The sequence below is a fragment of the Rhamphochromis sp. 'chilingali' genome (assembly GCF_963969265.1).
Source record: "Rhamphochromis sp. 'chilingali' genome assembly, chromosome: 20".
In the NCBI taxonomy this organism is placed as follows: domain Eukaryota; kingdom Metazoa; phylum Chordata; class Actinopteri; order Cichliformes; family Cichlidae; genus Rhamphochromis; species Rhamphochromis sp. 'chilingali'.
In genome coordinates this window covers 3,083,640-3,155,728 of record NC_137947.1, presented here as the reverse complement: position 1 = coordinate 3,155,728, position 72,089 = coordinate 3,083,640, and the positions used below count along the sequence as shown (strand labels likewise).

The 72,089-nt window shown below is 39.7% G+C and overlaps 1 protein-coding gene across 1 annotated transcript; it reads right to left on the bottom strand.

Moving 5' to 3' along the window:
* Window positions 1-28,726: 28,726 nt before the first annotated feature.
* On the bottom strand, window positions 28,727-40,762 carry LOC308388768 (cationic amino acid transporter 2-like; the record flags this gene model as incomplete). The annotated part of the gene is made up of 12 exons (XM_080869662.1): window positions 28,727-28,848; window positions 28,997-29,105; window positions 29,505-29,671; window positions 29,871-29,995; window positions 32,889-32,991; window positions 34,991-35,127; window positions 36,097-36,319; window positions 37,662-37,792; window positions 39,004-39,169; window positions 39,272-39,427; window positions 39,842-40,221; window positions 40,719-40,762. The coding sequence occupies 12 exons, from the start codon at window positions 40,760-40,762 to the stop codon at window positions 28,727-28,729; spliced, it is 1,863 nt and encodes a 620-aa protein (XP_080725788.1).
* Between the last annotated feature and the right edge of the window lie 31,327 nt (window positions 40,763-72,089).

Genomic DNA, 72,089 nt, shown 5'->3' with positions numbered 1-72,089 from the left:
AGGGAGGGAACAAGAGGGAAGACAGAAAAAAACAGGTAAGGATCAAGAAAGGTGTCAGGGGAGAGAGCGAGCGGGAAACAAGGAAAAAGAGGAGCAGATAGGAAGGAAGAGAGAGAGCTTGAAATAAGGGAGGGTGGGATCAAGGAAGGTTAAAAATTAAAGGCAAACCTGGAAGAATGGAAGACGAGCAGGAGAGAGGAGGAAGGGGGAAAAGAGAAAAGCAAAGACAGACAAATACTGTCCTGAGCACAAACAATCAAGTATGTCTTTGTTAAAAACGTACAAAATGATATATGTATGTGTGTACAGATAAAAATGCACTTACAGGCTACGAACTTTTTATTAATTTCTGAATGACTGAACAAAGATGACACGCCCGATTTACAGCTTCTACGTACAAATGTGTGTAAATCACACATGTGGCAGTTTTATTATTATTACCATTGTTCATTATATACAGCTTATCACAACACTGCGGTAAGGCTGATTTCTGCATGTAAAGAAAAGAAAATAATAAATCAGAATGTGTAATGTGTGTAAACCTTTAATTTAAATATATTCCAATATTCCTTATTCTGTCTTAAATGATAATATATTTCTATGACAGGGACTTGTGTCATTGCTGGATGTCAGCACTTACGTTCTAGTTTCTTGTTACTAGAGGAGACTGGAGAACCTGAAATCTGGATTGTTTGTTCCAGTGGAGTGAGTTTGACCGACCATATGCGGCTTGAACTCCGCCTATCTTTTTCTTTTTCTTGTATCTGTTATTTATTTCATATAAGCTGTGACAAAGTGGGTGAAAACACCATTTGCCCAGAGTTTAGGCCTGTTATTCTTGTTTCTATTTAGCCGTTCCTTATCTTTATTCTGTAGTTTACAAACATTTACTATCCTGGGTTTGTTTATGTTTTGCACTTTTACAGATTGCAAACTTTGACAAGTTTGTTAACATTGTATTTATTTTAGCTGTTAGTTGTCCAGTTTACTTTGTTTGAACTCACCTTACTTACCTGTGGCTGTATCGCAATTCAGGGTCTGCAGCCTTAAAGACAGCATTTCAAGAGGGGCGGCTGAAGAGTAAACTTTTAAAAGTAAGTACTGAATATTATGTCACTTATTTATGTGCAAATGTTTAATAATGAAGAACATTAAAACGTTACTGTTGGCCACATGTCGGCAAAGTTATGTGACATTAGTGATGTCTGTACTAATTTGGTTTTAAATCATTTACTTTAAAATATACGCCGTTCAATAGTCGGCCTTAATCTTACAGAGAATGTGATGATTTTATTAATTAGAGTCAGTTAAAGTCAGTCATATATCCAGAAACACAACAGGCTGAAAGTCAGTGATGCTGCTCGTTTTGCAGTCCTGAATATCACGGCACAAGCAGGATTCACTGCACTGTTAATGTTAGCTATGTTATATTGCTGCCTCTCTGCATTGAATCATATCTGTTATTAACCTCTGTCTCTCTTCCACAGCATGTCTTTTATCCTGTCTTCCTTCTCTCACACCAACCAATCACAGCAGATGGCCCCGCCCCTCCCTGAGCCTGGTTCCGCCGGAGGTTTCTTCCTGTTAAAAGGGAGTTTTTCCTTCCCACTGTCGCCAAAGTGCTTGCTCATAGGGGTCATATGATTGTTGGGTTTTTCTCTGTATCTAGGAAGCGCCTTGAGGCGACTTTTGTTGTGATTTGGCGCTATATAAATAAAATTGAATTGAATTGAATTGAATTGCCTCTGTTCGGTGGTGTCGAGCCAAACGGACTTTAACGTGTGTTTGAACGAGCTGACGGTTCACTCGTTAAGCTGAAAGAAAGATGCTTTAATCACAGGACTCACACATGTATTGTTATATTTTAAAGGCTTTAAAATCAAGTAAACGCTGAAAGTACAAACATCGCTAATGGCAAATAACTTTGCCAACATGTGGCCAACAGTAATGTTTTAATGTTCCTCATTATTAAACATTTTCACATAGATTGTGACATAATATTCAGTACTTACTTTTAACAATTTACTCTTCGGCCGCTCCGCTTCTGCCGTCTGCAGCAAAGTTATCCACTGCCGCGCTATGAATTGTGGGATATGTTGGGCCACGAAGTCTACACTGCCACAGCCTTAAAATTCAGGGAAATGAAGGACGCATTTGAGGGCCGTATTTCGAGCAGCCTTTGAATTGGGACAGCCTTCGTCGCTTCGCTGTGATGTAATCGGCCTTAAAATGCAGTCTTTAAGGCTGCAGACCCTGAATTGGGATACAGCCCTTGAGTACCATTAAGGCTGCGTACTGTAAGGCTGCACTGTGTTCCACGAGCAAAAGGAGGAAGTGCTGTTTCACTTCCTGCATTTATAGCATCCTGTTTAGTGCTGATGTCACAGGAAGGGAGCGGTTGAAGAGGCGGAAGAAAACTGTTGTAATTTAATAAAGTCAATTTTAGGGGTTTCTTTGCTTGGGAGTTACAGTGGGGCAAAAAAGTATTTAGTCAGCCACCGATTGTGCAAGTTCCCCCACTTAAAATGATGACAGAGGTCAGTAATTTGCACCAGAGGTACACTTCAACTGTGAGAGACAGAATGTGAAAAAAAAATCCATGAATCCACATGGTAGGATTTGTAAAGAATTTATTCGTAAATCAGGGTGGAAAATAACTATTTGGTCACCTCAAACAAGGAAAATCTCTGGCTCTCACAGACCTGTAACGTCTTCTGTAAGAAGCTTTTCTGTCCCCCACTCGTTACCTGTATGAATGGCACCTGTTTGAACTCATCATCTGTATAAAAGACACCTGTCCACAGCCTCAAACAGTCAGACTCCAAACTCTGCCATGGCCAAGACCAAAGAGCTTTCGAAGGACACCAGGAAAAGTATTGTAGACCTGCACCAGACTGGGAAGAGTGAATCTACAATAGGCAAGCAGCTTGGTGTGAAAAAATGAACTGTGGGAGCAATCATCAGAAAATGGAAGACATACAAGACCACTGATAATCTCCCTCGATCTGGGGCTCCACGCAAGATCTCATCCCGTGGGGTCAAAATGATCATGAGAACGGTGAGCAAAGATCCCAGAACCACACGGGGGGACCTGGTGAATGACCTGCAGAGAGCTGGGACCAAAGTAACAAAGGTCACCATCAGTAACACACTACAACGGCAGGGAATCAAATCCCGCAGTGCCAGACGTGTTCCGCTGCTGAAGCCAGTGCATGTCCAGGCCCGTCTGAAGTTTGCCAGAGAGCACATGGATGATACAGCAGAGGATTGGGAGAATGTCATGTGGTCAGATGAAACCAAAGTAGAACTTTGTGGTATAAACTCAACTCGTCGTGTTTGGAGGAAGAAGAATACTGAGTTGCATCCCAAGAACACCATACCTACTGTGAAGCATGGGGGTGGAAACATCATGCTATGGGGCTGTTTTTCTGCCAAGGGGACAGGACGACTGATCCGTGTTAAGGACAGAATGAATGGGGCCATGTATCGTGAGATTTTGAGCCAAAACCTCCTTCCATCAGTGAGAACTTTGAAGATGAAACGAGGCTGGGTCTTCCAACATGACAATGATCCAAAACACACCGCCCGGGCAACAAAGGAGTGGCTCCGTAAGAAGCATTTGAAAGTCCTGGAGTGGCCTAGCCAGTCTCCAGACCTCAACCCCATAGAAAATCTGTGGCGGGAGTTGAAAGTCCGTGTTGCTCGGCGACAGCCACAAAACATCACTGCTCTCGAGAAGATCTGCATGGAGGAATGGGCCAAAATACCAGCTACTGTGTGTGCAAACCTGGTAAAGACCTATAGTAAACGTTTGACCTCTGTTATTGCCAACAAAGGTTATGTTACAAAGTATTGAGTTGTATTTTTGTTATTGACCAAATACTTATTTTCCACCCTAATTTACGAATAAATTCTTTACAAATCCTACCATGTGGATTCATGGATTTTTTTTTCACATTCTGTCTCTCACAGTTGAAGTGTACCTCTGGTGCAAATTACTGACCTCTGTCATCATTTTAGGTGGGGGAACTTGCACAATCGGTGGCTGACTAAATACTTTTTTGCCCCACTGTATATGCATTGTTGTAAAATGTAGTGGCTGCACCTTAGAACAAACAAACAAAAAAAAACCTGTTGTCAGTTCAGTATAATTTTAGCACTCACAGAGCCGACAATGAGTGGTTCCTGTAACGCATCCAGTCTGAGGAAGCGCTGGTTGAAGTGTTTGTGTATTTATTAATTTCTTGTAAGTAATTGTGCATTTTTATGTATATTATAGTTTTATATTGTAACAAATATTTTATATTTTTTTTACTAAGGTTTGTGTGCTGTGCTCTGTTTTTTTTTAAATTTTAATTGTAATTTTATAAACTATGGACGTAAAGTCTATCAATAAAGAGTGATTGATTGTTCAGTGGAAACACGTTGGAAAGCTGTGCCTTTTATGCTTCTTCAGCTAGACTTTCCAATGCCTTCTTGCCTTAGAGGTGCAGGCTTCTCTCAACTCTGAAAATGTTTGTCTTTACAGTGATGGCAGTATTAAGGTGGTATTTAGTCTGTATTCAGATTGCACGATCATTTGTTTAGAATGATTCTGACTGAATATGAAACACTTGTAAGAACAAAGCAGGCCAATGTGCACATTTCTTAAATCCAATCGTAATTTTGCATATGCAGTTGATTTTTGTGGAATGTAAGAACATTTCCACATACTTATTATTATAATGATTGAAGTACATATATGCATATACAGTATCTCTCAGCAGAGAACATTGCAAAAATATTGTATAGCTACACATACAGCAATTATTAACATTATTAACATCTAAACAACCCATTGAACAGATTAAGTTTTATGAGTATTTCATGAATGGCCGTGAGACCAAGTTGACATATATTGCCTACACTGTAAAATATAACTTGTTCTTTCAACTTAAAAATATGATGTAAAGGGCTGCTTTAAAATTTTAAGTTAAGTCAAGAAATAGAGTTTGTCCTTGTAACACAACCAAATGGTATCTTGATGAAAAATCACACGTTGTCTAAACTTTTGTCTTAGTTTAGTTGACTGAGGTTTTTTAGTCAGTTCAACTGCTTTAATAGTCTTGTAAACTTGTGAACTTGTAAATCAGTTTTATTTTAATTATCAGAGTTGATTGACTGGATTTAAGTATTTCTTTGAGCTTTTCATCATCCATTTCAGCGAAACTACCTGTTAGGTTTATCTCTGATCTCAGGTTTAAATGTCTACATTCATTTAAATTAATTTTCTGTTGTTTACAAAAAAAATAAAAACCCACAGATTCAATTAAAGTGTATCAGATCATTTCATACAGAAAGCTTGTTTTAAGAACATGACAAGACAATAACTCATGAGCACCAAACATTCAACATTTATTGTGCCGTCTTACTCATCTGAGAAACAGAAGAATCAGTGATGTAGCTCATCAGGCTTAGTCACACCTGTTAGCATAAAACGTGAAATATTAAAATAGTACAACACCTGTACTGTTAATTGACAGTAGAGATCAGTTTATAACAATTAAGACTTCAAACTCTTGTATTTGTCTTCATTTACAACTGCAACAAATCCACAGAACCAACTGCTCTGAAAATGAGTGCTGCATGCTTCTGAAACATTTGATAATATGTAAGTTTCAGAAACATCAGTTTCAGTCGGCTCAATTGCAAAACAAAGGAAAAACTACAGACTTGCATGAGATAAGCATTTGCAGAGTCCACCATTATATTGTTGTTCACAGAAGTACGTTTCTTCAACCATGAACAAATGAGTGATTGTCTAATCAGGAATGTAAAGTCTAGTCATTTAGTGACATACAAAAGTGAAATATGAGAGCTTGCAAGTATGTAAAGACAAACAGTAAAATAAAAACTGTCTTTAACGCCGTCTTTAATGCTGTGAGCATACAATTACAGTTCTGCATGGCTTTCCGCAAGAGTCTGTTTCTTAGACCATGCACAAGTGAGGAGCACTGCCTTCCACCAGTGTTCACGAGGACCTTCTGAATTACTTCAAAGGTGTACTTAAGTTCATTTGGATAGTCTATGTTGAGAGCAAAAAGAAGGCCCATCAGCATGGAAATAGCACATCCCTCAGATTAGACAGGATTACTGACGCATCAAGGACAACCAACACATGGATGATGTCTTCTTCTTTCACCAACACAATGCCAACTTTCATCCTCTTAGTAAATGTGTCTTCAATATCAGTGGGCTATAAAAGGGTTCAAAGACAAAAAACAAACAAACAATCATCTAACATACTTGATTTCAAAAAATTACACACTATTCCCTGTGCTTTAGGATTCCTGTCTTTCCATAGAAGAGCCATACTGATGCCTTGGATGATGGTCATTGGCTTTGGGTAACACTTATTAGTTCTTGAAGTTTTTTCAGAATGAGATTGGCACCCCCATGTTACAAATCCATTTCTTGCTTTAAACAAAGACCATTTTCATAAATAACAGAGCATATCTTCAATTGCAGAATGTGAACAAAAATTAAAATTTACTTGGGCTAAGGGCTCTGAGTCAAATGTGACTGAGAATACATGAAATGTGCAAACTGGAGCTAAACTACAGGATCAGATTGTGGCTCCACAGACCATGCTTCTTTAATTAATAACAGTTTGTCGCATGGAGTCACACAAACCACCTGCAACTCAACACCTCAAAGACTAAGGAACTGGTTGTGGACTTCGGGAGGTCCAGAGAAGGTCCACTGCCGGTTCAGATAGAGGGGGAGGAGGTGGAGGTGGTCAACAAGTACAAGTACCTCGGGCTGTGGGTGGACAATAAACTGGACTGGTCATGCAACACAGAGCACCTGTATAAAAAAGCCCAAAGCCGACTGTACTTCCTCAGGAGGCTGAGGTCTTTTAACATCTGCAGGAAGCTCCTGAGGATGTTTTACCAGTCAGTGGTTGCTGGAGTACTTTTCTATGCTGTGGTGTGCTGGGGGAGCAGCACAGCAAAGAAGGACTCATCCAGGCTGGAGAAACTGATCAGGAGGGCTAGCTCTGTGGTCGGCATGAAGCTGGACACTCTGGTGACAGTGGCAGAGAAAAGGACATTAAAGAAACTGATGGACATTATGAACAATGCTGGGCATCCTCTGCACACGGCCATAAACAATCAGAAGAGTCTGTTCAGTGACAGGTTGCTTCTCCCCAAGACAAGAACTAACAGACTTAAAAACTCCTTTGTCCCACACGCCATCAGACTGTTTAACTCCTCTCTGGAGGGGAGAGGGAGGGGAAACAGGAGGACAAAGGAGGGGGGAACAACTAAGCTGTAGTGCCTCTTCACCTCACTGTACAATACCTTGTGCAATACTTTTTGTAAATAGTCAACAGTGCAATAGACTCAATACTTGAAATGTGCAATTCACTTGTATTTTTATTTTTTATTCCTATTTATTCTATTTATCCCCTTTGTATATTTTATTTATATTTGTCTCTGTATTTATATATGTGTGTGTGTGTGTATATATATATATATATATATATATATATATATATATATATAACAATTCTGTAACTGTAACTTCGGTCGTTGCTGTGCTTTTTTTGGAAGTCGAATTTCCCAGAGGAACCCACCCGAGGGATTAATAAAGTTCTATCTTACCTTATCTTATCTTATCTTAACAGCATGAAAAAAGAGCATATAGACATGGCTGGACACGTTGCATAACTGGCATTGAATGACAACATCTGCTTTTATCCAGCTGTCTCTGACTCTGGGCCAGTAACCTTTAATTGCTTACCCAGTCCACACAGTCTCTTTTCCAGGGTCCAAGACATTTCACCAAAGTATTGCACCCCACAGCTCAAATCAAATCAAATCACTTTTATTGTCACATCACATGTGCAGGTACACTGGTACAGTACATGCAGTGTTGGGTAAGTTACTTTAAATTAGTAACTTAGTTACATTACTAGTTACTTCCATCAAAAGTAACTCAGTTACTTCAAGTTACTCGTTACTTTCAAAGTAACTAGTTACTAGGGAAAGTAACTTTGGTTTTACTCAGAATTCTCTTGTTAATGTGTTTCTTCCATAACTTTGCCAGTTTTCTAGCTTGCTTACTTGCCACAAGTGCACTGTGCCACCTACCAAAGGAAAAAATAATGCGCATATTTCCACGAGAGAAATCCCACGCCTGGACCGTCGTTGACCACCGCCATGATTCTAGCCTACGTTACAGCGTCATGTGCGCTTTCTATATCCAACACAAAAACTGCAGATGTGGTGCTTTTGATTGTACTCAGAACTCAGAAATTCTGCCTTCCGAATAGGAAGATGTAGGTAACACCAGACTGCAGATGAGCTGCATACAGGGCTGGACTGGGACAAAACCACCACATATCCAGCTTTACAGCTGTGGCTCCAGCAAACATCAGCTGATACTAGAAAGTAATATTAAATAAATTCTAACAACAGCTGATCAAACGTGCTGCTGTTGTTTAACGTGACATCCGGTGGTTTCCTCTTTCTGGCGCAAAGCGGACGATAAATAAACAAGAGGGAAAAGCCGATCAGCTGATCATTGATCAGTTTCATGATTAAAGTAGCAACAGGAGAGGGAGGGGAGAGAATGAGAGAAGAAGAGGCAGCTGTGCAGCAAAGACACAGAATAACTCCAGCTTTGTGTCTTTTTCATTGTAGCTGCAGTCCGGGACAAACTGTTCCTTTTCACCTAAATACGAAACGCGTAATAATTTCTCTGAATACGAGACAATTCTGTTTTTTACAGGACGGTTGGCAAGTCTAATAATTAACTGTATGAACAAAATAAAGTTCAACATCAGTAACATAGCACCCACCCAGCTGTATAGAAACCCCGTCATGCTAGCTAGTACCCAGTACGAAAAAGTCAGCACAACGAAAATAAACTCCACCTAAACTTGTTTTATATCTGACCCAGATGGACTGCAGGTCATAACTTCTTACCTGAACTTCAGTTCACTTGACACTCGGACGGGCAGCCGCTTCGGGTCTCTCCTCTTGCCTCCCCTTTCTCTCATCCACCTGCTGGCCTCCACCACTTGCTAATGTTACTGAATCTGTGGAAGCTCCGCGATAGACACTATCAACTCCTTTGTCTTTGCGACGTTGAGAGTAAGATGGTTGTCTTGACACTAGTGGGTCAGTTCGCTGACCTCCTCCCTCATCACCTTTGGTGATAAGACCCACCACTGTAGTGTCGTCCGCAAACTTCACAATGATGTTGGAGTTGTTAGTGGCCGTGCAGTCGTAGGTGTAGAGAGAGTACAGGAGAGGGCTCAGTACACACCCCTGTGGAGCACCAGTGTTCAGTGTGATGGGGGATGAGGTGATGGGGGTTAGGGCTGTAGCAGCCACTGCAACCCCTTATATATCCTAATATCTCTGCCATTACTATATACAATGTCAGAAATCAAACGCAAAGCTGTAGTGAACAGTACAGCAGCGAAATGTCAAAGACCCTGGGGAAGACATGACTAAACACAAGAAACTAACAATATCAATGCTAGCTTCCCAGTTAGTTTTTCTGAAACCCAGACCAAATCCAGTGTCACAGAAGTCGTAATAATACATTTGGTGAGGAAAAGTATACATGTTGTCATGTGGCATTTACAGGGAGGAGGGAGTTAACCCTTTGAGTTAAGGCTGAAAGTCTGCACTTCACTCACATCTGGATTGTTTGATTTAAAATCCACTGTGGTGCTGTAAATATAGAATTAACTAAAAGTAACAATGCTAACTTTCACAGTCTTGAAAGTGTTTGAGGGATCTTTCTTGAGAAAATGAGGTCCTCTGTCTTCTTCCTTTGTGTAGAGCTCTGGTCAAAGAAGTGAAAAAGAAAACAAAATACTTTTTAAACAGTGTTTATGAAGCATGTAGGCAGCTCCAAATTCACAGCTTCTTGCTACATAATTTCATCAATATATGAGTATCAATGGAGATAACTGGGTCAGTTACACCTGCCTTTTAATGTTTTAATATCTTTTAATTTGAGTCAGGCTGATCAGCGCATTCAAGTAGAATATGATATCCAACCTTCCACCAATATACACAGATTCTGTAAAAGTTACCACACTAAATGTCCAGTTGTGAAATATGATGACAGACTTATCAGCTTTCTTTGAATGAGTTCATCAGTTGAAATGGATAACCTAAAACTTGAAGGAGAACATTTAGCAGTTGAACACTTACATCATCATCGAGGCATTTTATGAGCCTAGTTGCTATGCCACTCTCGGTTTTGTACAGCTCCATGAAACTCTCCATATTGGTCAAGCCCAGCAAAGAGGGACCCTTTCAGGTCAACAGATGTAAGACGGCCAAATTCTGCTTCAGCCTGAGCAATGAAAGAAGAGGCGTGGGGAGTACAGGCAGAATTTTTTAAAAATGCTTTGAGACCTAAATTTAAGCAAACCGTCATCTGAGAACCATTAGAGAAAACGCACACACATACAAAAGCAAACAAACAAAAAGACGCATTTTACCTGTCATTCAGAGAACAATATCTCTATCTATCTTGAAATATTTTAAAGCAGAATGAGTGTGAAAACAACTCTAATGTGATGTAAAACTGGAGTAAATGTGGATGTAAAAGAACACTGATCAAAAGGACAAGTAACAATTTCCTTATTCCTCAGATGTTTACCTTGATGAACAACATATTGCTTTAGTCCAACTGCCTCACTAAAGTTACACAACAGGCTTTTTACAATAAAGCCAGCAAGTCCATTACATACTCCTTCTGTGACCCCATGAGCTCTTAAATTAACCTCTAAGGCATTTTTTAGATCTGAAATACTGTGCACATTCTGTGTATATGCAGGTAGTGGACAGCAATTTCCACAAAAAAAACGCAATGTTTGGAAGTCCACCTCATTTAAATGACAAAAACAGATGTGATCATCTAGACCTGTGAAAATAAATTAATGACAAACCTTCAGTTATAGATGCTATTACAACCACAAGAGCCTAAACAGTCTGCTCCATTGCTTTTGTTAATGAATCATTTGTTTGTATCACATCTGAATATTTAGTTTATGTGATCATCAATAGCGCTATATTACTTCTTAAGAAGTACCCTGACACTACAATCTTTATATAATTTGTTCTACAGAGCTATTAAATTACAATATAATCTTTGGTGTTTCCGGTATGAAAAAAATACACAAAAGGTAACTTACCTTACATTTGACTCCACTGACAAAAATAAATACCCAGCCTCAAGTTTGGCTTCACAGACCTAAAAGAAGAAAAAAAAAAAATATATATATTATAATTATATTGTTCTCGCCATATATGCGCGTGTTTGCATATCATTTTCTGACACCTATAAACAATTTTATTTTTGTTACAACACGGGGAATGCAGTTAAATTAAAAGCTAAATTATCCCACCACCACCAAAAAAAAAGAAAGAAAGAAAAATAAAAATAAAAATCAGAAACAACCTGAGGGATTTGGACAAAAATATTCGTCTATGATGCCAATTATTTTATCACTACAGCTCTTTTAGTACGGAAACTCACACACAATTTCGTTATACTGATCACAAGAGTTCAAAAATAAGTCAAAATGGAGCTGATGTTAAGCATAACGGAAAGAAATAATTGCAGAATATCATTACTGCAAGAAATAAACGCGCTGGATGACTATCTGATAAAAACTAATATAACGCTGGTTTGTAGTCTATATTTTGTCTCAATCATCAGTGCACTCTTGCAGCTTAGCATGCAGCAGTAAATAAACAATAAGTAAACTTAAGTGATTACATAGAGGTAAACAGATGACAACAAGCATAGCAGCCCTGCCAAAAAGTTTTTTGAACCCACTCACTTATTGTAAATATTGCCAAAATGAACTTCCACCAAAATACAACAGCCTGTGAACTTGAAAGAAATTTACAAGTACAGAGACAATATGAAATAAGCTTTATTAATTAGCTGAGTTAGCTTACTAATATCGCAACAGTGGTTGAATGTGCAACCTTAAAGCTAGCGGAACAATACTTTTGATTTGGTCTGTGCTACATTAAAACCACAAAAAATGCCATATTTCAGTTTATTAGGTTAAGTTTGGTCATGACACACAAGCTGGACCTCATTAGCTAAAGCAGACCTTCCCAAAGTGTGGGGCCCGCCCCCTAGGGGGGGTGCAGAGCCATTGCAGGCGGGGGGGGGGGGGGGGGGGGGGGGGGGGGGGGGGGTGAAAAGGGAAAAAAAAAAAAAACAACGCTTGGACACTGCTAGCACGGGGCTCCCACACAAACGCAAAGCAGGAGATGAAGCATCGCTGAATATGTTTCCAAACCAACTTCATTTTAAGCCAAAGACTAGAAAATATGGTGAAGCAAATCTTCCCTTTGGCTTCACCTGCACAAGTGCCGAGGTCTCCCTGCAGAATTGGTTTTCCCTTCGTCGGGAGCACCGCTGGGCTGTTCAAATCACGGACAAACAGGATCCCACATTCTTGATTTTTAGTTCACAAACACTTCTTGTAATGACTAACTACTCCTGACATTTTGGAGATGTTAGCTCTTTATACAGTAACGTTACAGTGGGATACAAATAATATCAGGCTGATCCTGCCACGATTTGTTCCCCCTGTCTAAATCATGGACAAACAGTATCCCACAGTTGTTTATGTTTTTGAACCCATTTTACACAGAGAGACATTTTTTGAAAAATGTATTGATAGTAATGTTGAATATTATTATACAGGAAAAAAACAACTACATGTAAAATAATTACACCTTGACGCCTCTGCCTTTCTAAATAGAGGGACAGTAACTGCATGTGTGTATGTAAGCATGTAAAACCTGAAGATAGAGACAAAATACTGTTAATCTGACTATCTGCCATTCTGCAATTCATCTCATGTAAACAATAACGTGGCGCACAGCGTGACGTGAAAAAACCCATATGGAAAAGAAATAGTAAAAACTTATATGTGATTACTCATGAAAGTGGCCACTTTCATGAGTAAATCATATAAGGCTTACATGATTTACTCATGAAAGTGGCCACTTTCTCATTACTTTCATACATTGTTTTAGTAAGTATCCAAAACATACAAGTTTCATTATATAATTTTTCAAGGGATCTTATATCTGTTTTCACTCTTATATGCTTTTCATACAAGTTTCACACAAGACAGATACAAACTTTATAAGATTTATATATATCTTTTCCATATGGGAAGGCACATACCTTTGATGTTGTGTGGCAAACTCTGTATTCCTCGTCCACACGTTAAACGCAAAAAAGGAGTTTAAAAAAATCTCAGTTTTTGGTGATTCAAAACGCCGTTTATTGTGTGGACGACACAGCTGCGTTTTCAAAAATACCCGTGTAGGTGTGTAAAAGAGTTAGTAGTTTATTTTCGTACTACCTGTAATTTATTGCAGATTACATGTATTTAATTAATTGTTTACTAAATGTTTGAGGTGTGAAATAAACCGCAATAGTGCAAAATATGGGTGTGTGTGGTTGGAGGATGTGTTTGTGCGTGTGCGCGCGGCGGGGGGGGGGGTTGGCGCGAACATTTTTCATGTAAAACAAAGGGGGCCCAGCAAAAAAAGTTTTTGAACCACTGGGCTAAAGTAACATCTGCTAAAGCAAACATTTCGGTAAAAGAGAAAAACACACATCACGCCATAGATTTAAAACTTATTCTAACTTTTGTAGCTCTCTTTCCTTATAGTTATAATCAATGTTACTCACCTTGAAAGTAGATTCCAATGAAGATGATTAGAAAACGTCCAAGTAAAGTGAACATGTTGTTAACCGCCAATTTCCCATGATGCACCTGGATAGCAGTCACGTGAAGCAGTTTTGAACCCTGCTGTGCTCAACTTCACTGCATTGTCAAGTTCACATAAGTTGCTGATTTAGCTCCACGTGAGTTTTTAAGTTAGCTTTTTTTGGTGTAATTGGGACGTTTTCCACTTGTAATTCTGTGCTATAACAACAACTTCAGTCATCTATTGTCAAACTGATATAGAATAATATGTTATAATATCAAACATCTAGAATTACATGTTACATTGTATACGTAACTTAATGGTCACCAAAAACGTATTGGTCGAGTCACATATATCCTTTGTTGCTTCACTTAGTTGCGTCAGATCCAGCACGTTGAAGCTTTTGATGTCTGTCTGTTCTTCAGCTATCTTGACAGCTGTTCATGCGATCTGCCTCAAATTTTGCAACTATTCACTGGGACCTGAGTGCAGCTCTGAACTTGAGGTTTAGAAAGAGCGGGGATGGTTGCGTGGGGCTAATTTGTGGGGCAAACACAATGTTAGAAGGTCTGCACGGTGACCAAGGAGTGTGTGGGCACAAGTTTAGCTCACCGGTTGAGTAGGCGACTGTGCCTTAAGGCTAAATACAAAAGCCTGGGTTTGACTATGACCTGAGGTTTCTTTGTTGTGTGTCTTTCAATCTCTGTCTCCTCTGACTGCATTATATAATAAAGAAAAATAAGGTCTACAACAGCAGATACTGCTGAAATAACTCAACACCTGCACAATGAATTAGCACATTTTGTTCACTCATTCACTGTCCCCAGAGGATAGTTCCCAATCATTAGCTAATTCTAATTGTAGCGATCCCTGAGTGTCTTCCTAATAAAAGTTGTAAAAATCATGTGAAAAAACTATTAGCACTTTTTCTTATGAACAAGTAGGCTTTTCTGCAAATATCTTGACTAATTAGCAAATCTCAGTCAACTACCAGACTAATCCAGTGTAAACAAGTTAATATAAATATTAACATTATTATCACAAGATATTACATTACTTTTATGAGCTATAAGGACCCTGATGTTAGCTTTTAGCCAACAAAAGACTTTTAGAAGTACACAGATAGCAAACTATTTTTGGCTTTGTTTGATTCAAATGTGTGTGTTGCTTCTAACTTCCTTAATACCACTAGTGCATTCTTAAAAGTACAGTAAGTCATTTAAAAGAAAAGGAATGTTGTACTTATAAATATAGACTGATTAGTGTGTAATTACATCTTCCAACAAAAATGGTTCAATTAACTTCAATTAAAAAGATTGGCCAAGATGTACATTGCTATTTTGAACTAATCGTATTTTCTATATGTGTCTAGAGAATGTCCACAATACACCTTAAAAGTTACTTTTAATTTAAAGACTACAAATAGCTCTCTCAGACTATATTTGACCATTTAACAGGTTTTATGTATACATGTTATCATCTTCACCTCATTATGTCTTTTCTCTTCTTCCCAACCACAAGTCTCGTATCCGGAACCATATTCAGAGTTCCAACACATGAAAACGTGCAACACCGTGTTTATTTATTCACGATATTGTCAGCAGATTAAACACAGCACCCTCCTGTCTCCGGATAGCTGACAAGGAGCTGGTTAAACAACAGAAGCTTGTTGTAAACTAAGATTATGCAAGCTAATGACAGGACAGAAGCGAGCTTCACTGACTAATTGATGGCTATCAAACTCCTTTCACAGAGTTTTACAGTTTCCTCTAGAGTAACTGGACGTGGACACCTGGTCTGTACTCACTAATGCTCAATGGTCACCAGAGCTGTTTCTCCTACAGTGGCCAGCTAGGATTATGCGCTTGAATTGGGAGATGTAAGAAAACTGAATTCAGTTGACTGCAATCTGCCATATCCTGACATCTAATGATGAAATGAAAGTAGTGCTTCTAAACAGCGTTTACCAAGTGTTCTCTGAACTATCTTTGGACTTCACAGAGGAAATGTCTGTTTTCTTTCTTAAACTTGACACAGTTGCAGTAAACACACAATTACAGGCTTCTTTCTCATAATACGTCTAAAGCCAAACAATTTCAGACATATGATGAAGAATAAAATAGTGAAATAACAGTACTTCAAAATGATACTTCATGCAGCACTTAAGGACATTTTTCTTGATTACATTCAACCACTGTAATTACTTTCCAGTCTCTTTCATCCATTGTGAATCCAACTGTGTCTTCTCTCTCTCTCTGTCTCTCTTTAAAATTACTGCTGGTTTATGCTGCCACACCAGCAAAGGTGGCCTCTCTCCCAGTGGACTCACTTGGAACTGTTTCCAGAGTGGCACAGATGGGCTGTGAGACACTTACTGATCCTGACCCAAATCTAACACCCCTCAAGGTCACTGGGACCACATGTGTGTGTATAAGTGTAAGTGTGTACGTAAGGCTTGCTCAATGCAGATGTTTGGAAAAGCCATTCATTATGCTCTTAATCACCATTTCGACGTACGTAAAAATACAGAGATTCTTCGTTGGGGTCAGAGTTTATGACCTTCTGCTGACAGGACAGCAGTGCTGACCTTTACTAGCGATGGAAGCTGACATCCTTCTGAAATGTCAAGCTTAATGTCAGAGCGTGAACCTGGGCCAGGGATCAGCATGTCACTCTCCAAGCACTGGACTGTGGCTAAAAAAAGCTGCATTTGACATTCGTCAGCCAGGAAGACACAGTCCACCTTTTGACAGTCAGTTAGGTACTTATCAGTGACCACTGCGTGTTTTTACTTGATTGTGTAAGCTGCAGTGTTAGCTCGTCTAAGCCTTTATTGCTTATGATGACATGCTAACAAAACCACAGTAGGTAAATGCTAGATTCTTCTTCACCTTGTTGCTGAGTGATAGATTGTGTTGTCCAGAAGCAATCAGTTTACCTTAGTATGAAGACTGGAGGCAGGAGGTATCTGCATTCTCCGAGGGCAAATTAAAAACAGACTACACAGAGAAATTCTATTTTATTTAGTGAAAAAAGAAAAAACGTTGTCATCAGTGCCTTGATATTGTGCTGTGATATTTATGGTCAGCAGAAGGGATGGGCTGCTTGCTAAAGCTTCTTTAAATTCCTTGTTTTCTTCTAACTGTGTGTTGTGTTCATACGATATGGTAAAAAATACATTTAGCTACTTTGGAAATTCTTTTAATACAGTAGCTGAAATAATAATAATGATAATAATAGGATTTAAACTGATAATAAACAATATATATCATTACTACCTGACCCTACTGATTCTCTTCCAGATGCAAGAGAGTCTTATAGAGAGTGATAGCTTTTGTATCTATCCACCTGGCAGTGGAGCTGAATCACTCTGTTGGGCTGTTTAAAGGAAAACTCTACCAGAAGCCAACAAATTTCAATTTATTTCACTCTGCAACTTCACCACTAAAATATTTTGAAGCCACTGCAGCCATGTTCAACTTTCTTCCTGCTTGAATGCCAGTTTTCTCTCACCACTGTTTCCAAGCGGTTTCTCAGAGTATCAATGAGAAAGATTTAAAAGCCTAGAGTGTGAATCGCATGTAACCTTGCCTGAAAGTTATTCATGATATCATAAAGTATTCTCAATATTTACCACATAACTGTCCGATCAATATTCAATATTTGAGGAGACAGTCACTCTAGGCTCGATGTTTACAAGGGAGGTGATGGAAAAAGTTGCTGATACAACATCAACACAACATTATACATTTTTCTTGAAATGTTTGCCAAATAAATAAATAATCTGTTAAACGTTCTTAAAGTCTGAAAAGTAAAAGTAAGGATTTAAAAATAAAATAAAGTATTGATTCAAAAACATTTCACGTGTTTCTGTTTTTTTTTCTTTTTGTCTTCATCTGCTCCCTGTTATTCCTCCCAAGACACAGAACAGCTGCTCAAGGTCATCCTCACAGTCTCCTCCCTTCTTTCTCCTGCCAAAATTCTCCTCTGAAAAAAGGAGAAGACGGAGAGAATTAAAGAGAGACAGGAGTAAAAGTCCTGAGTAAGCGTCGCCTGCTGAGAGAAGTTTTTCCCCTCTATCAATCCTCTGTCGGCGCCTGGCTCCCTCACCTCGTTAGCTAATTGAATAAATGAAAGATTGCTCTGTGCTCCTTGTGTCCCTTTGGTTTTGTGTTTTTTCTTAACTTCTCAATGTTCCTTTCTGTCTTTTCTGTTCTCCCCCGCCAATTTTATGTTGAATTCGCATAAAAATAACATTACAGTAATGTCACTAGAAGTAATGTGTGTCCATGCTGATCTGTGTGTGTGTGTGAGAGAGTGTGTGTACTCCTGAAGGAACAGGGTTTTTTTAATGACACCTCCAGATGTTCTCATGACGAGTGGGGTCGAGAGGGAATGAGGGAAAGAGGGGCGGAAGAAGAGTATAAAAAAGGATATTTTAGAGAACATTATGAGGAAGAAGGAACCAAGACTGGGCAGGAGAGATGAGGCGGAGAAAAGAAAAGCAGAAGAACAGGAGCACAGAGAAAAAGTGGAAGGAGACTAAAAATAAATTCCTGTTTTGTCCTAATTCAAACCTCTCCGGGGAGCATTGAGGGAATCAAGAGAACTTCTTTAACTCTAGCTGCAAATGATACTCTGCGTGTGTGTGTGTCTGTAATGCTTTAACAATAATAAAACAGTACTAAACACTGATGCTGAGAGTCTATTAAAGTGCTCTCACCTCAGTCCTGGACTCCACACTGATTACAACCAGCCACAATAGTGCAGCATAAAGCACCGCCATCCATTAATTTGAATCTTAATGGCGCGTTCACACCAAATGCAAAGGGAATTTTCGCATGTTTTTATTTGGGTAAATTCAGTCCACTGGGACATGAAGAAGTGCTGATAACTGGAAAAAAGTTATAGTGACAGATTTCCACAACTTACCAGAACTTTTCTCCAAGCTCTCTCCTTTTTCTTGTCTTTCTTTAAAAGCAAATTTGAACCAAACACCTCCAAATGCCCTCAAATAGCATCAACAAGCTTGTCCTCTGTTCCTGATTATCAGTGGCATCCAAAGGGAATCCACAGTCTGTGGGAGAATTTCAGCCAGTGGGTTTTTATTTTTATTTTACGATGGGCAATACATGTTAATGATCATCAATATTAAGCAGTAATCAAACATGTAAAGTGTGAAAATGCAATGTTTTACTGAAGCTGCTAATTTTCATCCGCAGTGCCAAGCCACGTCACATAAAACTTTAAAACTTTTAAAACATAAATAAGCAAATAAACAAATATAAATGACAAATCACAGAGCAATGACCTAAAGTCCCTGCAGCCATGTTTTTTTTCATACTGTGTTTTTAAAATAATCTTTGCTGGCTTTTAATTCACATTTCTCTCGTTCCCAGTGAACTGTCCCAGTCTCTTCCCTATTCTGGTCCACCAATCCCATTTCCCCTGACACATACGGCATCTGCATCCTGCGACATTCAGTTGTGATTTTGGAGGAATCCACTGGAGTACATTTGCAGTGGGTGAAAACCTCTTTCTGTTCCCTCTCCTAACAGAAGAGTGGATGTAAATATTTGTGGGGCCATAAATTGACGATGTTGCCACCTTCCATGGCAAACATAGCTGGACTGGCCATCGGGCATACCGGGCATTTGCCCGGTGGGCCGCTGGCGATTTTTTGTTTTTATGGGCCGATGTTTTTTTTTTTTTTTTTAGGAAGGGTATATATAATGAAAGGTGTTGGATTGGCCAATTGGTCATGATCGACTCTGGGCTGGACCAATTACAGCCGAGGAGGCTGAATGCACCCGCCCCCTTGTTTAGCAATCACGTGATTTTCGCGCATTGCATGCCGGGAACTCGTGGCAAAACAATCCAAGTACCGCATCAAATGCAAGCATTTGCAGCACCGCAAAACGTTCATTCTTCGATTCCAATAAATTCTTGTTTTTTCTTTGCCGCACAAAAAAGGTATGTACAAAACAAAAGGAGAACAATGCCGGTCCGTACAAAGACAGACTCGACGAAAAGACAAAGAAAAGATACGAGGAAAAAAATCAAAGGTGTGAAAGGGTTACCCTTACGAGCACGCAGAGGGACAAAAGACGTTAGCGTGCTGCCCAACTTTCACCACGCTCAGATTTATAATCATACGGTTCTTGGAGTGAGTGCATACACTCATGAAGTTTAGTAACTTCAGGTCACTGCAACAAGCCCAGGTACAGTTTACCGACGGATGGGTGCAGGACCTTGAAACGCACCGTGTAGAATGAAAGACCATCGTATGAACAAAGGTAAGTTTACCAGTCTCACAAATCGTCGTCATAAATACACATTCGTTAACAGTTTATTAATGTAACCTTTGAGCTCAACGGTAATTAATTAGTAGTGGAAATAATTTCTGGTTCATCACAGAAATGTAGCAGTGACAATAATACTGTATGCTGTAATCGTACTGGACAATTAGTGATACAAAACAACTGTTTTATCCTGTGAATAAAAGTATATGTTTTTGTCAATGTACCATGGTAATAACAGGAGTGAAACGCAATATTGTGTCAGGACAATTCACTATTTATGCACAATAAACAAAGGATCATAGCGCGACAATTTCTGTTCAGCGCCAAACTTGCTTGTAACCTATATCACCAATTATGTTAAGAAAAATGACGCATTAACGACTAAAAAACTCTGACCTTTGTGGGAATGCTTGGAGCAGACTAACATGTGAGCTGGAGTGTTCTGGGATGTTATATTTGGTATATCCAGACCATCCGTCGTCGGCTCTTACTTCGGAAACATGGCTTAAAAAAATTTCTCTTCAACGACGTAATCCGATAAAAAAAAACGATCGGCTTCCCGTGGCTGTTATGCGACCGGCTGTTGCAGTTAATAATACAACAGCTTCTTGCCATTTTTTGTGTTTCTTTTTAATCGCTGTGTAACTGAGTTCAATTGAAAGCCTGCGTGCGCTAGTACCTCTTGCCACAAGTTCCCAGAATCCTTTGCGGTTTTACCCCTGAATGACGTCACATTTTCAATCTTTATCCTGGTGGGCCGGTCTCTAGTCAAAATGCCTGGGCCGATTTTTTGTCCCAGTCCAGCCTTGATGGCAAATAAGAAAGAGGACTATTTATAAATATGAAGCTCCATTCCTAAACTGAAACACTACAACATCTTACTGTATGTATGAACCACATTTGGATTTTTCTTTTAATTTGTGGTTCTTAGAAACACGACTACATGAAAACTCCACAGCTGACATATTAAATGTGCAAGGTTGCAATATGTTCTGATGGTCAGGGCAGGCTGTGCTTTTCTATGTTAAGAATAGCTGTAAACAGATTAATTAGTCAAGTGTTACTGACTCAAATTAACACTCTCAGCTCAAATGGCCTCCACTATAATTGGAACATATAGACTACCATCTGCAGTGTTTTATGACAAAGTGAATATTAAAGACCGTGGTAACAATAATTAGGCCATTTTATTTGGGGACTGCAATTTACATTAGAAATAATACACTAAAGTGAAAAGCATTAAAAAGGGTAACAAGCAACTTTTATTTCCAACAGGTTATTGAAGGATCAACTAGAATCTCAGAAACTCTCGTTGACTTGGCTTTTACAGTCTGGAAATCAATGAAATAAACTGTAGTGATTTTTTTGCAAAAAGCCTGGATAATAGCTATAATGCTTCAGAGAACTATACATAGATTTTTATTTTTTTTTTGAAAAATGAAAAGTAAAACAGGCCAAAAAGACTTTTTGCCTTGCTTTAATGGAAATGTACTTTCACTTATAAAACCAAAGGACCATGCTCTAAGGTACCTCTTTAGAATAAAGCACAAAATGGTAGGCTTTTATTTATTATACTGAGAAATAAGGTTGTGAAAGAGCTCAGAAAGGCCATGGCAGAATTTATTATTCATGTCAACTGCAAAGCAAAAGGGAAATGCTTAAGAAGTTTGTCAGAATTAACAGGGAAAAACAATTCAATTTATAAATCCATAGAACTAAATACATGCTGGAGATATGGGCTAGACTGGTGATCTGGCATGCTGGGCACTTTTCATTTTTGGGCCAATGGGCCGGCCTGAAGGGTTGCTGCGCATTCGTTTATTTTCATAACTGAAGCTGCACTGCCCAGTCAGATCTCTTAACGGGAGTGGGCCCTCCATTACCTCATGCAGCTTGTAGAAAAAGTGTGCAGAATTAAAACTGTGCAGAAAAGTACTGGAATCAGTACTCATCACCAGGCAGAATACTTGGTTTAATGTGTTTTGCATGTTTATTTTGTTGATTTTAGTGGTTTAGGTTTTCTGCTTGTTTTATTTCATTTTTTCTTTGTATAAAAAATTGATTGGTATGTTTACCCTGCTAGATTTAATTATTGAATAATTTGGCTTTCTGAGTAGCATGACAAAAGGCTGCAAGAACTAACTAGGACATTTTGGTGGCTGTAATTTGGAGCTTCAGGCCTGAAATACAAGTAACATAAGAGAGACGAGCACAATGGACACCAGAAAGACACCAGAGCGGTATGCCAGAGGATCAGCTGTGCTGCCATGGCTGCCGACTAGAAAAAGAGGTCCAAAGCTTCAGCCAGCTCTTGATTAACCTGTTCTGTCTACTTGCACTGCAACTAGTGTCAGGACAACAAGAGTTGCAAAGGGCCATTCCAGATAATTGGAATACTTTTAAAATATTTTTTCCTAAGGTTGGGTTTGAACGCATTCAACTGTTTTTGTTGGTTTTTGTCGCTTCTTTTTTATTTGAAGGTACTTCTGTTTTAATTGGTTATTCTTTTATTTACTGTGGGGTAAATGAAATACATTTTTTCCTAAAACATACCAAAAATCAGGCTGCACTCACACTAGTCACAGATATTTAATCTGTTACAATGACTTTGATGTGTTTTTATTGGACCTGCAATGCCCGTGTTTCATAACCGTGTTGTTTTGTACAGACTGTAGAAACATGGACAAACTAGTCCATGTTTCTACTTCACTACGGAGGTTGAAAAATATAAAAGCTTACCAGCCTGAAAGTGACATTAATAGGACTGGTGTCCACTCATTTTCTCCCTCTGCTGAAGAGATGATCCACATGTCTTTATTAAGGATTTCAGCAATTCTGAAGTCAAATTAATTAGCAATAATCCTGAAGACTGGCTACAGCAACGTCCAATTTGGTGACAGAGCCAATGCACAACAAATTACATAGACTTCACTTGTATTTTAATCACATGAATATGGATAATTATCTTCCTTTGTGCAGCACTTTTATAACTAAAGTAAAAAAGAAAAAAAACTCCCTTCACTCAAGAAACCCCCCCACCCCCCACGACTATAGCAAGCACACTTTTATAAAACTGTGTTTAATAGATGTTTCCATTACATTTTTTGTGTGTTCAAAACATATGTATTAGCAAAGTTATGGTATATTATGGGAAACAGAATACATGTTTCCCATAATAGTACAAACACAATCGTACAAACACAATCGTACAAAAAAGTGGTACAAAACATGTTGTTTTGTACCACTTTCCAGTCATCCCGATAAGTGACATGGCTGCAAAGGAAGCATTAAGGAATTTAAGCAGATGTTATTATGGTGGCCATGCTGGTGTGTCTGGGTCACTTCCCTCAATTAGAGAGTTACAAGTGGACTACTCAACCATAAGCCTGGTTTTACACTTGTTTAATCCAGCAAAAAGGAGATAACTAATACTAAATACACAAACTAGTCTGACCACAGTGTGTTCGATCCACAAAAACATATATGCTGTAATGTACTCACACGTTTTCTTACTGACCACTCAAAGCAAGGCTGGACTGGGACAAAAAATCGGCCCGGGCATTTTGACTAGAGACCGGCCCACCAGGATAAAGATTGAAAATGTGACGTCATTCAGGGGTAAAACCGCAAAGGATTCTGGGAACTTGTGGCAAGAGGTACTAGCGCACGCAGGCTTTCAATTGAACTCAGTTACACAGCGATTAAAAAGAAACACAAAAAATGGCAAGAAGCTGTTGTATTATTAACTGCAACAGCCGGTCGCATGACAGCCACGGGAAGCCGATCGTTTTTTTTTTATCGGATTACGTCGTTGAAGAGAAATTTTTTTAAGCCATGTTTCCGAAGTAAGAGCCGACGACGGATGGTCTGGATATACCAAATATAACGTCCCAGAACACTCCAGCTCACATGTTAGTCTGCTCCAAGCATTCCCACAAAGGTCAGAGTTTTTTAGTCGTTAATGCGTCATTTTTCTTAACATAATTGGTGATATAGGTTACAAGCAAGTTTGGCGCTGAACAGAAATTGTCGCGCTATGATCCTTTGTTTATTGTGCATAAATAGTGAATTGTCCTGACACAATATTGCGTTTCACTCCTGTTATTACCATGGTACATTGACAAAAACATATACTTTTATTCACAGGATAAAACAGTTGTTTTGTATCACTAATTGTCCAGTACGATTACAGCATACAGTATTATTGTCACTGCTACATTTCTGTGATGAACCAGAAATTATTTCCACTACTAATTAATTACCGTTGAGCTCAAAGGTTACATTAATAAACTGTTAACGAATGTGTATTTATGACGACGATTTGTGAGACTGGTAAACTTACCTTTGTTCATACGATGGTCTTTCATTCTACACGGTGCGTTTCAAGGTCCTGCACCCATCCGTCGGTAAACTGTACCTGGGCTTGTTGCAGTGACCTGAAGTTACTAAACTTCATGAGTGTATGCACTCACTCCAAGAACCGTATGATTATAAATCTGAGCGTGGTGAAAGTTGGGCAGCACGCTAACGTCTTTTGTCCCTCTGCGTGCTCGTAAGGGTAACCCTTTCACACCTTTGATTTTTTTCCTCGTATCTTTTCTTTGTCTTTTCGTCGAGTCTGTCTTTGTACGGACCGGCATTGTTCTCCTTTTGTTTTGTACATACCTTTTTTGTGCGGCAAAGAAAAAACAAGAATTTATTGGAATCGAAGAATGAACGTTTTGCGGTGCTGCAAATGCTTGCATTTGATGCGGTACTTGGATTGTTTTGCCACGAGTTCCCGGCATGCAATGCGCGAAAATCACGTGATTGCTAAACAAGGGGGCGGGTGCATTCAGCCTCCTCGGCTGTAATTGGTCCAGCCCAGAGTCGATCATGACCAATTGGCCAATCCAACACCTTTCATTATATATACCCTTCCTAAAAAAAAACTAAAAAAAAACATCGGCCCATAAAAACAAAAAATCGCCAGCGGCCCACCGGGCAAATGCCCGGTATGCCCGATGGCCAGTCCAGCTATGACTCAAAGTACTAGTTACATTTACCCATACATTCATTCATACTGTGCACTGTAAACCAAATCTGCCAGTCTGTACATGTAAATGTGCTGATTTGAGCTGCCCTCAAAAACAGAGTGTTCCTCTCTGCTGCCATTTTCAACCAACTGTGTCAAAAACATGAATGCATTTCCCTTCCATGATAAAGCAATGCCCTCTACAGGAAAAGCAACAGTACCTCATCCTTCTCTCTGTCCTTCTACTTACAATCCGCTTAGATTTTACACACACACCTCCGATTTAGATGAATAGAGCCATCATTGCAGCAGAAAACCTTTTTTTAAATTGCAAATTAGTAGTTTGTGGCCTCAAAAACATTGAGTTACAACAGTGTCCAATATAGTCAATGTTAATCCTGTTCACATCTTTTAAAGATTGCTTCATTTGCCAACTACCAAGTTACTTCAAGTATTACAGGAGATGTTAGTCCTAGCAAATGAGCCTGCATACATTTAAATCACCATGCGTTGGCTGTTATTTTCATTAGAGTCTACAATAAAACAGTATCCCCATGATGAGTAGCCAGAGTCCGTCCATTCCTCCTGTAATACTCCTGCAGTAATTCCAGGCTGACTGCAGCCACAGAGATGACACCTTAACCCGAGAAGTGACTTGGTAATACAGACAAGACATCATTTGCTTCGAGGCTTTTACCTTGAAGGAAAGAAAACATATTTTGAAAATAACCCTTCACTCTAGTTTCTGCCTCTAAGTGGTAAATGTAAGACCTTTACACGAGTCTCGAGATGGAAATGATTTGCAAAACACATGCTGTTTCTGCTTTCAAATGATGTACTTGAAGTTACAGAGCACCTTAATGGTTTTCGGGAAATGCCACTTTTGTGTTGGAGTGCTGTGAAATGTGTACGCGCTTCTTGTTAAAGGATAACCTTCTCTCCTCGCTCCTGCGCATTAGAGGAAAAATGTGTGTTGCCTATAGCTGTGTCGGCACATCGGGGGAATGTCGCACGCATGTGTGTGTGAGAGTCTGCTCTGATAGCGTGTCAGACTGAATTAGCCTCCGTTTGGCGTGAGCCTGGCACACACTGCTGCCTGCCCTCTGCCCACCACCCCACATATGTGGCCCAGATTAGAATTAATAACCAGCACTGCCAATCATGCTTTAATCACAATAGCTTTGCATTTAGGGGGCAGTGGGAGGTCACAGACATCTGGGCTTTAGGATGGCCAATCTGGAGCAGCTAATAAGGCAAGTTTGCACAAGTGTGTGTGTCGGTGCTCCCCTGATGGACTCATTTTGAGTGTTGGTGGTGGCAGCTGCTCAGGTGAGCCCCAGAGACTGACAGGAGGACTGCAGGGTGTTTTAAAGTGCAGAACCAAAAAAAACAACAACACACCAGCTGGAAAATATAAGACAGATTAGTGTATAAACTTTATGTTTTTGTCTATCTGAATGGATCAGTATTATGAGTAATATGTGGACCAATGACAGGACATCAGTTAGCGCAAAAGACCAGCATTGTTATTAGCAGCCAGTAATATTATGTACATACAGCATTCTCAAGTCCAAATGTCATGGGAGGTATTTCACTTCCAACATTATTTAATTGACCTTTCCTAGATGACGGTCCTTCGGACGGAGGATAGCATCTGGGAGCAGACAGGTAATCTGTACAGATGGAAGGATTTAGAACACTTAAGGCCCATCAGAGGCCAAGAAATTTCTTCAAAACGGCTTCTTGAAAAAGCACTACATACCATAGACTGTATGTAAAGATTGTTGTAGCCCCTATGGCACAACCCTCTATTTTCAGACTCGGACTTCAAAGCCTTAGTGACAGAGTTTTGACCAGTATTATGGAGTTGTGGAGTAAGTAGATGAGATTTAGATTAGTGGGTGCAGTGCAAGTTATCAGGTAATCCTGATATCAGCAAGCTGAATTCATAAACTGTATGGAGAGCAAAAAAATGCTATGCCAACTCCACTCAGTGGTCAATGGTGGAAGAACTCCTGAAAACAAAGTGAATATCGGGGCCAGTTGCATAAATTCATGAGCCAAGCTTCGTGTAACAGTCGGTGAATATTTTAATTTGGATGTACAGTTTTGACATTTTCATTTTACTGTATTGAAGTTTTGTTTGATGCTTGAAAAGTTCTGTGGTGGATGGATAACAAAAGATCACTGTTCATCACCCATTTCCACTAAACAGATGGCACAGGTTTGCTCACTTCACTGTTATTTTGTATTAATGACACAGAGACCATCTCCCAACCTGGTAACACAAATCAACTCTTTACCCGGTAGGTTTAAATGTTTTGTTTGTTTTAAAAAATAAAAATAAAAATAAAAATAAAAATAAAAATAAAAATAAAAATAAAAATCGTGAACAGTGCAATAAAAGTGATTCACGGTTAGTCACGAACATACCACCAATGTTTCACCTCAATAAACAGCTATAGAGCAGTATAAGAAGGAATGTGTGGCTCTAAAGCCATTTACAGATTCTTTGTAAGAAAACTGAAGAACGTCATGAAGAACTTCACATGTATAAATCTGACTTTTTCTGAATACCATAGACCTGCCATCAGCTGCACACTTTTGACCACATTCATGTGACTTCATGACGTTTGTGTATGAAGGGACGATATGTGTGCATAATAAAAGGGCCTCATAGATTGCTCAGTCTCAGGCTACACTAATATGGGTCATAACTAATAACTGGTTGTGCCACCACTGCCACCAACTTCAATTAAGTATTTGTAATAACTAAGAGCTACAAATGAGAGAGAGAGGGAATATTATTATTATAATAATAATAATAATAATAATAATAATAAATTGTACAGCGCTTTGAAAAGCGCTGTACAATTCCACTATTCATTCACACACTGGTGGAATGAATAGTGAAGAAAATTATGTCATGAATGAATGAAAAGCAGTTTGGTCTTTGGAGTATTCAAGGTGTCCCAAAGTTTTCCACTCGAAATTTGATTAGTCTAGCACCGTGAGTGCACAGAACACGTCGTCATTTTAATTTGGCTCAAAGAAAAACCTTGCAGAACGTCTTGAGAGCATTTTTGATATTCCCCCCCCACACCCTCAATACAATTACTGCCATTGTAAATAAAAGGTAAGGTGTACTTTATTTTAATCAGCCATTATGGTACCAAGTGCTGAGGAAATGAAGTGTTTCAGGTTCTTCTGCACTCCCACAGTGACAAAATAAAAATACAGATTAATAGTAATTAAGTATAACCTAACGGGAAACCATAATTTCTTCACTTGAACCAAGTTTATTTAGGTACATTTAGTTTACTTTTTTATTTTTATTTTTTTAAACAAATTTACTCCCCCCCCCCCAACTTCAGAAACATACATCAATATTTAAAAAGTGAAATATTAACTCAGAAATACTAACATTAAACAACAATAGCCAAGATTGCATAACACAGATTGACTGATCAAACCAAAACATAGAACTGCAACATTTGTTGCCATGGTAATATTTAGTTCAGGCAGTTGTTAGCTAAACATTATGCATCAAAGGACACATACCAGCTTTATGTTAGTCAGGGTAAAATTCCAAAATAGGATTTTAAGGTGATTTCTTGATCATCTTAAATATGCTGTGGAACACAGCATCAAGCAGCACAATCCACAACATTACTGCTTATGTTATTGCTACTAAGCTGATCATGAGCTTCTTGGAGTCTTTGTTTCTGGACACTATGACGAACTCCATAGCCAAAGTATACGATCAGACCTTAGAAAAGGGGATAGCATGCCATGAACTTACTGTCTTTATTCCTTAATACATCTATATGCTCTCTACAATGATGCAAACCTGGAAGAATAAAAGCATTTGATAGCAATCCTAGTTACCTGAAATGGCTGAAAATGCACGCTCTTACCAATTGCCATCCAAACAGCATAGCTGACCCAGGTTTCTCCTTCCAGTTGAACCATCAAGTAGGTATTAATGAAGACACTTAAAACTGGAATTACAGGTACACAGGGAACCTGCAGAAGGATATGAACCCATGACTGATTTATGCATGTCATTTTGACTTTAGAAGTTACACTTTTTCATTGTTTTTCCTAAGTAAAAAGGCCAAGTGTTTTCTTTTTCAAGCAGGGACAGACAGTACCAGTACTCTCCTTACTATTCCTTCTTTTTGGAGTTTAACAAGAAGAAGAAAAAAAATGTCAGCCAGCATTTGCCCACTGGTTGCCCTCCCTTTAGTAAACATGCCGTACATTTATTTGCTATAAACTTTCTGTGCCCTGCAACAGACCCTTAGTGAGGCCCAGCAACTGACCCCCAAATAAGCTGTATTCAATGAAAATCAATAGAAGCAGACTTTCAAGAAGCATGAAATCCTACATTTGGAACCAAGCGCCCAACACCATCTGCTTTACCATGAAAGAAGCTTTAGTCCTGCTCTGTGGCTGCCTCCAGATGATAACAACGGCAAGGACCAATGTCAGCACGAGGACAGAGACGAGGAGCACGCTCCATAGTTCCCGTCTGCTGAGTGAGTACAAGGCCTCAGACAGGAGCACGGTTAAAACGATTACCAGGAACACTGGGGAGAGGTCGGAGCTGTCAGAAAACATAATACTAGGATTTTGTTTCATTTCTGCATTCTTAATAGCAAAAATTATTTTTAATGAATAGTGTTAGCAGTATCTGCTCAAGATACAAAGTATCAAAGTGAAGCAGCTGTCAGGAGCCTCAGCAAATCAGGTGGGGTGTGTGTGGCGGGGTGATAAAGGATGACTCACAGATAATGATGGTGAGAATGGTGACATTTTTAGAGGTGCGGTGGGTAGCTCGAAATGGAGGCCTGAGCACATCCTTTATTGAGAATGGCTCCAGTCTGAGGACAAAACCAGCATTATCTTTGTACCTGAAACAAACAAACAAAAACAGTCAGGCTTACATCTAATCTGGAACTCTTGTTTGACCAAGTCATTTGCAGTAGAACATACACATGCCAAATGTTTAAAACAGACATTTTACCTTTTCATGAAAAAAAAAAAAAAAAAAAAAAAGGCTTATTTTGAATTTGATAGCAGCAACACCTCAAGATTCGGGACAATGCCCTGTTTACAACGGTACACAGTTGTAAACAGAGCATTTGGGAAAACACCTGGGAATTATAGATAACAGTTGCTTGACTTTTGGAAGAGGAACATGGTCACATTCTTCTTGTATTTTTAATGTCAAAGTTGACTGCATGGTGGGCATTTCAGCACACTAGTACTATGAATCTGTGTTGTTGCAATAGCTGCAGTTAAGCATCATCTTGATTAAAAAAAAAAAAACAACATCTTGCTGAAAAGCATGTGTCGTGCTCAAAAAAAAAAAAAAAAAAAAAAAAAAAAAAAAAAAAAAAAAAAAGCTGTACATACACTCATGAGTAGGGATGGGTACCGGTGTCCGGTGCCATGATGGCACCGGTTCTGACATAAACTGTAGTAACCAGACCGAAAAGCAGCGCACATTTCGGTGCTTTATTTTGGTGCTTTTTTTTCCTGAGCTGTGATACACTTTAGATTCTAGCCTTCTAAGTTTCCGAGGATAGTAGGCGGGTCCAGGTACGTATGTTCTTTTAGAGCAGAGCTACAGATTAAAAATGCCCAAGGTGAAGTGTTCAAAAGTCTGGCTTTACTTCACAGCAAAATATGCAAACTCAGCAGCCTGCAACAAGTGCTTTAAGCTGATACTGTGATCTGGGGCCTGGATCTCCTCCATACCTGCTTCATACCCTGGAGGACGGGGCTGTGGCTCCCCACACTCCCTAGCAGATCGTTACATGGAGAAACCTTTGGAATACAAGCATGCTGATCCACACAGGTGTACACACGGGTGTTCACAGACACCTTTCTTGGCTGCTGCCTCAAAGCACATTGTGCGCTGTCTATCTTGCGTGCTGCACAATATCGTTTATTATCTAGTACCTACTGATATCTACTGCTAGCTAGTTTATTGTGATGGTGCCTTTTTTTTTATTATGTTGCTCTTTGTTGTTTGCTTTCTCTTCTGTTTTTTTTCTCTCCATACAGGTGACCCAGGTGTTTTGTTTGTTTTTCTTTTTTTCCTCTTTCTTCCCCCCTTCTCACCGTCTCTTCTCCCCTTTGGTTTTCTCTCTCCCTCTCTTTCTTTCATTCTTTCTCCCTGTCCTATCCCCCAGTCATGTCTGTCCCGTTTGTAGCAACTGAAAATAAAATAAATTCATAATTATAATAAAGGTCAATCAAATGGACCAATATGGCAAGGCCATGATGATCCACTTGGTAAAATAAATCCACTTGGCATCTTTCTTGGCCTTAAGACAACAATTCTGATGGCTAAAGATCCAAACGGGACGCAAAAAAAAAAAAAAAAAAAAAAAAAAGTGATACTGTGCAAAGGAGGCAACACCTCGAATCTGATGAAACACCTGGCGACGCATAGCGTTTTTTTTTTAAAAGCCGAGAAATGCGCCGTATTTGATGGCAGCAGCTGTTCTTCTCTGCGTGAGTAGCTTAATGTTGTTCGTGTGTAATTTACGTTGAGTAGGCTAACCACGTTATTACATTAATGCATTTAAGGTGAACTAGCAAACATCATCATAGCTACATGCGGCTGTCTTCTTGTTTGATGGCAGATACTCCCTTCACCCTGGCCACAAAGGCTAAAATGACCAAAGAAAAAGTGGAAAACAGTTAAACATGAGAGGTTTTTGGACAAAGTTTGTGTTTTTTTTTTTCCATTGATTAAGCACTGCTTCCAGCTAAGAGTGATACCATATATGCCCCATAGCTGCAGAAAAGGCTAACATTGTTATCTTTTTACAAAAAAAAAAAAAAAACAAAAAACAGCTGAACATGAGGTTTTTGGACCAATTTTGTGTTCTCCAGTCTTTAAGCACCGGTTTGAGCACCGGCACCGTTTCAAAAGTACCGATTTGGCACCGGTATCGGATAAAACCTAAACGATACCCATCCCTACTCATGAGTGTATCTTGTTAATCTGGGGTTATATATCAGTTACTTTCAACGGCTCTCTCTTCAGGATAGAATGATTGTACAACATGCATATATAATCAAATGATTGGGATGAATAAAATACCATAAACCATTAAATATCAGTGTATACATTTTATAGGTTATCTGTGTTTTAATGTGATTAAAATAAAGGTGTATTAGATTTGCAAATCATTAGTACCATGAAGTTCTGCCTAAAGTTTGTGAGCTCACATAAATTAATTTGTATATATGTACTTAGCATTTTGTCCCAATGCTATTTTGCACCAAGTTTAAAGTTTGCATTGTATAAATGCTGTAAATGTTCTTCCAGTGATGTAGGATACATCATCTATTAACTAAACTCAAGACGATAAGTCAAAACAGTAGTTGATCCATTCTAAAGATATTGGACAGGATGGGCTTTGGGTGCTCGAAGCATAAAAGCACTATCCATCCATTCACCCATTTGCTTCCGCTTATCCTTTTCAGGGTCACGGGGGATGCTGGAACCTATCCCAGCTGTCATAGGGCGAGAGGCGGGGTACACCCTGGACAGGTCGCCAGTCTGTCGCAGGGCTAACACACAGGGACAGACAACCAGTCGCACTCTCATTCACACCTATGGGCAATTTTGATTTTTCAGTTAACCTGGGGATAAAAGCACTATGCATGTACAAATTGATTTGCAATCTTTATTCTACTGGCTAGTTTGTTTTGGTTTTTTTTACAAGAATATATTGTTTTTTAGTGAACAGTAGCATATGTTAATTTGTTAGGCTGAGTACTAACCTTAATATAAGAAGGCATACTGCAACAAGAGTGTATGCAAAAATGGTCCCAATAGAGCTCATGTCCACCAGTGCCTTGAGGTCAAATAAAAGGACCATGAAAGCTGCAAAAAGAGCAACACACACCCAACTACAGATGACACAAAAGTCTACAATTTAACACTTATCAAAAATGTTTAGACACATATATCAATCACCTGGATCACCTGCTGAGAAAGAAAAAAGAAAACAAGCAGAAGAGAACAAGAGTAATAGAATAAACAGCATCACAATGATATATGGGAATATGACAGTAAATACTAAATATTAAACATTATTGTGCAGCACATAAGATCAACAGAACACAGTGTGCTTTGAGGTAGGAGCCAAAAAGGGTGTAGTTTGTGGGTGTGATCACCCGTGTGTACACCTGTGAGCGTGGACGCGCTTGTTTTTTTTTTTTTAAAGGTTCCTTCATGTAATGATCTGCTAGAGGGTGTGGGGGGGCCACAGCCCCATCCTCCAGGGCATGAAGCAGGTATGGAGGAGATCAAAACTCCAGACATCCAGAGGCCCCCAGAACACAAGAGACCAAGGAAGACCAACAGAGGGGCAGCCGCGCCACTGTCCCAGTAAGAGCTGAGGAGAGTCCCAGATGAGAGCTCACTCAGCAGCCGCGGAGCAGAAGCCAGGGGCAGTTGCAGTGACGCACCCGTGAGCTCCGCCGGCAGCCAGCCGCGCCTGAGTGACCGAGCCCCAGGCCGAGAGGCCGTGGGCACCCCACCTCCGAAGGGGCCCAAGCGAGCCCCAGGCTCCAGGCCCCGATAAGCGGCCGCCAAGGAGTGAGCCGGTGTGTACCTGGACGCCCATCCCCGGACACAAAGAACCACCAACGCACCGATGTCTGAGGGAGTCCGCCACTGGCAGGGGAAGTGGTGGTGGGGGGAGATAGGCCTCCAAACCTTGGAGGGCCTGAGATGTCCCCAGAGAGGTGGCGTCTGATACCCAACCTGACATATAGACACAGACATACAGGCACACACAGATACAAACATCCATTCCCACCCTCATGCTCTCATATGCACTTACTCCACACTCAACCAACGTGGAGACAGACATAAAGAGACGCTGTACACACGATCACACTCCCCAAGCGTACTCTACGAACCGGGTCTAGGTACCCTTGCCCCTGGAGGGGGGAACTGCACCCAGACCCAGGTGGTGTTACCCTTTTCCCTGTGGTGGGGGGAGGCAGACCGTCCCGACTCCGCAGCAGCAGGGAGGCCCCACATTCCAGACCGCAGTCGGACGGCCAACTCCAGGTGATTGATATATGCATTTTTTTTTAGCTGCCCATTCTGTTGGTTTTTGTTTTTTGCCCTTCTCCCCCGTCCCTCTTCTCAGCTGTTTCTCTTTCCCTCTTTCTTTCTCCCCTTCTTTCCTCCAGTCAAGTCTGTCCCGTATTCAGTAAGTGAAAATAAAATAAATAATAAAAGGTGAATCAAATGGACCATTACGGCAAGGCTGGGATGGTCAATTTGGTAAAGTAAATCCGTTGGGCATCTTTCTTCGCCTTTAGACAACAATTCTGATGGCAAAAGAGCCAAACGGGACAGGCAAAAAAAAAAAAAAAAAAAAAAAAAAAAAAAAAAAAAAAATGTTTAGACACTAATTTGCTTTGACATTTTGTCAAGGAGCAACAGAAAGACCCTGTGTGCAGAACTAGAGGCATCAATGACAACTACAACATTAAATAAGATAAAGCCTCAAACGAATAAAGCAGAAGAGGGTGTAAAGCAGCTTTACAAATTCAGAAAAAGTGAGAAGGTAACAGAAAATCTATGTTAGTCCCAAAAGTTTGATTCTGTCCATCTGGACGTAACGTTTTCAGTGGGAGATTTATTTACCTGGACAATTGAGCATGCATCAAGACACTATGTTAGATTTACTGGTTGGAACCATTTGAATGCTTATGTCAGTAGCCTCCACCTACAAAATAATTCCAGTTTTGGGTGTTGACATATTGTTGCCCCTCTGCTGCACCTGTTTTTGATTTTGTGAACACCAAAAAAGTTGAAATTGGTTAATAACCTATTTGCTAGGGGTTAAAAAGAGCTGCCTTACCAGCCACAGCTCCTGAGGACAATGTAGCCAAGACAGGACTTTGCCTGGAACTCATGTAGCTGAGTGGCTTGAAGAGCAGGCCGTCTCTGGCCATGGCATACAGCACCCGTGGCATTGGCAACATCACTCCCAGCAAACTGTGAATGACGTATCAACTGCATTTTAAACGTGAAATTACAGGTACAGCAAGTTGCACATCACAGACTTCACAGATGAGCCATAACTACAACAAAGAATGAGATGTAGTTTTATATGCCGTTTATTTGGCTTTGGTAGCACAAACACATACAGGATAGACAAGCAAAGCCACTTATAACAAGAGCTGAACTATGATTTCTGACAATAAGGAGAGCTTCTTTCTACCATTCTTTTTACTTTGTTGCCTATAAGATGGTTAGTACTGGACTCTGGATATTTTCCATCATCATGTTGTACTGAGGTTGAATTATTTTCATTTTTGACAACTAATAAGCCAAATAATGGCTTATTAGATTATGTTCATGGAGCTGCAGCCTTAAGCAGTCTGCTATTCCTCTGGTAACTCCAGTCATTGAAATTGACTTCGCAGGTAGTTGTGGCATTTGTGCATGTGAATGAATTAACATGCATCTCGTTCGACAACTTCTCCAGTTTCTGTGATTTAAATTCTAGTATTTAAACAGTCCATTACTTAGCTCTATTTATCATGTGTGTGTGTGGAACTTGGCATACTATGTATTTAGTTTCACATACGATATATACTACACCAAATCTCTGTATAGCTTACAAGGCAATATATTAATCATGATTAGTACTAGTCAGCCTGAGCAAATGGGGTCAAGTATTCCACTGCTTTGAAGTTATTACAGGCTACATCATCACAGATTGCCCTTGCTGCTTTTAGAAAAATGGTCAAATTTCAACACCCCCTGATGCCAGTGAGGGGCAAAGAACCTTTTTTTTTTCTTCTTCAGGTAAATCAGGCAATTGTGCACGACAATTTAACAAAAAGAAAGAAAAGATTTCTGTAGCACTAAAGTAAATTTAAGCATGCAGTTTTAACAATTGTGTAAATGAATTTAGCAATTGGAACTGACTCAGTGTTTTACAGGTGTACAAATCATTACCTTGTTGACAGTGCACAAAGGGATCCTACAGCAACAGCATACTTTGCAGGCTCCCAGCCAATGTACTCAAAGGCCACAGGTAATGGACTGTGAGCGTCAAGCAGATAGTAGGGCATCATAAGTGTCAGGGAAGCCGACACGCCAAAAAAAGCCACGAAGCAAATAAGCAGGGATACCACAATCCCAAGAGGTATGGCTTTCTGTGGGTTCTGCACCTCCTCTCCTAGAAAAGCAGATGAATTAGACGTACACTTCCTGATTCAGCAAACAATCTAATAATGAAATGATCTACACACAGATGAGCCAAAACAATCAAATAAACAGACCAACAGATTATTTTGCAACAAAAGCACAAACACTATACTGACAAAAGTACTGAGTCACTTGCACATTACACCTACAGGAAATTTATGACATCCTATTCTAGGCCTACAGGCATTAATATAGAGTTGGTCTCCTAAAACGGCGCCGCAACAGAGAAGGGCCTTTTCCAAACTGTTCCCACAAAGACTTCCCTTCCCTGGAACTAAGCGCCTGGGCCAAACACAGACAGTCTTATAGCTTTATCCAACCTCCAAAGCTTAAGAGTTAGTACAATGGAGGCAACATTCTCCTGGCAGTCATCAAAACTAGATTTGTCCACGAGATTTCCAGATAGCAAAGTGTGTGGAGTGATTTTTATTATAATTTTATTTTATTATTCTTGTTGCATGTTGAAGCTCTACTTGGAAGCTTGTTAAGATCCAACCATGCAAAATACGATTTTTTGCCATCTTTCAAGTGGTCTTAAACTTTTGCTAGGGATTTGTATTTATTTATTTTTTTCAATATACATGTGTACACACACACACACACACACACACACACACACACACACACACACACACACACACACACACACACACACACACACACACACACACACACACACGATAGCTATGTTTTGATAACCATCTCTCTATCGTAGTTCTATCTGAGATAGGATTTACGATCATCTCACAAATATCATCAAAGCACAGCTTTCTCCCCGTTTGTCTCCCATAGGGAACCATTTTAAAACAGCTCATAGAGTAAAAAGTAGGGTGTCGTCACACTGCAACCACATCACTATTATTAACTCTACAAACATGCAAATTGAGTATTCTGTAGTCCGGAAGTTGCTTCTGCTCACAGTGAATTTTCCCAACACAACATAGTTTTCTCTTGGAAAGCATTTATTTCAGAACTTAAAGGCTGTTTTCTTTCCTTTGCTTCAACAACATATATCCTGATATTTTCTGAAAATTCACCAGGTAGAAGAATAGGCATACTCAGAATTTACTCAGAAATTTCCTGCCAATTTGTAGCTAAGTTACTGTGGTTGTACTTTGCAATGCCACTTACATTTGAATGTGGAATATCCTGGATGGAAGAAATTTCACAAACTAAACTGAATAATTAAGAGATGTGACCCGGTACTTTTGTCCACATAGTGCATTACAGACTGGAATATAATAAACAACCTCACAGGGCAAAATGTTTGTGGCCAGATGAAAGGTAACAAAGTTAATCCTACTCAAGAGTACCAGTAGCAACAATGCAGTCAAATCCAAAGAAAGCATAGAAACAGGTTGCTGCCCCGGCCAAAGTTCCATCAAAACCAAAGGGGAAAAAGCCGCCAACACCAAAGTCAACAGTTTCATTCGGCTCAAGTTTCCTGCACAAAAGCAACAGTAGTTTCATGACATGATATCACAATGGAAATATCCACATTAATGATGTACATACTATCAGACAAATTGGTTTTCTGCTTGTATAAAAGTTATACATATGACTGAGCAATTTGAGAAATCTTAAATATACCATGAAACTATAAAGAGCACAAAGAGGGGGAAAAAAGTTGTGAATGAAATAAATCGGATTGTCTATTTAGATCAAGTCTCCTCACCATTTGGGATAAGCATTCTCACGTGGTGGCAGGCAGCTATGAATATACAGTACTGTGTAAAAGTCTCCATTACCCCATTCAAGCTACCTCTTCTTACTAAGCTCTTTAGATCTCCATTACCCCTCATTTCTTTATACTTTGCTCCCAAAGTAAGACTGGGCATCTTGTTTTTGTTTAAAGAAATAGTTCTCCTGTCTTCTTGAAGGTCTTTCAAAGTTTTTCTTTGGACACTGGTTGCTTTTTCAATAATTCCTGTCTATTCCTCGTACCTGACTATCTTCAGAGTTTTGTTGATCACTTAACACCAACCTATGAATCATCCAAGTGTGCAAAGGGCATGCAAGGAATGAACCAGAGCCAATGTTAAACTCCAGCATGCCAAAAATAAATACACAATAGAGGAAACTGGAGAACTTGAGAAACAAGGAAGAATTGGCAAGCCTAAACTATCAAACAAATTTAATATTGAACAAATATTTTATTTTAAGGGAAAAATGCTAACCATCTAACTAAGCCTATGAGAAAAGTGTGTAGTAATTAGTCTAGCAAGAGTTCCAAGAGTTTTGAAAAAAATATTCTGTGGACTAACAAGATAGAAGTTACAAAATGTGTGGCATGACATTAAATCAGGCAGTTCATGCTTGGAAACCCTGTGTGAAGGCTGAATTAAGTTCTGCAAAGGAAAGTCGGCTGAAATTCTTCCACAGATCAAGACAGATCACCGGTTATTGTAAAAACTTGATTGTAGTACATATTGTCCCTGTTATCTTTCTCTAATATCAAAATTTGTTTGATGATCTGAAACATGCTGGTGTGACAAACATGAAACCACTAAGGGGGTAAATACTTTTTCACAGTACTGTGTCCAGCATAGTAAAAATTTTCAAATATAAACTGAAACCTAAAACTGACTTTTGCAGTACACGAAAAAAAAAAAATCTATCAGAATGTGAATGAAAATTAGCATAAATAAAACTTACATAATTTCCCAAGTTGCATTTAGAACTGTCTTTTTACTGATGTGCCAGTTTTTGAGATCTCCTTTTATAAAGCCAGAAGTGATGATAAAAATCAACACAGTCACATTTACTGCTGTAAAAACAGTATTCACAATTGCAGACTCCTTCAGACCATATGCAAGCACCCCTGAAAACAGAGGGAAAGATATAAACAGATGTACTTTACCTTTAAGAATGTTTTTCCATCTATGATACAAATAATACTTCATGTCAAAATTGCAAATGTCACCAGCAAGCAACATAATCAGCGCAGCAGCAAAGAAGTCTGGGTATTCAGCCAAGCCAGGTGAGTCCATTGGTGTGTGTTCCCCTAGATGCTTAGCCATAACATTGTGTATCAGGTCATCAAATGCTCCAGTCCAGGCTTTGGCTATACTAGATGTTTCTAAGGAGAAGTTCAAAAAACAAGGCATGGAAGAGAACTCCATTAATTGTTATTGTAGGGTCTTTACCAATATAAAAGGCCTCAATGTGACTGTTGTGATTTGACACTATACAAATAAAACTGAATAAAATCAGCTTTTACAAAACATTTGAGACTAAGGGTCATCTTGTGTAAAGAAGTAAATATCAAATTTTTTATATTAAATATGATCAAACTCCCTACAAATAGAATCAAATAAAAATAAATAAGTTCAGGCAGTGTCAGCTTTAACATTTGTCTGTTTTTTCACACTTTCTACCATAAACTACTGCAAAAACTGGATTTGATGCACAACTACATCACTTGGCATACTGCATTTATGTATTTTGTCAAATACATGGTAAAGATGTATAGTGCCCCCTGAATTCCACTTACCAATGAGATAGGACAGCAGCAGATTCCAGCCAGTCACAAATGCCCACACTTCTCCTATAGTCACATAGCTGTAAAGGTAGGCCGAGCCCATCTTTGGCACACGAGCACCAAGCTCAGCGTAGCACAATCCTGCAAAGACTGAAGCCACTGCAGCAACCAGGAAAGAGATGACGATACTAGGACCAGCCACTTCCCTCGCCACCTCCCCTGAGAGCACGTAAACCCCTGCTCCAAGCGTGCCGCCAACACCCAGGCCAATCAGATCCAGGCTGGTCAAGCATCGGCAGAAGTTGGACTGCTCACCTGCTGGCTCCAAAGGCTTCTTACGGGCCAGGGAACGGATGAACGCTAACACAGAACGTATTCTGAAATCAGTAGTACTGTGATTTAACAAAACAACCAACACCAGTCAAGGATTCAAGTATTATGTGGCCTCTCTGTGCCTGACTTTTTCTGGCTTGAAGTTATAATGAAAAGGCCAAAACAAACATTACCTGCTACTCATTTCACAGGTGCTTAGATCTGTTTCTGCTGTGTGGACTAGAAGAGGGGAGAAGAAAAAAAATCTCTTCTCTTTCCAGCTAACAGCCCTGCAGACTGCTGCAGCGGCACACCTGACATCAATTCAGCTAATCAGCATGAGGATGTTCAGGCCTCCTGTCTCACTGCTTCTATCAATGAATTGTCAACAGTATGAGGTATATATGCTGCATGTGATGGAAACACTTTAATATGCCTTGCACAGATAGAAATATGAATTTAATACTGTTTCTATTTCACAGTAGAGTGTAGATAATGCTGTTTCCAGAAACTGGGAATTGTTTGTAGTGAACAGACACATAACAGAAAGCCCCAGATGTGGCAGCTAACCAAATACCTCTTGGCCTTCACTTCAATATGTCTCACAGGGTTATATGACATGCCGGATGGTTTTTAATTTCCAGCATTGAACTATTCCATCAGAATTTATCTCTGATTTTCAAGCTGCTGGCAAAATCACAGTGTCCAAGCCTGAGCGGAGTTGGAGCCATGTTTTCCTGAGCCCATATAAACAGGTTAGCTACATAAATCCCCCAAAGTTTTTTGCTTCTGGTAATCCATCAGCTCTTGGAAATCATGTTGACATTTCCACTTCTCCAGCTCCAACTTTTTCCAGGATCCAGAAACTTTAGACAAAAAACTAAGACTGTACAAGATTCTTTCAGCAGTCCTGCAACAAATTGTGCTGGATCCATTTCAAGATGCAAATACTTTCATTGTTGTCATTGGGTTTTTTTCCCCTTTAAATCAGATGATTCATAAATGGTATCATCAGCAGCCTTAAATCCACCTTGAGCATAAAAGCCATGGCCTAAATCTATAACTAGCTACAGTGTCACAATGTCACTGTGATATTAATCTAGTAAAACATTTGTTTTCAGACTTAGAGCACTGCTACCACGAGGCCATTAATTTAAGGTCCATTAAGGGTCAGCATCAGATTGGGGAAAGAAAAACACAAAAACTGTGATTTCTATCATTAATCATATGTTAAGTTCTTCTCACTAATTAATAAGTGGATGCTGTGACATGGTTCAAGCAGAATACATCTTTGTTGTCAGTCAGCCGTTTAGCTTAGCTGGTGTCCACATTTAGTAAAACTGTAAAGAAGGAGTCTGATATGAGTCAGTGACGCTCACTTCTGTCCACTAGCAGCAATACTGAGGTCAGTTGTTATTATATACTGAACTTTTCTGTTGATAATCACTGCTGTTTGCCCATGTAGGTGAAACTTTCTTTGAACTGGCTGTTAGTCGTAAATGAACTCCCATACGATGTGAGAATGCAATCAAATTGTTTATCAGGGGAAAAGTGTGATTTTTTTTTTTTTTTTTTTTAGGACACTAGAGCCTAACATTAACTGGTTTAATCTTAGCTTATTTCCAAACTAACATAAGAAGAAAAACATACTGAGAAAGAGATCACCAAAATATACATGTACATATGTTAAATGGTCATATATAATGAGAAAGAGCTATTTATGACCTTTAAATTAAAACTAATGTATAAAGTGTGGCCAGTCTCTAGCCAGTTATGTAAAATGTAAAAAGGCGGAGCGGCGATGCCCATCTCAGCCAGTGTATTCCAGATGGTGGGTCAAGATGGCAGCTTCCACAAAATGACACCAGCTCCTATGTATTTTTAATAGATAAATGATAAGTTTGTGACAATGTATCAATTTGTTGGAACACATAAATTGTGTATTTAGAAGTACAACATTTTTCTTTTTTTATCAAATCACCTAAAAAAAATTACTTACTGTACCTTTTATGGACATGACTTTCAAAATGATTCTTTAACCCTAAAGGGGTGGCTGTGGCTGCGGAGGTGGAGCAGGTCATCTACTAATCAGAAGGTTTTTGGGTTGATCCGTGACTGCTCCAGACTGCATGCTAAATGTCCTTGGGCAAGACATTATCCCTAAGTTTCTCTCTGATGCATTCATCAGTATGAAAGGGCTTCTATGAACAGGTGTGACTGAGTCAATGAGGCAGCCTGTATAGAGCGCTTTGAATGTTCAGGTAGAGTAGAAAAGCACTAAATAAAGTTGGTAAAAAAAAATTCTCTATGTTGACTTCTTTAAGACCTCAAACTCACCTTGGAGCAGGTTGCCTTATTAATGCTAAAAACCCAGAATGGAAACTGACCTTACTGCTTCCTTTAAGCATCTAGAAGCTGCTTGACATCTTTACAGATCAATCTATAGCTTTGAAAACTGTCTATAATATTCCTTTACAAGTTTACATATTGTAATTTTGCTGTTTTTAATTCATCTTTCCATCTGATAGAAGAATCCCTCCCTATTATGATTTCAGTTTCATCACTGCATGAAGCTACAAACATTTAAATTCATGCCACCAGCATTCTCTATATCCAAACTATTCCCTAACATATATATTAAGCTTGTCAAACGTCTTTCTCATCAGTTCTTTGACAACAACATGACTTTAAGGTTCTTCTAGTCTGCAATACCTGGTAAGGTCACAAGATGGCAGCAAAAGTATTCAGAAAAGATCCTAAACTGCTCGGTCCCTCTCTGGCTTTCTAGTTGATGACATAATCCCTTTGTCAATGAAAAGGAGGGAAATCTGTTTGAAATCCAGGAAGATGGAAAAGATTGGCACCCTAACACCTTCAGTCTGTCAGGTACAGAGTGATGGAATTTGATGGAATATCCTTTATTTGTTCAAATAATAAAGTGTTTATAATTTAGTGAATTCAGTGTCTGTATCATAATGATCGCCTTTTAAAACACTGGACTCTTTTCCTTCATGTCTTGCTGTAGGCTGTGTGAGGGATGTCTTTGCTCTGCAGCTTTAACAATTCAGCCTGCAAAATTAACATGCACACTGTGACAGTAGAAATACCTCTGAATAAATTCACTCACTCTGCACAGCCCCACCTCCAACATTTGTGTGTGTTAGTAGCTGTGGCGATGGCAGGCAGCCAGCAGTGTTTTTGTGTGTGCGCTTGTATGTGTCAGGACTGCTCTAAAGTTGTTCTCTGCACTCAGTTAGCTCTATTGTAATGGAACGGTAATTGTTACAAGTGCACTTTCTCAGAGTAGAAATCAATGCTTTTTCTCATTGCTCTCCCCACACTGTTCATAATGACACCTTTGTGGTGTGATTGCATATATCTTGTGTGTCTAGTGGCAGATCAGAACTACCAGGGGTATTTTCGATTTGACCAATGGGTTGTTGGGAGGCTGGGTCAGTCAGTCAGTCAGTCAGTTAATATGTCACACTCTGAATAATGAGTGACTTAGGATCTCATTGATAGAAGGTTTGTGAATTCCTTTAACATTTATTAGCAAATCACATGCCAATAAAACAATGACCAATAAGAGCAGAAAATAACTAAATTAAAGAAAAATTATGAAATTTATAGCAACACAAACAAAATTACTTAGACATCACTATCATATTAACAAGGAAAAACTCCCAAAACGCTTGCCTGGGGAAAGATACATTTCTAAGGAAGATTTCAACAAGAGAGCGCTTTTGTTTTTGAGTGTCTTACAAATAAATCAAGCAATATGCATTAATACAATGAAAATTACAGAAAAAAATACACAATGATTAGAAGAGAAGACATAGTCATTTGCTATCAGAATAGTGTGTACACACACCACAACAAATGAGCAGAGCTATAGCACCTTCCCCCTGCACATCAAATCTTAGGTCACTTCTGGAGCATTTTTAAAGAATGAACTTCAGTAGACAAAGCCCTGAGAATCCTGCCCCAACAGAGAAGCAATGCCATGTATTTCTTCTATACCAAACAAATATAAACATCACTATTAAACAGAAATATTACCAAAGTGTGTGCAGAAGCCATGAGTTTAAAACAGTATTAATCACAGTAATGATCCAAATTCCTAATCCAACCCACTTAACTCTGCTTCTCTTGAGTAACATGTCTATATAAATCATTCAAAAATCAAAATGTTATGGCAGCAGTGTGTGGTTTGTTGCCTCTCTGGCTTTGTAGATTTCCTCAGTGTACTCTGGCTTCCTCCCATAGACCAGCAGTCTCCAACCTTTTTTGCGTCACGGACCGGTTATGTTCGACAATATTTGAACGGACCAGCCTTTAAGGTGTCGCGGATAAATACAACAAAATAAAACCACTACCAGTACCAAAAAAAAGATTTATTCATAACACATGGGAAAAATCCCAGGGAAACCGAGTTGACCATAAAAACAAAAATAACACTAAAAACTGATAAAAAAAACCACTGAAAACGATAAATTTCACACCCGAGCCTCAACTCTCACGGACTGGTACTGGTATCTGTTGCCCGGGGATTGGGGAGCGCTGCCTTAGACCAAAGACATGCATATTAGGTTAACTGGTGATTCTAAACTGGCCATGGATGTGAGGCAAATAAAGTGCTTGAAGCACACAGAATGTAGTGCTGTATGAATGAATAGCAAAGATGTGACTTGTGGTCTTGGGTCAGTAGGAGTACAAAAGTGTTTTATAAATATAAGGATGTGGCAGGGCGTGGTCTGCGGTGCCACTGCAGGTGAGGTGGACGCACCTGAGCGGCATCTACAATCACGCCTCGCCAGTTTTAACGTTTAAACTGGGTCCTGTCATGGCGTTGTTGTTGTCGGAGAGTGATCTGCGAACTGGAAAGCTGCAGCTGTAGCTGTGTATTCCAGCAACTGTTAATAAAAGTGTCTTGAAAATTCTGAAAAGCATGAAACCATCATTGGGTCTGTCGTGGTAGATTTTAGGAATGGCAAAGAGATCAGATGTGTCACTTGGGTCAGGCGGCTCTGTAGCTGAGACACTAGGTGTAGCAGAACGCAGACAATTCTCATGGCACCAGGTACTCCATTCTGAAATGCTGCCCTTAGCCCAATAAATCTGTGGGTTGTGCTTGCTTAACCAGGGGTAGGTGAGAACTACTGGAGTACTGGGGGATGGAAAACAAACACACACTCCTCCACGTGGTCACCAGACAGAGACAGCTGAGTGTTCGCGTGAGTGATGTCAGAGAGTAGGATCCCATTAAGAGCCAAGACTTAGCCAAGTTTTGCTCCACTCTGGAGTCAACTAATGCTTCCCATGAGTGAGTTTGCGTCTAATGAATTAGCTTAGCTAAACAGGTGAGTCGTGGTAGGGAAGAATCTTGAATCGTGCCCACCAGTATCCCCACAGATAATTATCAGAATGTTAAAATGTATGTATATTTATTTATTGGGATTGTGTACTGTACAATGTTTATGGAATGTTAGAATTTGGTAAACTCACCTGAGAGTAAATATTGGTTTAGTCATTAACAGCTGAGAGTATTTAAGGCTGCCATTTGTCATTAGACAGAGGAGTGATTGCTGTAGAAGGCTTGACCCGCTATTGAATGTCATGGCTTTAGATATATGTAGGCAAATAAGTGCCTCTTGCTTCCACCATACTTTGTCTCAGTCTCCATCTTCACTGTAAATCAAGCAGCAAAAGGCTGCTTGATTTACACCCACATAGAGGAAAGCAGGAATCCAGGAGAGAACATAACAAAACACAGCAAAAAGGGTTGGATGGTGAGGACTGACAGACCATGACCCTTGTGACCTTTGATCTTATTTACTAATGAGCTGAAATGCCAAGCCAATGCCATATGTTTGTTTGGGAGAAGGGGAGGCAGGTTATGAAAGCACATTTTAAACCCATAAATACAAGAGATTTACAGAGGAAAACTGAGTCCACCAGTGAGAGTCATCAGTTTCAAATGTGCCATCAGCTAAGCAGCAGTCGAAATTACTGTGGTAATGGGCATTCTGTGTGACTGGCTAAAATCAATCAAAACTGTAAATCGCATCCAGTTAGCTGTGAGTGTCTCAAGAAGTTTCTTTGCATATCTGTGAATTTTTCCTAGTTCTTAGTCTTAAAAATGTGGTCAAAAGAGTGATGGTATGATGGCACCTGTGTTTGCGTTTGTCCTGTTTTTGCTCCGTATCAATGATGTATTGGCTGCCCTGGATAGACGCTGTTATCTATCTGATCTTCAATGATGGGTCTCATCCCCTTGTGTCGGCATTTTCCATCCTCTGCCAGTGCCTGGATTCCTGTCCAGCGACTTCAGCTGTGTCCTCAGACCATGGAGAAGGAGAAGAGCAGCTGTCCATGTGAACCTCAGGCTGTTCTACAGCAGGGTCTGTCTGGTATGCGACATCGACATCTTGTTACCTGTACTCAGAAAATTTGAATTGAGGGGAATTCGTTTTTCATGCCCCTGCTTGGATACACAGGGCTCAGGTCTCTGGGATCATGCTGCCTCAAGAGGGTCCATACAAGCTCTCCTCCTGGCCGGCCTTTTATCCCCTCGGTGAGTGGAATCTGCGAGCATAGTGGCCCAAACCCTGAGTATTTACACCCCCTAACTCGAGATTCTGCTAATAATGAGGCTTCTACCTCACAGACCATGGCGCTTTTTAATGCTCTATCTATAACTAATAAATCTTGCTGAATTATTTGATATTTTCCCAAAAAATTCATTATTTATTTCTGACTGAGCACTGGCAGGGTGACTTAGACTATTTGTCCCTCATTGAATTTTGCCCAGATAGCTATTTCTTCATCAGCGAGCCTCGGGTGTCTGGTCATGGAGGAGGTCTTACTGTGTTTTACTATGAAGCAGTCCAGACTGCTAATAGTTGTTTATATTGATTACTTATATTTTAATCATACACGTTGATGATGACGTCAACCCCTTTGCCAGAGGTTTTATCAGCATCATGGATTCTTTTCATTTTAGCCAGCATGTGTCCAGCCCCACACAAAGCAAAGGACACACAGGACCTTGTTTTCACTTTGAGTTTAAATATTGTTTCTATTTATTTTGAGGACATTTTTATCTCTGTTCAACACTTTTCTTTGGTAAATGGCCTGTATTTATATAGCGCTTTAGGACCCCAAAGCGCTTTACACATCCAGTCATCCACCCATTCACACACACACATGATGGCAAGCTACATTGTAGCCACAGCCACCCTGGGGCGCACTGACAGAGGCGAGGCTGCCGGACACTGGCGCCACCGGGCCCTCTGACCACCACCAGTAGGCAACGGGTGAAGTGTATTGCCCAAGGACACAACGACCAAGACTGTCCAAGCCAGGGCTCGAACCGGCAACCTTCCGATTACAAGGCGAACTCCCAACTCTTGAGCCACGATCGCCCATATTTGTCTTTTATTTCTCTCAGCCTCTATCTACTGTTTGCCAGATGGTCTCAACTAAAAATGATCTTTTTGGACTTGCATTTGGTTAACTTCCTTTTGTTTGCTTTATATGTTTTAAATGCTCTGGTATTTTTCTGTGAAGCACTTGTGATCTCTATCTCCTTAAAGAAAATATAATAAAACCATGGGACCACAAACACAATAATAAATAAATAAAACAAACAATGGAAAAAATAGGGAATAAAAATGCAATAAGAAACAGAAAAAACAGTTTTATTAGGGAAGTGATCAAATATATGCATCACATTTGTCTTAATAACCACAGGTTAGAAAGAGAATGTGCTTAGCTACACTGAAGTCCATTCAGGACATAAATTCTCCATTATCACTTTTGCAAAAACACAAGTTTTTATCAGACTGGTCTCACATGTGCCAAGTTGTGTCTATGTACATTTTCCACTTTAAGAAGGCAATAAAAACACACTTGTAATCATCAGTAGTGGATTATTTCATCTTGCCACTCAAACCAGAATCCCAGGTTGTGCACATCAACATTACAGATTTTTACAAATAAAGTTTATAACAAAGATATGTTACATGTTAAGCACTGAAAACAGCTTGGTTGTTGTTTGGAACGTCATTTAATGCTTGTTGTTTTGTTGCCATGGTGACATTTCCAGGAGTGAAATTGGGGAGCAGAGCAAGAATAAGACCATATTAGTGGTTATTTGTTTTAATAACTTTGGGTTCTCTTCATTTTTGCCTAACAATCACAAGATATGTATTATATTATGTGTGTGTATTCATTTTTGAGCTTTAATCCTGCAAGAAGGCCAAGATGAATCTCTTAAGAGTAGAATTTTAAAGTAACTATTAGAATAAATGAAAAAATTAAATAACACATTGACTGCTTTAGTTTTTTCACTTCTGTCTTGAGTATTTTTTTTGTCTTCATATGAAAGATATCTAAATCTGAGCATACAACTTAAAAGTAAAAAGAATCTATGTACATTCTGCAGTCTTTGATGCTAAAATGACATCACAGCATTTAAACATCTTTTGAATGAAAACACCAGCATATGAACACAAAACTGAAGAGACACTGCAACTGTATGAAAGAGGACAACTATTTAGTGAAATTTCTACATTTCCCTGAGGATTAACTGCTCTGTAATTTACATTATTACCATCTAAGAACTAAAGTAAGGTCAAATTTCAGTTTACAAACTTAAGATAATTTACTTAAATATGAAGCCCAATTTTCCTGCTTGCCAGAACAGTATTTATGTACTTTACATTGTGCAAGTCTAGACTACATTTTACATCAGAGAGGATGATTTGGATCTATTATTCAGAAAAACAAATGGAGACTTAACTATTTGTCAGCTTTATACATAGATTTGTTAGGTATGGCTGTGTGCAGACAGGAATAGGACCCAAGGTGCAGACTCCAGAGACAGAACTTAAACCAAAACAGATTTAATGCTGAACTCAAACATAACATAACTGGGGAAAAAGGTCAAAAATAAACTAACACCGGCGGATTGACAAAACACACAGCAAAATAAACGGTAGATCACGACACGGACACAGAGAAACACAGGGCTTAAATACACAGAAAGAGCAATCAGGGAATGAATAACAGGAGGGAAACACAGCTGGGGCAAATCAGAACTGACGAGACAAAAGGAAGCGTAAACTGAACACACTGAGATAAGACAGAGACCTTCAAAGTAAAACAGGAAACACATAACACAGACTCACATGCAGGCACTACAGAGGGAACAGAGACGTGGGACCAGGGCAGACACAAACACTGACTGAACACGGGGATATAGGAACTAAGGATACACAGAGACGCAAACTAGACAAGGGGATACAGGTGATAGGGGAGACAGAGCAACTAAAGAAGACAGAGACATAAACCATAAGACAGAACTCAAAGAAACCAAAGACTAAAAAGTATAAATAATATAATAAACTCAAATACCCTGGGTCAACGACCCAGGCATCCTAACAAGATTAGAAAATGTACTTAATCATATCTTAAAGTCACTCCGAGAAGCTCTTTTTAACACGATTATTTCTGAGATGATCTTGTTAATTTAGGAAAATAGAAAACATCTAAGTTTTTTCTCAAACAGACTATTGGAGTATTTTTTGACAAACTGAGGCTATGTCCACATGTACGGGTATTTTTGAAAACGCAGCTTTTTCTATGCGCTTGGGCTTTTCGTTCATACGTTAACGGCATTTTGGATCACTGAAAGGTGATATTTTTAATAACTCCTGCCAGAGTTTAGATTTTTGAAAACTACGTTTTTGTGTTTAGGTGTGGACGAGCAAAACTGAGATTTACTGAGGCAACGTCAAAAGTGCGCACCATTTTTGACGTCACACCGTGGCCACGTTATTGTTTACATTGGACAGATTTCTACAATAGCGGACACAGACAAAATACTGTTGCTGTTAATCTTAGTATCTGCAGTTTTTACATGCTTACATATACACACAGTTACTGTTCCTCCATTTAGAAAAAGAGGCATCAGAGTGAACATCAGACGTGGCTTCTACATTCAACACAGACGCTCTCACGACCCAAATCCTGACTGATTTCATTTTTAAAAAAATTACATTTATGTATGCATTTTGTCTATACCAGCCAAAATGCTGTCTTTAGTTATTAACGTTTGAAATGATGAAGGCTTGAAAAGTAACACAAAATTAGCTGCCTTTCAAACTTTTCAGAAGTACTTAAGGTTTTGTGAGGGCATAAAACCCTGTTTACTCTTTTCCTCCCAGGCTTCTAGACTTATGATTGGCCAACATTTCTACACGGTTAGGATTTGGCATGTTCTTGATAGCGTTTGACTTCATTTCTGGCGTTCACATGTGGAAGGAGATTTTTTTTTTTTTTAACTGCACGGGTGGACGGGATTTAAAAAACCAACAACCCCAAAACCTAAAATGTCAGTTTTCAAAATTACCTGTGTACGTGTAGCCTTACTTGAAGGTAATTAACTTCTGCACAAAATTAAAATGCTCACTACTAGTGGTCAGGTTCTCAACTGCAATCCTGCTAACAAATGCTGTCTGATTACAACCAATGTTGGTCAAGTTACTTTAAAAAATGTCATTAGTTACTAATTACTGATTACTTCTCCAAGAAAGTAATACAGTTACTGTATTTTTCGGACCATAAGGTGCACTGGATTATAAGACGCATTAAATGAAACAAAACAGTCAGATAAGTCAAACTTTACTCAACTCATTCCTCTTGCTTCCTCCATTTCCATACCATTGATTCATTAATTTTGAATTCTCTTGCAGCTGCTCTATTCCCATGTTGTTGCAGTGTTTTTCTAATTTTTGCAATGTAATTTTGCACTGTCCACTTTCTGCTGTAACAAAACAAATTACCCATGTGTGGGACTAATAAAGGTTATCTTATCTTAAATTAATGACTAACCTCATATTGTGGATGGATTATCTCAGTCGTTCTCCCCTACTGAAATTTGGTCCATTTATAGCATCTTTCCATGCGATTGCATTTGTCAAAAACCATCCAGAACTTTATCGAGTGGAAAAAAGTTAGCATTCATCCTCCAACTTCACTGTGTTTATGTTATGCCAATATAGCTGTGTCGCTAACGATCACGTAGCACAGCATTATATACCAGCTAGCCCAACTTCAGTAACGGTACAAGCATCACTGCAGTGTAGTTTTCTGTCTTCATTTATGTTGGAAGTGATATCAGAGCTGTACGTTTTATTTTTTTTCCAAAAATCTCTCGGTCAGAACATCGTATATTATGTTTAGGTAACTAGCGAAACTAGCGAGCTAACTTCCTGCTAACTTCTAACTCCATTAAATTTAATAAATTCTGTTTTCATGGATGCCTGGATGTTAAACTTAATTGTTACACTGGTAAAGCAGCAACGCTGATCATTTTTATTAAAGATGAAAGAATTTAGACAGTTTTTAACTCTCAGTGTTCGTTTGACTTTGGGACCTGAAGTGGATAGAGATGGTAAAACACTTCCTTGATATTTTCATTTAAATGCCTGTCATATTTAATATATAAATCACTACATGACAGAGTCTCTAAATAGATATAAAAGTCCTAAATGAATAACAGAATAATAAATAAATTACATAAATAACTTACAAGGGAAATGATCTCATTCTTTTAACTCATCACATTCATTGTTATGTTAGTGTCTAATTTTTAAAACATCATTTCTATTGGCTAACTTTATTTTGGTTGCGTCTCTCCTGCTTTCTTTTCCCTTTGAATACAAACATAAGCAACAAAACCGGAATCATCCTGCTAAAACATGGACCGTGCAACATGGAAATGTTGTCTCTCAATTGCATGTCATGTGCACATGAGGCATATGGTGTCACAGCTTTTGACCAAATGCTCTTGTTGCTTTGGGCCTGAATTGAGCAGCAGATAATCCATGTTGACCACCATGTGTACACACACACACACACACACACACACACACACACACACACACACACACACACACAAAGTGTTCCAGTAAGTTGGCACTGGTGTTCATCCATATAGCAGAACAGAGACTTGGTGTGACTGGAGCAGATGGAGCAGTAAAACAAGCAGTCAGACAGAATGTTAACTTGAGTAAACCAGAATTATCGGAGGTCTTTTTAGAAAACTGATGGAGATCTGCTGGCTTTACTGCAGGCATTCTTATGGTGTAGCAGTTCTACATAATTTGGGCTTCAGCGTCAGTTTGTCCTGGTTTTTGCTGCAGTACTGATGAGATGAGAATACTTTTAGAAATGCCTTTAAACTCCTTAAAAGTTAAGAATTAACATTATGGTTTTTAGAAGAAGTTATATGCAGTAGGCCGAGTCTTTGAAGGCTGTTCAACCTTAATACATACACCTCAAGAATGTTACAATGCTCAGAGAGTAAATCAGTAAAGCTTTTTAAAAAAAATTATGTACATAATATACTGTACAGTATGTTTGTGCTTACATATAAATACACATACTGAATACTGACATTTTCAGTTTTCTTTAATGCCCCCTAAAGTTTAAGGTTGATTAGAATTAGAAGTCAAAAGCAACACCAAAACCATACAGCTATTGCTTATAAATAATCAAAGTAATAAGCATCAAATCTGTAGTCAGTAGGAGAAAAAAAGGTTTAGGACACCTCAGTGAATTAGCCTAGGGACTGGATATCATTAGAACAGGAGATCTGGTGCAGCAAAATGTGAAAAGAAAATGTTCAAAAACATGCCAGAATACAAAAATCCCAGCAGTGAACATTAAACCACTATCTGTCTGCAGCTGCCTGTGTGACAGAAACAATATGTAATGTGAGCTTTAAAATAATTGATTTGTTAGTATATAATGATGACCTCTCTCCATTGTCCCACTTTACAACTAGGGTTGCCAACTCCCTGAAAAATAAATAAGGGACACCTCGTGGCCAGGGCCCGGCAACCCAGTTGTCTTCACCCTTCCCAGTGTGGTAGCTCTTTTTTTTGTGTGTGAAATTATTTTTTAACCATTTGACTTGAATTTGATTTAAGCAGATGCATATTCTTTGTGATATGACCATATGGGAAACAAATGATCATTTAGCCATTTATTTTTAGCTCAAAATGACAACATTAACACAGTAAAACAGGTCTCTTTCTTAAACAGAAGCCTGTCATGCTTAACTTTTGAGAATATAAGTAAATCTTTCTTTAAAAGAACTCTGTCCTGCTTAACTTAAAATTATAGAAATTAATAGAAAACAATAGAACAAAGTCATTCTTGTAACAGTGCACATATAGTGCATTTAGTACAATTGGCTTCAGTTGAGGTATTATTTCAGCTTTTCTAATGCTAATCAGCTGCTCCTGTTTGTAAACCCACTTGTTCCCATGATTACGCATCATAACTCATCATCATTATTCATTTATGTATTACTTTTATGTATTAGTCATCTATTTGTTGTAATCATCTATCCTTGCAGTTGTCTATTACACAAAATAAATTATATTATCACACTTCTGGCCACATAGCGCTGATATTCACCGCACATGCCCATATTAACCTTAACCAGAGGGTTTAAAAACAACAAACCAATGTTTACATACCATATCTGCTTCTGCCGTGGCCTGGTGGACAAGAAATTGGTTAAGGGTTCCCCGAGCTTTCACGCCCCTCATGTTCTTCATGTGCCCACCATTAGAAGCATGCCTATGGAAAAAGTGCGCCGGCACACAGTGCAGTGCGCTTTATAGGTGTTATCGTGCACTTTTCCAGCCAGGTGTTTTCCTTTTCCCATTCCTCCCTGTACTTTTGCAGCCTTTTTTCTTTCTCTGAGGGGAACAAACATTGCTGCTCTAATGCTGGGCTTACACTGTGCAATTTTTGGCCCATTTTGAGCCGATTTTTGAGTCGTGCGGCCGATTTGGTGATCGGCCCAATTTTGGCCTTCATCGTGCATCGTGTAGTATACGTGGGGTAACGAGAAGCGATTAACACCTCACGACCAGCTCCCGATCATCAATCGCTCGTGAGGGTCTCACCACAGCCGCTCACACTGCTCGCGCGCAAACACGTAAACGTCGGTGAAAAAGACGGAGCAGCACGGCTGTGCAGCGTGTGATCTGGACACAAGCGATGGAGGCACAACTTGTAGAACTTTGGAAAACTCATCCGAGCCTTTTCGATGTGGCATCACAAAATTATCACGACCACAACAACCGTGAAAATAGTTGGATTTACACTGTTGCTCAATCACAGCTGCCTGATCAATGTTTTTCATAAGCAATTTAGCAAAGTTGATGGTGGTGGTGTGCGTGTCTGTGTGAATGAAAGACAGAGAGAGAGAGCGACAGAATTTCTGTTATAACCTTCATTTTATGGACGCACAGTGTGAGCACTCAGGTCGCATCAGAGCATCGGGCGGTATAGTGTGAGACCCTGCATCGTGACCTACGAACTTCTAACCCCTGCGAGTCAATCGTGCAGTTTGAGCAGGAGCTGAATAACGTGACTGAAAAAAAATCGCACAGTGTTTGCCCAGCTTTAGGTGTACTGTCGTCCGAGACTTGCACCGCAGTGACGGCGTTTGTTTCCCTGTTGGCCATGCTTCTTGTTGTGGTCATCTGTTGTCTTCCGGTATTTTCTCCGTAAGCGACCTTTCCTCGACCAATGAGATAAGCGGTAATCTGAATTGTCATACTCGAATTGTCATAAGTGTGCTGTCAGCTCATTGGTCACAAAGCAGGAGAGGGGCTGGGAATTATGTTTTCCAACAAAGCGTTAATTCCATTAAAAGTTATAGACTACTTTTGATTCTCACTGTATTACGGGACAAAGTGCGTCCCTTATTAGCTCAATACGGGACGTGTACTTTTGTTTCGAAATACGGGACGATTCCGTTTTTTAAGGGACGGTTGGCAACCCTATTTACAACTAGGCTTTAATATCTCAAGAAAAATATCTGATTCAATCTGGGTCATGACTCATTTTGAGAGAGACATCCAAAAACTGCTTATGTTCAATCACAAGAGTGCCCTTTCACCATAGACACTTACTTGCTAGCTAGCTTAACGTTATCTGCTTGCCTGACTTTGATGGACATACAGTGGCTTGAAAAAGTATTGGGCCCCCTTGAACTTTCCCACATTTTGTCACATTACAGCCACAAACATGAATCAATTTTATTGGAATTCCACGTGAAAGACCAACACAAAGTGGTGCACACGTGAGAAGTGGAACGAAAATCATACATGATTCCAAACATTTTTTACAAATAAATAATTGAAAAGTGGGGTGTGCGTAATTATTCACATAGGGTTTTGCATTTTGGCCAGAAAGTTCCATTTTGGTCTCATCTGACTAGAGCAGCTTCTTCCACATGTTTGCTGTGTCCCCCACATGGCTTGTGGCAAAAAAGAAAACGGGACTTCTTATGGTTTTCTGTTAACAATGGCTTTCTTCTTGCCACTCTTCCATAAAGGCCAACTTTGTGCAGTGCACGACTAATAGTTGTCCTATGGACAGATTCCCCCACCTGAGCTGTAGATCTCTGCAGCTCGTCCAGAGTCACCATGGGCCTCTTGGCTGCATTTCTGATCAGCGCTCTCCTTGTTCGGCCTGTGAGTTTAGGTGAACAGCCTTGTCTTGGTAGGTTTACAGTTGTGCCATACTCCTTCCATTTCTGAATGATCGCTTGAACAGTGCTCCGTGGGATGTTCAAGGCTTGGGAAATCTTTTTGTAGCCTAAGCCTGCTTTAAATTTCTCAATAACCTTATCCCTGTCTGGTGTGTTCTTTGGACTTCATGGTGTTGTTGCTCCCAATATTCTCTTAGGCAACCTCTGAGGTCGTCACAGAGCAGCTGTACTGACATTAGATTACAGACAGGAGCACTCTATTTAGTCATTAGCACTCATCAGGCAATGTCTATGGGCAACTGACTGCACTCAGACCAAAGGGGGCTGAATAATTATGCACACCCCACTTTGCAGTTATTTATTTGTAAAAATTGTTTGGAATCATGTATGATTTTTGTTCCACTTCTCACGTGTGCACCACTTTCTATTGGTCTTTCATGTGGAATTCCAATAAATTGATTCATGTTTGTCACTGTAATGTGACAAAATTTGGGGAAGTTCAAGGGGGCCAAATACTTTTGCAAGCCAATTCAATTCAATTCAATTCAATTCAATTCAATTCAATTCAATTCAATTTTATTTATATAGCGCCAAATCACAACAAAAGTCGCCTCAAGGCGCTTCATAGATACAGAGAAAAACCCAACAATCATATGACCCCTATGAGCAAGCACTTTGGCGACAGTGGGAAGGAAAAACTCCCTTTTAACAGGAAGAAACCTCCGGCGGAACCAGGCTCAGGGAGGGGCGGGGCCATCTGCTGCAACCGGTTGGGGTGAGAGAAGGAAGACAGGATAAAAGACATGCTGTGGAAGAGAGACAGAGGTTAATAACAATAACAGATTCAATGCAGAGAGGTCTGTTAATACATAGTGAGTGAGAAAGGTGACTGGAAAGGAAAAACTCAATGCATCATGGGAATCCCCGGCAGCCTACGTCTATTGCAGCATAACTAAGGGAGGATTCAGGGTCACCTGGTCCAGCCCTAACTATATGCTTTAGCAAAAAGGAAAGTTTTAAGCCTAATCTTAAAAGTAGAGATAGTGTCTGTCTCCCGAATCCAAACTGGAAGCTGGTTCCACAGAAGAGGGGCCTGGAAACTGAAGGCTCTCCCTCCCATTCTACTTTTAAATACTCTAGGAACAACAAGTAGGCCTGCAGAGCGAGACCGAAGTGCTCTAAATGGTGCCACTGTAAATAGAAGAAGTTGGCAAAACAAAGAAGAAGAGAGGGGCTGTGTGAGTAGTTAGGGACCAACCCCAACTGTATGTAAATAGTGTAAATTAAATGTTCAGTTCATCGACATGGCAACTCATTATCCTTCAGTGCAGGTTGTGTTTTACATTAGTTTACTATTAGTCTAATGCTGATCGCTAAAGACAAAACCAAAAACACACAACTAAAAATGATCGTATGAAAAATGTAGAGAAGAAGAGTTGGATCTCATTCTGAGAAAAAACATAAACAAAGAATGTGACTCAAAAAACAAATAACATAAGAAAAAAATCACTTTACAATTAGAATGATGAAATCAAGTCAGGAATCCAAAGCAACACAATTACTATACAGGGACTGCAACTCAGATACACTATGACTCATGATTACTATGACGATAATAGTAATTAAAAAAAAAAAAACTCCAACAGAAACCAAAACTTCCAACACTTACAATAACAATAAAGCTTTTCAATATTTTCAAAGAATTCACAACCCATAAACAACAAAACACCTTTGGCCATGACCATTAATGTGAAAAAAGCTAGCAACTATTATTCATCGGTCGTTGTGTGCGAGACAGTTTACTGATTTGGGGTTTACTTTATGAAAGCCATTATGAAAATAAAATAAATAAATGTCATCATCAGTCTGACCCTGTTTATAACACACTTTTTTCTTCTTCTTTTTTTTTAAACCTGGCAGCGTGCTGAATAACAGCCTGTTACAGAAGCTCATGGTTTTTGTTTTTGTTTTTCACCTTCTTTCTTGAAGTGAAGGGAGGAGGCTGCTATTTGTTTCCCAAGTCTTGCAATTCTGCTTGTGGTTTTTTCTTTATAATATAGAGTCTTTGGCAGCTGACTGCACTGGCAGTTCAACTGGCTGAAAGTAATCCTGCAGTCCTGGAAAAGCTACAAAGAAGACAAATGATTTCCAGAGCTGGAGCAGTTAAAACTAAACTCGCAGAGTTTCTGGTGCTCAGTCAGCTCAGACCATTTTATTGTCCATAGACATCACATTCACCATGATGATTGCTTTATGTTTCATGGAGAGATCAATTAAATCACACTCTTCAGCCCACAGTGTGAACAAACAGTAAACAGCAGGATTAAGGCAAAGAAAGAAACATACCCATATTTCTGCTTAGTGTTAAACACATCTGATCATCCAAACCAGAATTCCCTAGAAAGGGTAAATTTCCAGCTGTTTATTTCACTTGTTGAATTGCATTTATGCACATCCTGCAGCTGAAAGCTTTGCAGTGCATGGTGTCTCAAAATTGTTACACACATGGCTTATTGGCTTTGCAACTGATGGGACAGCTGCTGTGATGGGCCGATACAGAGGAGCAGGCACACTCCTGGGTAAAAAAAATAAATTCTAACATAACCACTATTTATTGGCTTAATTGTGAGTTGGAGCCTATGGTCCATAATTGTGTAAAACACACTGAAGAGCCTCCTCATTTTCACAAACTCACAAAGTCGGACTTTTCTTTCCTTGAAAAACTGTGGCAGAGGAGTATACTTTGTAAATGTAAGTTAATTAAGGCTTAAAAGTGGTGGTGGTGTATTCCAGATTTTAAGTGGTATAGAAATGTTTTTGGTTTACACATAAAACTCAGACTTCTGAGCAAACTTTGTAAGTATTTTTCATAAGATCTGACTGATAGCAATTTTTCTGTGACCACAAAAATCAAACTTGACTTACATGGTTCAAACCATTTTCTCATCAGCAACCTAGGGTTGCAGGGGCATAAAAAAAAGCCATCAATCAGGTGATATAACCAATGGCGTGTCCAGCGGGGTGGCCTGGGGGGGCACAGGCCACCCCCCCAACCAGACTGGCCACCCCAGGTGCCACCCCAAAGGCAAAACAATAAAATTCAATCAAATATCAAATGTACGATTATGTTTTCACGGTGAAGCTCAGATATCCGAGTGTAAGTGAATGCAGCATCGGCTTCTGCGCTATGTGCATCACGTTAGCAAAGGTAGGAGAGCCAAGCAGAAAGACGGCACTGCAGGAAACAATTTTTCGGTGAAAGAAAATGAGGACAGAATAAATGTCCCGGTAAGTAATATTAAGTTTGTTGAGTTTAGTAAACTTCGGTGAAATTAGAATCCCAAGGAAAAAATAACACTTAAAGAATTATTGCAGCCCTCGAATATTTCTGACAGTATGCTACTGAGGGGAGCTAACATAAGAGTTATGAGTTATAAGATATAATCTAAGTCGTAACATTGCTGTATGGAGCTGCAGATTTGGTTGCAGGTTAACATAGCTGGACTGGCCATCGGGCATACCGGGCATATGTCCGGTGACTTATTTTTTATTTATTTTTTGTAATGGCATGAACAATGAGAGGTGGTGGATTGGCCAGATGCAGGTCAATGTGTAAAAATGACTCAGTTGTTTGGTGGTGGCTATGGCGGGGCTTCCACAGAGGCAACAGGTGGATGAGGGAAGGGGAGGCAGGAGGAGGAGAGACCCGAGGCGGCCGCCAGTCCGAGTGTCAGGTGAACTGAACTTCAGGTAAGAAGTTATGAGCTGCAGTCTATCTGGGTCAGATATGAACCAAGTTTAGGTGGAGTTTATTTTCGTTGTGCTGACTTTTTACCCTCAGTTGCAATAACTCATACTGCGTTCTAGCCAGCTTGATGGAGTTTTTAGGTGGGTGGGTGCTATGATGTTACTGATAGTGAACTTTATTTTATTCATAAGGTTAGTTAGTAGAGTTGCCAACGGCTCCTTAAAAAAATGGAATGGTCCCTCAATCAGAGAAAATATTACATGTTTCGTATTGAGCTGAGAAGAGACGCAGTTTGTCCCGGACTTTAGCTAGAATGGAAAAAGACACAAAGCTGGATTTATTCTGTCATTACGCTGCACAGCTGCCTCTTCTTCTCTCATTCTCTCCCCCTCCCTCTCCTGTTGCTACTTCAATCATGAAACTGATCAATGATCAGCTGATCGTCTCTCTTGTTTATTTATCGCCCACTTTGTGCCAGAAAGAGGAAACCAGCAGATGTCGCGCTAAACAACAGCAGCACGTTTAAGCTTGATCAGCTGTTGTTAGAATTTATTTAATATTAATTTCTAGTATCAGCTGATGTTTGCTGGAGCCACAGCTGTAAAGCTGTTGGTCATGATGTCGGTTTGGATATGTGGTGAGAGGGAAACATGAAGATGAAACCAGGAGATGTCCTTACTGAATCATCAGAGCTGTGATGGAGAAACAGGTTTACCTTTAGGTGACATGAATGAGTTGAAGGGAAGTTATGATCTGTTTCTGAGAGACAAATAACACCAGCATCCTTTTCTAAGTAGCTGACAGCTGGTAACTGTGCAGGGGCGGGTCTAGCAAAGTGTTGCCAGGGGGCAGGTAGGGCATTAACAGGGAAAGGGGGGCACAAAGAAATACTTTTCTTTCTTATTCTCATTTAAAATATCTCGCTTTTATTAAATAATTATCTAAATCTTACAACCAAAGTTTTTATCTGACGTAAAATGTATAGAAATCATACATATACCAACAAGACTGTACATCACTGTCACAACAGCATTTGTTTTCAGTCAAAGGCTTTATGGCTTTAATACCTGGGGGGCCGGTCTCTAGTCAAAATGCCCGATTTTCTGTCCCAGTCCAGCCCTGCAGGTTAATACTGGCAGTGTCACCATGCCAGCTGACTGGATTTCATCATCAGCCAGTGTTGTTCTTTATCAATATTACCAAAGTTTACCATAAGGCAGCATAGAAAGTATTTGTATTCTATTTTTATCTTATTGTATATTTATTTTATTTTATTCTACTGTATATAGTATTTTATTTTATTCTATTCTATACAGTTGTGTACTGTATTTATTCTTATTGTATTCTAATTTTTGCCTCATAACTTTTGCACTGTCCACTTCCTGCTGTGACAAAACAAATTTCCCACCTTTGGGACTAATAAAGGTTATCTTATCTTATCTTATCTTATTTACTTGCCTTTAGGTTTTATTCAAATGTTAGTCTTTTCAGTTGTTTCCCCACTTTTTTCCTGTTTCACAATCAAACACCAGTTTGTGAGAAGATTATCTTCTTTTTTTAACAGGCAGATAAAGTTTTGCATTGGCTAATTTGTCAATTGTTTGTTACAAATGTTCATATTTTAATATTAAAAAATGTTTTTGCCCAAAACATATGTGTACTATATGTCAGTAAAAATACTATGCAAATATTGCTGTCTTTGAATGCTGAGTAAACACTGACAAAACACTGATTGTATCTCTTGTCCTTTATCAACGCAGTATCTAAAAACTTTGCACAGTAGTGGTTAAAATCTCATTCTAATAAGAGTTAAAAGCGCATTCGGTTATTAGGTTTACAGGGTTATTGAATTATGGTTAATAGAATTGTTTTTAACATTATCTGCCAATTACATCTGCCACCCTTCTCCAAATCTGTGCCCCTACCTGGCCCCCCCAACAAAATTTTTCTAGACACGCCACTGGATATAACCACACACCACCAGCAGGATGTGCTAAGGCTTGCTTAGCTCATTTCCTGTTATATACAGATGCTTTTATTTTTCGATTTGTATTCATAAACCAAACTATTTTTATGTATATTTCTTAAAATGTAAGAACGTTTATGAAGAAGATCTATCTTTTCTACTTTTAGACCTTATGTGTTTAACCAGACTGCAGAATAGCTCAATATCAAAATTCATTTTGCAGAATATTTCTTCTTTAGTCAGAGAATAAATAATTTTTATGTTATTATACAAAATGTGAGTTCTGTATGGTTATTTCAGACAGATGGAGTTAGTAATTCAAGAAAATTTACATTACCTTTTTATACAATATTATATTATCCTAATAGCTACCTATTTTTAGAGGCTCAAATTAATTGGACAAACTATTATAGATTTAAATATAAAAAAATTTTTTAACAATAATAATTGGAGGAAAATCCTTACATTCGGTCACTATTTAAACTCACTAACTTGATGCATGATGCATTTACTCTCTTGAGATGCTATGCTAGACCTTTATCTCTGTTCCCTTCATTTGCTGCTTGTTTGTGAGTGTCTCTCTCTTCAGCTTTGTCTTCAGTAACTTAACATCATGCCCTAGTGAATAAATATCAGCTGACTGACTTTGCCGCTGAAAAATATAAATGTTCTTTGCACTGGCAGACATGCCCAAACCATAACAGTGCCCCCATCATGTTTGACAGATGTGTTTTTATTTCAAATCATATGCTGTTTTTTTTCCTTATATCTACTTTTGTGAAATTTATTTTGTCATCTACATTTCTTTAAAGGATAATAAGATTGAAATGATTTTACTAGAAGATTTTATTAGGATAGTGGAGAGAGTTGACAGGAAAGCTGGAAAGAGTGGCATGCACAAAATGGTCTGAGACTAACCTGAACACAGGTTATCTGCTCAACCAGGTGAGCTATAGCGGTGCGCATCCATACTTATACCATTCTTGTTCAAATTGATCTTGGTTTCATCTGTCCAAAAAGTTTTTCACCAGAACCGGGAAGGCTCGTTTAGCTGATTTTCTTGATTCCTGTTCTTTGTTCCTCGCCATTCCTGTATTTACATTCCCATCTGAAGGCCTCCTTCAGTTGCATTGACATTGCTTTGAATGCTGTACTGAAATATATGGTGAAAAGCTGCAAAATGCAAGTTCAACACCTGGAATCAGATATTATTTGGGAGAATGCATGGATTGAACATCTCCAATCTAGCCATGAACCTACTTGTCAAATTATTTTTGATCCTTTGAAAATGATGGACTATGTATAAAATGACTAATTCTTAAATGTTAATGCAATGCTTTTTTTAAACTCCTTGAAGCATAGCTGAAAGTCTACACTTCAATCAAATCTTAATTGTTAGATTTAGAATCCACTGATCAAGCCCATATAGAAAAAAAATAGAAAAAACTTATATAAGACTTGCATAAGATGTGGCCTACTTTATATAGTGAATCATATAAGGCTTACATGATTTACTCATGAAAGTGGCCACTTTCTCATTACTTTCATATATTGTTTTAGTAAGTATCCAAAACATACAAGTTTCATTTATATAATTTTTCTATGGATCTTATATCTGTTTTCACTCTTGTATGCTTTTCATACAAGTTTCACACAAGACAGATACAAACTTTATAAGATTTATATACATCTTTTCCATATGGGAGTACAGAAGCAAATTCCAAAAACCTGTTTTTATTTCAGTAAATGGACCACAGGTCAACTCTTTCCTAGTCTTCTTTCCCAATTTTGAGCATTTTATTGTCATTTGTGCAGATGACAGACTTAATACTTTTTTAATGTGACCAGTAGGAATATACTGGAGCTACTTATTTATTCATGTTTTGTACGGAAATTATGATGTACTATTACATATTCAGATTGTTCTATATTAAATATTGAAATACAGTGACATGAAAAGGGGATTTATTCTTGGTGTAGTCAATGAACATTTACCATCCTGATTGATTGCATAGCAAGTGTCCATTCATTTAGTACAAATTCACAGTTATCCTATATATGTGCCACCCATTTCCTAACACACAAACAAAATTCTAGTCAACACAGACTGTATATCATCTGTTATTTTACCTACTGAAAAACACTGGCTCTCCAGGCATCAGTGAGTGCCTGTTTTATGTGTACATGTATAGTCTGTATTAGCTGAATAGCGTGAGGTATACTTGATATTCTGTTGCTAAGTCAGAGATGACACTGAGTGACTTGAGAAGGAAGCAGTCAGGACAAACGGCGTTATTACTCATTGGTTAGTCATGCAGAGTGGAAAGTGTAATATTAAGAAAAGAAAAGGCAAATTTTATATTTTGTAGGAGAAAATATTCTTATGCAACACACATGTTTAATGAGATAAATGTCGTTTTTGTTATTTATTAAACCATATAGCCATCCACAAATCTAGGCATCTGTCCAGCTAAATGTTATTTCACATTGATCTGTGGCTAATAGCTTGTGATACATCATTCACCGTCCACTCATGAAATGAGAAGACAGCTGCAGGATGAGATGCAGCCCCTAGCATTTGTCAAGTTTCATCCTCTCGCCATATGTCCTGTCACGCCTGACGCTGTGAAGCAAAAAACACAGAAGCAATCTTTAAAATGAAAGAAATGCATCTTGAGACCTGACAAATCTCTCACCACTAACAGGGGCTCGTATTTTGTCAGCTCTGTGATCTGTTGCCTTCTGGCAATGAGCTGACTGATTAGTTCATGAGCAACCTAAATTTAAAGGAGTGCCACACCTGCATGTCAAGTTCAGGAGTAGCGTAGGTGAGTAGATTGTGTTGATTTTGGCGTATTTCAAGGATGTAAAATAGACAACTGAAGAAGTAACAAACATGAGAGTTTGGTATCTCATGACAACATAAATGAATCAGCTCAGCAGGAACTGCAGCTCATCACCACTAATGTGTGAGCCAAGTTCAGCTTTGAGGCCTCTCAAAGTCCTGCGTTTGTCTGGCATTTAATGCTCTTCGTAAATACAGGCTTTGTAAAACTTTGTACAAAAACTCAGATTGCACTGACACAATGCAGTACTAAATCTAGCCCAAAAAACTTTGCATACAGCTGGCTAATTATATAGCATATGGCATGATATCACAAACAAAAACTTTTGTAAAGGAAAAGAAACACTTATACGTGTACACTAACATGTTTTTCTTCTGTTCCTCTTGCTTTCTTGGGAGGTATCTCACAAGTCAACTCTTTAGAAGAATTTATGAGTTGGTAAAATCTTTATGGATTGTGATGGCTGCAGTTACAGCTACACAGTGGTAATATACCAAACATCAGTGTAGAGGCTTACTCATAACACTACACTTATATTTTTCTTTCTTTAAATATAGGATTTAATTTACAGGATAATAAAGAATTGGTTTAGAATTAATTTACATACTCTTATAATACTGTATTCTAAGATAAGTCCACACATTTTATTTTACACTGTTATGTATGATTTAATCTTTCTCTGTTTTCTGAGTTAGCTCTGTGGCAGCTGCTCCCAGTCCCTTGGTTGATGAGTAAGTGGAGACCTGATCATACCACTGGATCATGGGGGTGGGCGGGTGGAATTTGTTATGTTAGATTCAGTTGGGTTTTGTGTGTTCTACCCCTTTCTGTAAGTTTGTGTGCTGATCAGCCACTATTTGTCTCGTTGAGGTAGGTCAGTTTGTTTAAGTTAGTAGTATTGTTTGTGTTCAGCTTTTGAATCGAGTTTTGTTACTTTTATGGGCCCAAGATTTGGATTTTTCTGTATAATTTAACCAAATTTGTTTCTGGGTTAAATAAAAAAACTTGTTTTGGACTTTAACCTGTGCCTGACGTTCCTTCACTGCTCGGTCCATCACATGGATACATAGAAAATGTATGCATTTGTGTACATAAAAGTGACACAATTGGAAATGTAATCAGTTCAGTTTCTAGTTGATGACTCAACAGGTCTGATCCGGGTTACATTTTCACGTTGTTCAAAACACTATTCCTTTTAAGGTGTCTGTTGGATTTTTTTGGTGTATTTTATGAGTGTTGATGGTTATCTTTATTCCAAAGCAGTCTTCCATGACTTGTGTTTGTACCCATTTTATCAAATGATACCAGCAGTTGAGAGAAGTCTACACAGAGAGAGCTTCTCTCTGTGTAGACAAGTATAGGATTTATGCGCACAGCTGTGTTTTGTTGCTCTCGCTCCCTCCCCTTACCCCCATCCACTCTACTTTCATACAGTTTGTTTCTAAGTCCTTGAAATCATCACCAAAAACTGATTTTAGGACAGCACACCATAGGTTCTGACATAGTCCCCCCCTATACAGTACCAAAAGAAAATGAGGACTGAGACATTTAGCAATAACAGCTGCCTCTGTTAAACAAGTAAACAATCATAATATTTTAATGCTGGATTCATAGAAACAAATAGACAGATACTGGAAGTAACAATATATGTTTGTAAGCATACTGGGTTACAGGGCTGTAGCTCATTCAGGTAGAGTGGGTTGTCTGCTGATTGGAAGGTTGGTAGTTTGATCCCTGGCTGCTCCAGCCTCAGTCTGAACAAGGCAAGTTGTATAAAATCCTTTGAGTGCTCACCAATGTAACCAATATCACCTCCAAATCATTACTGTGCAAGTAGATCTGACAAATGAATTTGTTCTGTGAATGCATTGTTAGGAAATTTTACTGTTGAGCTTCACACTGTCACACTGCTTTGACACTGCTTGCAAACAATGAGAAAAAAATAAAATGGATACAGGATGAGGCATGTCCTTCCTGCACACTGGTACATGGCTGAGGAGCTGCAATATTGAGGGTCAACCCTCAATGGAAGATGTGGACTGGGAAATCTTAGACACTCGTTGAGCTATTAGCTCTGAACTGTGAAACAATTTGTACCCAGCTGCTAATAAACAACATTATTCAATCCTAACTGATCTACGGGTTACATCAACATCAAGGCTTCTATAGCTGAAGCCTTGATGTTGCTGCAATCACCCAGGCACACTGTCCCACACCATGATAACAATAAAACCTGTCACATGCACTAACATGTCATTTGCAATCGCTAAACATTGATTAAACCATTAATGTGTCTTAATATTCCAGGTGGGGGGTCAAGGTGATGAGACTTAGTGCTCAGAGAGAGAGAGCTCTGAGGGTATAAGTTGGTCCTTTGTTAGCAGTTTTATATTTGTCCATATTAACACAATCTTCAAGGGTGTGGGCACTTGGCTGTAATTGATTTTTTACTTGCTAATGGTGGTTGCCTGCACATGGGACTAGTAACTGCATGCTTCAAGCACTCTCTGTCCTAAAATGAATCAATTCCTTCGATTGGTATGATGTTAATTTTACAGGAAAATCTTTCTCCACTTGAGCCTGTGGCTTTCACTTCTTAGTCAAGAGGTTCACATGTAATAAATTGTTGTAATTGGAGATAGTCAATACTAAATTAGCACGGGGGGGGGGGGGGGGGGGTTGTTAAGAGAGCCTAGCAAAAGGTTAAACTATATAATGTATTTTGTTGCTTTCTATTTGAAGAAAACAAAAAGAAGTTTTAGTGATTCATATTGAGAAAAAATGTAAAAAATGTAAAAAAAAAAAAAAGCAGGTAATTCAGTAACATAATTTTGTTACAAAGTCACAAACTATTTTCATATTTCACATATGTAAAACTATATCACATAATGAAACGACACCCCAGTCACCACTCACAGACAGACCTCCCCTGTCCCGGCCTCACTGAAATACAGAAGGCTGTTGATTAGTAGATCCTCCACAGCTGCCCTCCCTGCCTGCCCACCACTACACCCCGAGCTTGCTGTGCCACCCCTCTCCTGTAGTACAGGGTGGGCCATATATATATGGATACACCGTAATAACAGCAAGAAGGTCCTGAGATCAATTCCAACATCAGGCCGGGGTCTTTCTGTGTGGAGTTTGCATGTTCTCCCCGTGTTTGCGTGGGTTCCCTCCGGGTACTCCGGCTTCCTCCCACCGTCCAAAGACATGCAGCTTGTGGGGATAGGTTAATTGGATAACCCAAATTGTCACTAGGTGTGAATGTGCGAATGAAAGTGAGTGCGAATGGTTGTCTGTCCCTGTATGTTGGCCCTGCGACAGACTGGCGACCTGTCCAGGGTGTACCCCGCCTCTCGCCCTATGACAGCTGGGATAGGCTCCAGCGCCCCCCGCGACCCTGAAAAAGGATAAGCGGAAGCGAATGGATGGATGGATGGATGGATACACCGTAATAACATGGGAATGGTTGGTGATATTAAAGTCCTGTTTGTGGCACATTAGTATATGTGAGGGGGCAAACTCCTCAAGATGGGTGGTGACCATGGTGGCCATTTAGAAGTCGGCCATCTTGGATACAACTTTTGTTTTTTCAATAGGAAGAGGACCATGTGACACAAACTTATTGGTAATGTCACAAGAAAAACAATGGTGTGCTTGGTTTCAACGTAACTTTATTCTTTCATGAGTTATTTACAAGTTTCTCTTTGTTCACAGCCATTGACATGTCGAAGAGGTTAACATGTGAAGAGCGGATCGAAATTGTGTTGATATCTGGTGAACGCAGTAACCGGGTCATTGCAGCAGATTTCAATGCAAGACACCCTACGAGACCACCCATCTCCCATGCTACAGTTCAGTGTTGGATTTGCCAAAATGTGGACGCAAGAAAACTGTCACTAATGAAGAAACATCAGTGGCTGTCCTAGCTTCATTCAGCAAGAGCCCACAGCGTAGCACTCCCTGCATGTCACTGGAGAGTGGCATTAGTCGAACATCCCTTCGGCAGATATTAGCTACTCACAAATGGCAGCCTTACAAACTCCAGCTACTGCAGCATCTCAACGAGGATGACCCAGATCGGCGCAGAGAATTTGCAGAATGGGCAAAACAAAAATTGGAACAGGACCCTCAGTTCACGCAGAAGATTTTGTTCAGTGATGAGGCAAACTTTTATGTGAATGGTGAAGTTAACAAACAAAACCACCGTTATTGGTCCGACACTAACCCACATTGGATGGATCCCTCCAAGACTGTTGGAACAACAAAAGTGATGGTTTGGTGTGGTATATGGGGTACAACGATAGTGGGTCCAATCTTCATCAATGGAAACCTCAAGGCCACTGGATATTTGAAATTGCTACATGATGATGTGTTTCCCTCTTTATCCACTGAAGCTGGCACGTTCCCTGAGTTTTTCCAGCAAGATGGTGCACCACCACATTATGGGTGCCAGGTCCGAGCATTCCCAGATGAACAGTTTCCTGGAAAGTGGATTGGTCGTCGTGGGCCAGTTGAATGGCCCCCAAGGTCTCCCGATCTGACCCCCTTAGACTTTTATCTTTGGGGTCATCTGAAGGCAATTGTCTATGGTGTGAAGATACAAGATTGGGTTCCGAGAGACTGGATTCCTAATAAATCCCAGGCCTGTTATGTTTTTTTTTTTTTTTAAAAAAACCATGGTGTGATATAATCGACATGTCAGTACTGAGGCTCAAGAAAATACATCCAGGTAATAGCCTGCATGCAATTTCTTGTTTGTGTTTCTCTCTCGCTCGCTCACTCACTCACTCACTCACTCACTCACTCTCACACACACACACACACACACACACACACACACACTTCTTACTGGTGCTATTATAAAAGCAGATGCCATCATTCATTATATACTGCCATTTTGCCTGCAGCTCCACAAACAGCACAAGGTTAGGGAGGGTGGGATTCTGCCTCTCATTAAACCACCTTGTCAGTTAGGGTGGTAATCCAAGCCATATCAATCAAGCCTAATTGGAGTAAGGCTGCAGAAAATGCTGCACTAACAGATTAATGATTCCCTAGTGAGTGAAAGGAGATAGTAAAAAAGAGAAGTGTGTGTAGGTGATGGGATTTTCTGCTGGGTCATTTATACCACTGGCTCCTTAAAAAAAATCCTGATGGCGCTTGTTAGCTTTAAGTCATACTGCATTTTTGTTCAAGGTGTATGTGACTTTGTCTACATTAGGAATAAGTACTGATCATTGACTCCTTTTTATTAAGACCCATAAAATGCAGAAGTGTTCAATTCCTGATCCACAGATACTGCGAGTTTTCTCTTGTTCAGTACAATGGACTTATGGTTCTGTGGGATGAAAATAACATGCAGAAATAATTAAAAATGCTTCAAATAAAAATTTTCTAAATGTCTTTTTCTTTTTGATGTTATGTATTTTATACAGAAGAAATTCTGCATTCTTTGTTATTTGATGTGATAAGAATTCCATTACTCAATTCAATTTAAATTGTATTTATGTAGCACCAAATCACAAAAACAGTTGCCTCAGGGCACTGTATATTTTAAAGTAAAGACCCTACAATAATACAGAGAAACCCCAACAATCATATGATCCCTTTTGAGCAAGTGCTTTGGTGACAGTGTGAAGGAAAAACTCCGCTTTTGACAGGAAGAAATCTCCAGCAGGACTCAGGCAGGGGCAGCAATTGGTCATGACCAGGTTAGGCTGAGGGGAGGAAAACACAGTGAAAGAGACCCAGAGATGAATGATAACTGATGATTTAATGCAGTGGTGTATAAACATTTAATGAGTGAAATAGAACAACTCAATCCATCATGGGAAGCCTCCAGCAGCATACACCTATTACAGCGTAACTAAGGGAGTTAGAGATTCAGGGTCACCTGATCCAGCCCTAACTGTATGCATTATGAAAAAGGAAAGATTTAAGCCTAATTTTAAAAATAGTGAGGGTGTCTGTCTCACAAAAAAGTAACAAAGCCTGCTAACTGGGATCTCAGGGATCCAGGTGACCTTTGCAGTTTCTTTGAGGTCACATCTGCAAAGTAAGCGCATCTTAGGCACGTTGAGATCAGTGGTTTGTGCTGCAGCTCATAAACCGCAATGGTTTGTTTTTATTTCAGCTAAAGCTGCCACTCTGAAGGAAATTAACTAGCTTGCTGCTGGTTATATTCAAGGGTCAGTAAACTTAAAAGTAAATGTACAGTAGGTTCTAGGAATAACCAGAATGCACAAGCTTAATATAAAGGAGTATTTAAATATTTCTGAATATTTTTATTCAGAACAGTGAGCTTAATGCAGAGTAAACATGCAGAAAACCACACCGAGTACCACTTTTGTCAGGAAACTGAGGCTACAATTTGCACCAAGAGAAGAGAGAAGTGTGTGTGTAAAAATGTTTCATGGTCTGAGTCTCAATTTCTGTAGCTACATTCGAATGAAAGAATCAGAATTTAGTGTAAAGCACATGAAAGCTGTCACGGAGGAGCAGGGAGGACTCGGCGCAGACTGAAGTCTCAGAAAAACAGGTTTATTTACACGCTCCAGGTGCACTATATACAGGTGAGGGAGAAGGGGGCCAGGGTTCCCAGGGGTGCAGAGCGGGGTCGGGAAAAGCGTCCAGAGTCTCCAAACCAAAACACGAGAAATCTGCATACAGAGAACAAGGGTTAGCACGGAACTTTTACGGACAGAGCTCAAAACTGGCTGAGGCTAAAGTAGCACTGACGAGCGTGATTCAATAGTCCAGCGGCGAGGTGCTCTCAGTCACTGCCTTAAGTAGCGGGAGCAAACAGGGTGAGGAGCCACAGGTGATTGCCTACAGGTGGTGGAGGCCGGGAGCTCACAATGAGCTCCGCCCAGGCAGCGAGCAGAGAGAGAGGAGAGAGAGAAAAGACAAAACATAACATGTAGCCACACAGGGCCAGCCGAGCAGGCACGGGGACCGTGACAGTACCCCCCCCTCAACGGGAGCCTCCCGGCGACCCACCAGGCTTACCCGGATACCGACGATGGAAGTCCCGGATCAACTCCTTGGCCAGGACAGCCGACCGGGGCACCCAGGACCGTTCCTCCGGCCCGTAGCCCTCCCAATCCACCAGGTACTGGAAACCCCGTCCCCGGCGCCGAGTGATGGCGTACACCTCCTGACCATCCACAAGCTGGGCGGGCGGAGGGGCCCTAAGAGGGGGGCACAGCGGGCTGGAGAGCACGGGCTTGACCTGAGAGACGTGGAAGACGTTGTGTATGCGCATATTGCGCGGCAGCTTCAGGCGAACAGACACCGGGTTGACAACAGAGTCAATTTCAAAAGGCCCAAGGAAGGTGGGCGCCAGTTTCTTAGACTCAGCGCGAATAGGCACAAAGCGAGTGGACAGCCATACCTTCTGACCCGCGGCGTATGCAGGGGCAGGGGTCCGACGGCGATCAGCGAGGGCCTTGTTTCGCTCCTTAGTTCGGAGCAGGGCCGCTCTGGTAGTACGCCAGGCCCGACGGCACCTTCGGAGGTGGTGTTGCAGAGAGGGGACCGCATGCTCGCCTTCAAGAGCAGGAAACAGCGGCGGTTGGTACCCCAGACAAGCCTCGAACGGCGACATTCCCGTGGCGGACGACGTGAGGCTGTTATGAGCGTACTCAATCCACGGTAACTGGTCGCTCCAGGTGCCTTGGTTGTGGGAGACAACACAGCGAAGGGCAGCTTCCAGCTCCTGGTTGGCACGCTCCGTCTGTCCGTTGGTCTGAGGGTGAAAACCAGATGAAAGACTAACCTTTGCGCCCAGGGTCGTGCAGAAC